The sequence below is a fragment of the Lepeophtheirus salmonis genome, chromosome 3, assembly GCF_016086655.4.
Source record: "Lepeophtheirus salmonis chromosome 3, UVic_Lsal_1.4, whole genome shotgun sequence".
NCBI lineage: Eukaryota > Metazoa > Arthropoda > Copepoda > Siphonostomatoida > Caligidae > Lepeophtheirus > Lepeophtheirus salmonis.
The window spans coordinates 9,148,917-9,209,864 of record NC_052133.2 but is presented as its reverse complement, the minus strand read 5'-3'; the positions used below and the strand labels follow the sequence as shown (position 1 = coordinate 9,209,864).

The window sequence follows — 60,948 nt, the reverse complement described above, 5'->3', positions numbered from 1 at the left end:
ATTATTATTACCTAATACCTATAATTTATACGTATAAACGTTTGGAAAATAACTTTACAAATACTCAATATAAGCCTTAGATTATAAATAAGTTTTGTTTACATAAATTATAATAATTTTGGTAGTCGGAGTCGGTTCAAATTTTCCAACTCAACCAAAAATGGCACTGACTCAACAGCCCTGGTGGGAAAATACAACTTTTCCTTCTTTAAGTACAATATCTCTTTGTGTAGTGGTAAGGTTGAACTTTGTTAGTGTTGCCTCATGAATAAATTTTGCATTTTTGCTAGACAATAAAAAAAATCAGCTTTATTGTCTGCTTCTTAATTGGAACGATGAACTTGTATTTAATTTTGATTAGTTTGTTATGTATTTTACAAAAAATTATAAGACGTACCTCAATTTAACCAATAAGGGGCAATTTCCTCTAAGAACCGTGAAAAGGCTCGGGATAGTCATTCAGTTTAATATCTCAGTATCATAAGAATATGAATAAAAACATCAAAAGGATTCATTTCAAAATTTGGTAGCCCCTTTGCTAGTTTTCCAAAATAACAACTTGAAATTTATTTCCAAACAAAATAACCCTTTCTTCAAATAAAAGATGTGAAGGAGAAAGTTTTATTTTTAATTATCTGTCCATTAATGTTAATTATCTTATAAGTTGTATGTAGAAAAGTTATTTCAAACAGTTCTTAAATAAGTACGGATAATTTTAGAATGAATTTCAATGTGAACTAAGGATTGCTAGCGAGGAAAATTGCCAGTGGTACTGATCAGAAGCATATTGGAAATGTTAAAAAAAGAAACCATAAATCAGCATGGTCACCTAGACAATTTGAAGAATATTTTGGAGGAGAGCAACTTAGCTGTCATGATATTTCATTAGATCAGGTACAAGTAGCCGTGGCGAGGAGACGAAGGAAATAAACAAGGACAAAGACAAGAAGTACTCCGATGTCGATCCTCAAATCTAACAAGGACTTATAATTATAACTCCGGGTAACAAATCCTCAGGTTTACTAGCCATCTTTTATGAGCGCACGCAAATGTTTAATATTGTCTTGTATTCATTCATGAATTATGATATGGGCTTTATTGTATGTAATAGAAAAGAAAATTTACTCTTCAGTTTGACAACTCCAAAAAAACGGGCGAGCTAAAAAATGCACCCACGTCTAGATCGGTCCAAACGAAATTTTCGAACTAAACCGATCCAAAGGAAAAATTCGGTCCAGTTTGGTCCTAAAGAAATCAGTTTAGACCAATTTTACAGATAATTTTTTTATAACATGACATCATATGTATTTTTAAGTACAGTGACGTCATACAAAGTTTAAACAAAGATAGTTCGGATCCTTTTTTAATCCGGTCGTGTCTTATATGTAATCTGTATTTGTTCTAGAACATATCGTGTAGTTTTGATATTTTTTAGAAAAAATCAATAACGGTTGATCTAGAAAAAAATGGTCTCTCATAATATATGAAACTGAAAAAATCGGTCCATTAAGTGAGACAGGAAAAAAACGGTCTAGAAAAAATCACTTAAGACCCAACCGAATAAAAATTGGTGCTGGACCGAGTCTTAACACTAGGTTATAAGCTCGTCATTAGGATGAAATATCGGTACTATAATATTTAATTATATTTTTCTAAATGCATCTTCACCAGAAAATTTAAGTTAAAAGAAAAAACCGGATATATTTTTTTTTAAATATAAATTGTCTCTCAAGCATTATGCTTCCAAGGAGAGATATGAAGGAACTCCAGATTGCTATTAAAATAATTTCAAAAAGTTAAATAAAAATTGTTAAAATTATCAAATACTAAAAAAGCAGGACTGAAAATTTATCTTTCTTATAATGAAGGATTTAGGCTCACAGATGTTCAAATGCTATCTGAGGGGATAAATATAGCACAAGAGTTATTTTCTATTAATAATTATTATTATCATTCATTATTATCTAATTAGGCAAAAGAAAAGATCAAGTAATGAACAAATTATATTCTTTCTAAACAGAAGTTTATATTCAATATTAAATAAAGAGAAAAAATGAATTTAAATTCATTTTTTAAAACAAATTTAAATTTAAGATATACTCATTGATTGACTTGGTTATTTTTCATTTATGTATTATAATTATAATCAATATAAAACTACATTGAATTTTGTTTTTCTCTATTAATTGATTTTTTAGCTTTATAAGATACCCAAATAAAAGAATTATTGGAATCCGGAGGGAAAAGGGCATTTGCTCCCCTTTGCTAATAAGCCTAACATTCAAGGTGATGAATAAAAACTTTATTATGATATACAGCACCTATTTCAAAGTTTTCGACCTTCCGACTTCCTTGAATAAATATATTTCAGAGGCTATTAGACGTTACGCATGTTCATACAAATAGTAGAGTAAGATAATTATTGAAACTAATGCAAGCAAGATACAATACTAGATTATAATTGTATTGTTTGACGAATTATCGATCATTTTTATCAACAAACTATACTGATTAGTCCTTTGGAACCGCTGCAAATAGCCTTTAAAGTGGCAAAAATTCATCGTCACAATAAATAAAAAAACTAGAATGAACACTGGGTAGAGAACAAAACTTCCGGCTATAGTCCAATTGAGGCATGTATCTCAATTTGTTCCAAAGTTATAGTCGATTATGCATTTTTTACGTTTTCTGTTACCTTGACCCCTTTCAAATGTATCAATTTTTTGTTATTTTAGTACAAATTACTTGAATATAAGTATTCTGTGGCACATTATTAATTTCAAATACCACAGTTCCATCACTCATAACCATGAAATTTTAATAGATTGAAATGAAATAATAGTATTAATGTACAGTTGGTAATTAGAATGGCCAAGGTTGTAATTAAACAATGCATTTTAAGATGAAGAAATTTCCACTTGTACAGTTTACTTATACAAGTTGCAACTTGTTCAGACATCGCAACTTGTACACAACAAATATATGTAAATTAAAAAAAAAGTATAACATTTCTCACTTTCTTAATTTTGTTCAAGATTGTTTTAGTATTAATCCACGGCATATACATATACATGTATACCATCAAATGACTGTAAAAGGAAAAAAATATAATATGTCTAATCATTAACGTTGTGAATAGTTTCCATAACTATCGTGAGGACATCGCTCCACCCAAAACCTATTTGCAATGGGTAACAATGCAATATGTCAAACATTATTTAAAAATCCCTACTACAAGTACTTTACCTTAACATGGAAGTCTATCGACATCACTTTATTCCCCAATCCTTCTTCTTTTATAAGCTTTAAACACTTTCAGTGTTTATTTAGATACACTTTTCATTAATGACTCTTAGGAAATAAACTCATTTAACAAAAATTTTGAAAAAAAATAATTGTTATAAATAAAAATTTGTAATAAAAAAATCTGTGAAAACCCAATCTTCATTGAAATATGTATATTGGCATTTTAGAAATGCAAAACAAACAAAATATTCAAAACTTATTTTTTGCTGTAGACATAAAATAAAAATTGACTCATATGGGAAAACGAATAATGACATATTTATTCTTGATATTATCCAGAGTTCTATGACCTAAGAGTCCAACACAATGTAAGATTATTATTTACGGAGCTATACTCATCCATTCCTTTAATGGAAGACTTATCCCAAAAATATTAGACTCATCTTACGAGACAGAATGTTTCTAACTAACCCATTCTTTTACATGGGTAATATATTTGACCTCAAACCAGTTTTACTTATAATTCAGAGAATAAAGACAATAGTTACTTTCACTTTATAGATACAAGACTACTTAAATGGAGAATGAATAATATGTCTCATCATAAGAAGACCAAGGGGTTCTTACAATAAATAAAGTCCTTTCAAAACATAAAACATTTCGTCAGATAAAATATGTTGAGTGTCACACAGAGGATTTTTTAGAAGGAACCCAGGATTCAATTTTGGGTTTTGTGGTGCTATAAGGAGTGTATGCCTTATTTGTACCAGTCAAATTCATTTCGTGATCCTTCATCCAATCGTATTTAACGGGAGGTGCAATAGTTGGAGGAAGATCCGTTTTGTAATGCATCCAGCCGAACCATTCTGCAGGGATCATGCTCCCTTCATACTCCAAGTGACATTTGGTATTATACTCGACCCATCGATTAGAGCCATAGAAATATTTATTATTTTGGAAATATTTATTTCCGTATTTATCTTCTCCAACGAGTTCGCCAGACTGAAAAGTAAATGCAATTTATGAAATTCGTACAATATGATGACGTTACTACGTTCCATTAGAACGAACACTACCTTAAGACTGTCATATAAATACAACTTCTTTAAAGAAGATTTAAAACCTCCGTTAGATTTGACGAGATCCACCACCGACATCACTTTATCAATACCGAAAAAACGAGTTATGATCGACATTTTTATTTGACTTTAACTCTTCGATACAAAAAAATGTCGAACTTGAAATACGTGGCGCCACTTTGCATTAAATTCTACATTTATAATCTGACGTCATTGAATATCAATACGTCACATTTTTGATATGTATTTTGATATGTATGATATTCATGGACACCAGATGGATTCTCCAGTATCGATATTTTAGTAGAGCTTAGTTATAATTTTTCTATCTCTAACTTGAAATGATAGAATGATTAGGAATTCTTCCTTCGGACTGTCAATACTAAAACTGATAAAAAAAAGAAATAAAGTTGAGGAATGTTATCCAGGATCTATGTAACTTTATAAGTCTTATTATAACTAGAAGTGAAGGACTCGATCCCCTTGAGTCCTTTAGATAGAACGTATAATTAATACTTGAATTTTATACGCTCTAGCCCCACTCCTCCTATTATAAGCTTCAGGTATCTCGTCCCTCCGAAAGATATCATGAATCATGATTGAATGTTCTTCAACAGCTCAAATGATTTTGTTTCGTAACTTCATTATTCTAGCTTTTATAATTTCAATAAAAGACCGATAAGGCCGGTCCTAGGACTGACAAAATTAATAAGGACCGGTCTGATAGAATTGCAGTTCTTTTAGACCGATCCAACATAATACCCATCTAGATTTACGCCTCTTTTTATATGCACATTCTAAAACTAACACTCAACAGAATCCCATAAAATTAAGAATACACTATTTCAAAATATGTTACTATATCAGAATTGAAATCTTTAAAAAAAACAAAAAAACAATATTCACATGTATTTCAGAATGTATCAAATTTATCTAATATATTTATTTTATTCCATAGTAAGAATCATAAATAAATATATATTTTAATGAAGTTGGATATAATATTAATTATTATATATTTACACAGATGTTGTTAGTCTGGTCTGTTCATAATACTTATCTTTTTATGTAAATTGTTTTAGTACTTTGATCACATGGAGTAATGCAAGTACTTCAAAGAAATGACGTTCATACGGGATATTTTTATATGATATAGGTATATTACTATGATACAAAAAATGGATTTAAATAAAGAAGGAACTAATTAATTAAGTAGATAGAGTTTGATGACTAGGCTAGTCCTTTAAAATCTACCACTTGTATCAATCTATTATATTAATTGTTCCGGCTGCTTTATGGACTCCGAGTTGGCAAAATGGAGAGTTAATTACCAATGATTAATTAAAATGACAAGGTGCAGAGGCTAACTTATTAGTTATTAGTGAAATAGTACCTAATTAAATAATATTTATTTTACTATTTATAGTAGTAGACTCTTACGAGTCATGGATTCCAACCGGAAAAGCAAAACACGTAGTGTTTTTCTTCTTTTATATTTTCTCTTTTTTTTTATTTTCCTGGGAGTCAGTCGGCGTGGAAGGTTTTTTATCTCACGTCACTTACAACTCAAGCAGTAGCGGGGTGCAGTCTAATAATTTTGCTTTATCCTCCTTTCAGTATTTATTTTCAAAATGTCAGGAGAGGCCGTACGAAAAAGGAATCAACGCAAGGGAGCCTCTGCTGCTGCCCCTCCAAAAATCATCTCATCAAAGGAAACTGATATTCCGTATACCAAAGGTGGCTCCAGTTGCTGTATTAAAGTGTTGTTTTTTGTTCTTTTATCGACTGCTGCTGTCATTGCATCCGCAGTTTTTACGGATTATCAAAACGGTCAGCTCCGGGAGGCGTACATACAATCCATTCCAGCTGATGTAAGTTATGCATAAAATTTGATGTATGTCATTTTTTTATGAACAAATGTTTTTATTTTTTATTTTAGTATCGAGCAGCTGTGGAGGAGGCGATTCTTGGCTTTCGTAAACAAGCACAATGGATCCTAGAGGAGACTACTAAAATATCCCATGAAGTTGAAAAACAAATTCGAGCTTTAGCTAGGGATATTAAGTATGGGGACTCTAATATAGAAGAGATCATCTTTGGGAAAGATGATGGAAAGGCCAAGAAAGAGCCCAAAATTAAAATGGAAGAAGCAACCAAACTAAAGGCCCAACAAGATAAAAAACTAAAAGCAGAAAAAGACGCTAAGCTCAAAGCAGAAAAGGAAGCTAAGGTTAAAGCAGAAAAGGAAGCTAAGCTTAAAGCAGAAAAGGAAGCTAAGCTTAAAGCAGAAAAAGAGGCAAAACTTAAGGCTGAGCAAGAAGCGAAGCTCAAAGCTGAAAAGGAAGCCAAACTCAAAGCTGAAAAGGAAGCCAAACTCAAAGCAGAAAAAGAAGCCAAACTTAAAGCAGAGCAAGAAGCTAAGTTGAAGGCCGAAAAAGAGGCAAAACTTAAAGCTGAACAAGAAGCTAAATTAAAGGTGGAAAAAGAGGCAAAACTTAAAGCTGAACAAGAGGCTAAATTGAAAGCTGACAAAGAAGCAAAATTAAAAGCAGAAAAAGAAGGCAAACTTAAAGCTGAACAAGAATCTAAATTGAAAGCTGAACAAGAAGCAAAATTAAAAGCAGAAAAAGAAGCCAAACTTAAAGCTGAACAAGAATCGAAATTGAAAGCTGAACAAGAAGCCAAACTTAAAGCTGAAAAAGAAGCCAAACTTAAAGCTGAACAAGAATCGAAATTGAAAGCTGAACAAGAAGCCAAACTTAAAGCTGAACAAGAAGCCAAAATTAAAGCTGAACAAGAAACTAAATTGAAAGCTGAAAAAGAAGCCAAACTTAAAGCTGAACAAGAAGCCAAAATTAAAGCTGAACAAGAAACTAAATTGAAAGCTGAAAAAGAAGCTAAATTGAAAGCTGAACAAGAAGCTAAATTGAAAGCTGAACAAGAAGCCAAAATTAAAGCTGAAAAAGAGGCCAAACTTAAAGCTGAACAAAAAGCCGACTTAAAAGCTCAAAGAGAGGCAAAAATTAAGTCAGAAATGGAGGCAAAAATTAAGGCAGAGCAAGAAGCGAAATTAAAAGCTGAACGAGTTGCCCAGTTAAAATCTGAGGAAGAATCAAATTCATTAAAAAAGAATATGAGGAAACAAAAAGTATCAGAGGATCCCTCAGAAATTCGCTCTAAAATTCAAGATAAAGAATCTCCTAGCCAAGATGATTTGGAACTTAAAAGAAAATTAGAAAATGAGAGACTCATGAAAGAAAACCTTGGAAACGAAAAAAATACAAAGTCTGAGAAAGATAGGAATGAAGCCCTGGAAGCAGCCAAAAAAGCTGCAAAACTAAATCAAGGCAAAAGTAGTTCCCGTAAGTAGTAACACAGAACATCATTGTTACTGCCAACTAAAAACTAACGAAAATTGTAGAAAAATAACATTAGTTGAAGAAATGAAAATCGTCTTATCTATTCTAGCAGTTAGTGTATATATATAAATTAATGTTTCGAAAGAAATGGTCTTAAAATAGTGATCCCTGTCTTACATAATCTATCGAACTTTTCTAACTCTCTTCTCTTTTCCCCCTACGTATTCATGCTAATCATCTTCCTAGAGCTCTGTATTCAATTAATTGTTCTGGAAAAAGTAACAAGTTCAACATGATAATTTATTTCTTTTATTTGGATCTTATGTCTCTCTTTCGTTTCCTTTATGTAGAATTGATACATTTTAATACCAAAGATATAAGATTTTTGTCCGTATTTATTTGAATACTACGTTTTATATTTAATTTATATGAGACGATTCTGTGTTTTTTTACAACTCTCAAAAACGGATTTCCTCATATAAATTGACAATAATTTTAATTAATAATATTGTACCCATATAGAAGTAATATTCAAGTTAATTCAGCCACAAGAATAACTTTGAAATTATCATTCATTTAATTTTTGTTATGTTTGTCAAGAAGTTGATAAGAGACTCATTACCAATTCAGAGGATGCGCTCATAATGGATTTGTTAGACTCTGCTGATGAAATTTTAGAATATGATCCTCAAAGTGCACTCAAAAAATTTGAAGAAATTCTTACTACCTCTCCAAGGGCTTTCTACGGAAAAGCTATGGCTTTGAAGAAGATGGCTGAACTTCAGAGGTCCAACTCTAAGCTTGAGATGGCTATTGATACTTTTCAAACTCTTTTAGCTATGGGAGATCTTGTACCAGACGCACTCTATAGAATGGCCGGAGAAGAAGTTGTTCGCTTGCTTAAATTTAGAGGGTGGAACAACAAAGCAATCAAAACTATGAAATTGTTACGGATTCGCTTCCCTGCGGACATTAGTTTTTCTAAAGAAATTGGAGTTCTACATCTCATTATGGGCCAAAATGAGGATGCAAGGATTGTCTTTGAAGACATTCGGAAAAAACATCCAAAAGATGGCTTTACCCTAGCTCATCTGGGGTTTGTTCGTAAAGTTCTTGCCAAATCTGATCATGATCTTGAAGCAGCAGTGTCCTTCCTTAAACGAGGGATTGCTACTCGTGCTGAAGGTACGCTTGAAGGAAACTTTTTCTTTCAACTTGGTGATGCTCTATCTCGCTTAAATCGAAAGAAAGACGCCGATGCTGTTTATCAGGAAGGAGCGGATCTTGGTATATTCAAGAGCTTTTGGCAAAGGTCGCTGTATAACGTTGATAATCTTAAAAGTCAACCCGTTTGGACTCTATCTGAAACAAAGATTAAAGATGATCTTGAAAAAATTCGAGTAGAATGGGAAAAAGTTCGAGACGAAGTACTTAAAGTTAAAAATGGATCTGGATTTCTTCAAGAGTCTGAGAATCTTTTAGATTCCGGATCGTGGCAACAATTTGAAATATATAAACAAGGTCGCAAAGTGAAAAAGAATTGCCTTCTCACTCCGTTTACTTGTTCTCTATTTGAGCATTTCCCTCCTGCTCGAACTAACACTAGAGGACAAATTAAGTTTAGCATAATGAGTGATAACACTCACGTCCATGCTCATTGTGGGCCAACCAATACAAGACTTAGAATTCATCTACCCCTTGTGGTACCCTCAACTGCTGATTCATCTAATCTGAAATTAAGAGTTACAGACAAGTATTTAACATGGAAAGAAGGAGAATTCCTCATCTTTGATGACTCTTTTGATCATGAAGTATGGAATAATTCAGGAGGTGAAAGATTAGTACTTATTTTTGATATTTGGCATCCAGAGATCACTTCTGAACAAGCTGCCACTCTTCCTCCAATGTAAAATATAATGATAGTGGGGAGAAACCAACTCTCACAATATGCCCTTATTCATTCTGTAGTATTTGGTTGGTTTCAATAGATTGTTTAAAATAGTTTTAGTCTTTTTATGTTTATTTCGATTAAAAGCTCAATAAATGTTATTTTTTATACATATGGTCCTAATATCATTTACCTACTCTCATATTATATTGTATAAAATTAGACAACCTAAGTGATGATATAATGATAAATCCCAATATCTTTGAGGGAATAATAATAACCTATATTTACAATGCAAAAAATACTTATATATAAACAAATCGGTATATTAAAGTCTTTAAACAATATTGACGCCGTGCTGCGCCGCAGTACAGTATTAGGAAATAAATTTATGTGTGTATAGGTTGGCAAGATTGATGCGATTCAATAATATCACGGATATTTCAAATGAGTAAAATCTTTCAGTTTCCAAAGGCTTAAAAACGAATTGAGGGGGTACTTAAAGTATAAATATATATTTATCAAAGAAAAAAAAAAATAGAAATGTGGACTAATAAATGTTGACAATTGACGTTCCATACATCAATGCCTGTGAAATTTAACCTTTTTTTTTTGTAATAAAGCTATATTCAATACTTGCCAAAAGATAAATTTGATATTTATATACAACAAAAGCGGCTACAAGTCGCATTGCAGGTGATAATATCTACATAAACGCAATGATATAAAACATAATTATTTATAGAATATTAATATTATAATGATTTGGTGTTGAGAATTCTACCCTCAAAACGATTATGAATGACGATTCATCATGACTTTACCATTCGCTATAATCATTGACCCAGAGGAAACGAATAATAGTGCTAAAGACAATTAAATTGGCAAACTCGACAAGTGCAGCTGCACCCCCCCGAAATAATGCTAACTGATTTATCCATTTGGTCTGCATATGCCCGAGCGAGAACAATGGGGAGTGCAAAGGCGGAGATAGCAATGATTGTCATGAGGAAAAAACTAAATTCTTTGCACGAAGACGGCTCATTTGAGTGACGGCGTGCAATCATTATAGGCAACGGGAACAGAACATAGAATAATATCACAAACATTGGAGTCCAGTTGCTAAAAAAGAGAAGGGGATATCCCTGATATAAATATATATTAAAAATAGTAACATGATATATTAATATTTTTGTTAACGCAAAAACAGGCTAGAATTATTTTTTCTCAAAATGAAGTGTGGATTTGTATTCTTCAACGACAAATTATCTTTATTAATCCCTTGGGAGTCAGCAAATTGCACTTACAGTAGAAAAAATTGATTGCCACAATAAACGAATGAGAAATTGCTAATATTTTTGGTTGAAAGGGGCCCTTTTGGAGGCAATATAAGTTTCTTAAAGCTTCTAAACTGTAGATAAAATTCTTAGATATCTACTTATTACAGTAGTTTGAATACAAACTCTTATAATTGATTTAAATACGTCTGATCATGACTTACTAATTTTTTAAATAATGAAAAAAGAAAAAAAAGAGTTCAATTGATAATTTTACTTCTTTTGATAGCTCAAATTTTAAAATTTTCTAAATAAATTATTGTTTGTATAAATAATGATTTCCCTTAGCTATGAAAAAAGGGCCATAATTATGATTAGAAGCAATAGTCGCTTTGGGAATGGACATGAGAGTGATGACAAGTCCTTCAATGATGTAAAATAAGGGTAATACTATCTGTTAATTACTTTTGAAATTGTGGTAGGGCACATGATAGGAGTAAAAATAGAAATCCGAAGGATCCTGCAAAAGCCAAAGCGATCAAACCTAGAAATAAACAACAAAGAGAATTAGGACTTTTTGTATATCCTTTCTTTAAAAAATATATACTTTTGATTCCAGCCATGATGTTCTATAAAAGTAATAAATCCCTTCTTCCTTGAATTTGTGTCTCTCGATATGAATTTCTTCTTCCCTTTCTTTAAGCTGTAGTAAGACTTTATCAACTCTTGACTATCTCAGTTCCTTGTCTATCAATGATGACACATTCAGTCCCTCCCAACAAGGTAAATATAAAATACTATGTAGTAGTAAGCTGACATTGAGGAATAGAATTCTATGCTTGAAGCTTCTGCGACAGCTCCAGCTGTCGATGATCGCGCAAACTCTAATAACATTATTGTCAAATATCTCCACTAGGGGAGACATCTGTTTTTAATCCCTTTATCCCGTTGTTGTGTATAAGTTGGAACTTGTACGATTTAGTTATACAAGTTGGAATTTATTTGTCTTAAAATGCATTATTCAATTACAACATTGATCGTTCTAATTACCAACTATAAATTGATACTATCATTTGATTTTGATCTATTAAAATAAAATAGTTATTATGTATTTATAAGTAGTGTTGCATGGGTCCTTATTAGGACTGAAAACTGGAGTCCCACCCAGTTGAGTCTCGGTCCAGTCCAATTCAGTCCTTGATGAAGTCGCTTAACTTTATTTCTTCTTTTTCAATTCTAGAGTACTGACAATCCGAAGGACCGGTCCTTAGGACTGATATGACCAGTCTGGACTAAACTGGACTCAATAAATAAGGGCTGCCCCAACACTAGTTATGACTCTATGACTCTATGAGTAATATAACTGTTGCCTTTGAACGTAAAATATGTGCTACAGAATATGGATATTTGAGTCATTTATATGTATTAAAATAGTGAAAAATTATGCAATTAATATATAGTTCCTCTATGATGGATGATGGAATATTCAATTATTGCATGATCCTCATTCCAAGTAGTGTGTGATGAGGAGCATGCAATAATTGAACCTTCATTTTTTGGTTTCAACTTGTACAATATGATTATACAAGTTACAACTTGTAGAACATCGCAACTTGTACATAACTTATCTTTAAATAATGACATCTATCATTCTTTTTTAAAATATTCATGATTGGTTGTATATTCTGAGTTGACAAAACTTAATCTAAATTATCTCTGAAATATTAGGACGTTCCACCTCTAAATAAGTCTATTTCTTATTAAAATATGTATTATATAATCAATTGTATTTCAATAAATCCGTTAATTAATTAGGGTTTTAGCTCGTATCCCTGGATGGAATGTAAACATATATAGATGTAGAAAAAAATGTATTTATTGTCATTTAAAAAATTCAAAGGTTTTACATATTATCTAGCAATTTTATTTATGATAGATTATACAGATTGACTTTCATTAAGTATACCTCTTCAGAAATTCATCTCCCAAATTGCTTTGAATATATTATTGCCTAAAAGACCCAATTGTTTAAGGGAAACTTTTAGATAAAACTCTTTAAGCTAAATATTAAGTACCTAATATATATTATCTAGTATGTCCTTAATATAAAATAATATGCGTTCAATCAAGGATTAAAAATGGGACACATATCACAGTCACAGTGGTATCCGTTGTATGAAAATGTATACATCTGAAATCATCATAGTTATTAGTTAGTAGGACACCTCTTCCAATCCCCATAAACTCAGTCATGTTTATGCCCTCTTTTTCTATAAAAATAATAAATAATAAGTGAATGAAAGTCCGTCGAGCCTGCTCTGCTCTCCCATATACCGTACTGTCAAGTGAAGTAACCTAGAAACATGAAGATGAACCACGTAAGCACTTCATAAATTGAAGAAGTATATGACACAGCATGTATGACATCATAGAACTCCCTCCTCCCATTTAAAAAGAATGAACGTGGAAACAAAGATTTTAGACTGACCAATGAGAGGAAGTTTATTTACTCTTTCACTCCCTTTCTTAGGGAAGAAGTGAAGTCATCAGCAGGATGGACTGCAGCTAGAGCAGTGCCTATACCTTGACGTTCATGTCATCTTCTTGCTTGGCGTGAGCAAATAATTTTCTAAAATAAGGCATCTGATGAGAAGAGTTTAATAGCCGGTTCTTGGTATAGGTAACTACTTGTTTAGTATTGCATATCTACCTATATATATATTTATTTTTTTGTCCATCATCTGGGTTTTTTGTGTATAATTGTATATTGAGTATTCGATCCTCAGTTTTAACTTTTCTCTTCTCCCTTCTTCCTAAGTATAAAACATTTTCCTTTCAGTCCTTTTAACAAACTTTTAAACATATTTTTTCCCCTTTTTTTAATGAAATTTGAGTACTTTCATACATAAATTAATTACTTCCCCTCTCATTAATTCACTCCAGTATAGTCAATGTTTGATTATTACAAAATACAATTGAATTATTATGAATAATCAATCCAGGGGCTTGGCTTTTCATGGTCTTTCTTATTACAATTATGGTTCACGGCCACTTATTTTTTCAAACTTTATCTCATCTTTTTTTTTTTTAATCCTCCGTTATGTAATTCCATTCCAAAATGTTCCACGTATTTTCATATTTAGATACTGTATAATTTAATATCTGGAACCACATAATACACTTCATATTTTCTTTGTATTAGATTCCATAAAGTTACACATCAGTAAAATCCATTCATGACTCACTTAATTCTATTTTTGTAATTGTATTAATTGTTTTCTACTTACTCCGCGTAGGATCTCACACGGTATATTTATTTCAGCCTTAAGTATGGGGCAGAAGATCCAAACTCCATACTTAGAGAAAAAAGAACAACCTTTCTCATTAGATTGACACGTGAATGACTTGTTGACCTTTTTACTAATGGACGTGTTAAATTAAATACCTATCCACAAAGACTTGATAAAAGGATAATATACTTGTGATATTTTAAAAAAGATATGATTTAAATATTTTATATAGAGAAGGAGTTTAAATAAATAGATATATATAGATGTACCCAATTTTAAAAATGACGTAGCTATGCAAAAGTAGTAATGTTTATTTATTTTTTATAGTTTGAATAACTCAGGTCATTCAAAATGGTGTTTGACGTGAAGAGATTCGATGTATATCGTAAAATACCAAAAGACTTGACTCAACCTACAGTGGCTGGAGCCATCATCTCCATTTGTTGTACCATTTTTATCTTTCTTATGCTTGTAACGGAGTTTTGGTTTTTCATCACGCCGGATGTACAGTCCGAATTAATTGTTGAGAATGCGAATCCTACGGATCGGATACCTGTGAGAATCAACATCTCCTTACCTAAGATGAAATGTGAATATTTGGGAATTGATATTCAGGTACTGTATAGTGTGTCCAAGTCTGGTGTTATTAAATGTTTATTAGATTTTTTGCTGACTTTGTATTTTTCTAGAGTCCTTAATTTATTTTTTTCTCCATTTTTTTGATTTATATTTGACATATATATGTATGTACTTAAGTTCGTAGGACTTAATGTTTCATATCACATTTTTACTCTCCATTTTTTCCCTAGGATGATATGGGAAGACATGAAGTGGGCTTTGTTGAAAACACGGCTAAAACTCCTATACATGACGGAGTTGGTTGCCTCTTTGAAGCACATTTCCATATCAATAAAGTTCCAGGGAATTTCCACGTGTCCACTCACTCTGTAGATGTACAGCCGGACGAGTATAACTTCTCACACGAGATCCATGAAGTTTCTTTTGGATCAAAGATTAAGAAAATCTCTTCCAAAAACATTGGGACCTTCAACTCTCTCTCTGGAAGGGATTCATCCGAGTCTGGAGCCTTGGATTCACATGAATATGTTATGAAAATTGTTCCCACTACCTACGAGAGCCTCGGAGGTGCTAAGTTATTTGCGTATCAGTATACTTATGCATATAGAAGTTACGTCTCATTTGGTCATGGGGGCCGGGTTGTACCGGCTCTTTGGTTTCGATATGATTTAAATCCCATTACTGTCAAATATCATGAAACCAGACCTCCCATCTATCATTTCCTTACAACGGTTTGTGCGATTGTTGGAGGAACCTTTACAGTTGCGGGGATCATAGATTCCACTCTTTTCACTGCCACTCAACTCTTTAAAAAGTTTGAATTGGGAAAATTGAGTTAAGCCTCTTTGTCTTTCAAAAGAAAGCAATTAAGTATTCACATGAAAATTTATTTTCCAAGAGACCTTATTATTATCCATCATCAGCTTTCATCCCCGTTCATTAACGATACTAATCATATACGAACAAATTTAGTATTAAATCTTTTACTATCCTTATTATCCACCTTGATACAAAGCCAACTATAACATCCTTTTTTTGACACTAATCTTAAGTGAAATTCTTCATTTATAACGTACCATCCTCAATGCATTTCTATCGTTAGCTATTATATCTTAACAATCAATAATTAGTTTATCTTTGTTCTTTTTTGTTTAACGCATATTAAACTCTCATTTAGATTTTATATATACGTATAATGTATTTACGTCAAAAACGAGGAAATATCTCGTTTCTCTGTGATTTTGTGATCATTATATTTTTCTTATTCATTATATTGTTTATAATGTCCTTTTTATCAATGATTTATTTCAAGTTGTTCGGAAATAAACTGTTAAAGATTCTTTTAAATAAGTTACTCTTTATGGTGATGAAAATTTTGTGAATTATGGGCATGTTAAAAACAGAAAATAGAAAATCCACGATAGCCAGTGACAATTTGAATAATGTTTTGGAGGAGAGCAACTTATCTGTCATGGCGTTTAATGTTCCTTTAAATGTTCAGATGGGATTGCACTATTTAAGTATAATAAACATTTATTCTATCTTACGCAGTAATGTATTTTGAGGTACGTATACATTATGTTATGTATATTACCTTCGCTAGGAACGGTCGAAGGGTGAACCTACGAACATTGAGGTGAAGAGAATCATTTCTCCCGAGCGCTTTGTCCATTCAGCTACGTCATAAATTGCATAAGTCCAAACAAGACTTACATTTATAAATTTGCAACAAATCCTCAGGGTTACAATCCCTCTTTTATGAGCAGACACGAACGTTCAATAAGATCTTGAATATAATTGTATGTAGTAGGGAAGGAGGTACACAACTAAGGAATTAAATAATAATGAGTACAGCTTAAAAATAGAAAATTCATTTTTTAGATGACCAATTCTAAAAAAAACTAAAAAAGCTAAAAAAACAAACACGATTTACATCACTACTTATGTATGAACAGTCCTACGTTATGTAGTTGGAGAAAGAATATTTATGTCTTTCTGAGGATACTTATTGATTGATCACTCTAGTTGACGGAAATATTTTTTTATCCCTTTTTACTTAAATCATATGTACACACGATTTACATAACGAACTATCTTTATGACTAGATTTGTAGGAAATATGACCTCCCTCTATGCTAAAAAATACAACCGACGATCAACAAGGTAATCCCGACAATCAGAAGAATGTTGTGAAGGATAGCATTTTAGGCAAGAAGATCTCTAGAGAATGAGAATGCACTCTTTTTAATATTTTACAAGTTGTCATACAAATAATATTATTTAACGTATTTTAACTCCGCCGAATTTAATTAAAATTGACAATATTCGTATAAAGTTTTTATGATATTTGGAAGTAGCAAATTTGTTTGTTAGTATTTTATTTTGATTAAAAACGATTGAAATTTTAAATAGTTATTGTAAAAATAATAAAGGAGAATTAGTTATAATACCAACAAATGTAATGTACTATTTTACTATAATTCCTATTTATAAAGTATTGTGCTTCAAGCCAATGTTAAATCAAACAAACTATGCATATTTAAGTATCCAAAAATAGCCACAAACTGAACAACTTTTTGGATTCAATTTCTTAATATGTTCAATTTGTTTGTTAACAGTTTCTCTTCTGATATCAATAGCCAAATTCATTTTGTCAAGATATCAAATATATTTTTAAGTAAAAGCAGGTTAGAAAAACGAATCAATAAACTCCAAACATCAATGTAATAAATAAAATAAGCCTTATACTTTATTTAATAAAAGTTAGCGACAGATAAAGGGTTTTTAAAACCCTGATACTAGATCAAATATAAGTATTGAAGTCAAAAGTCTTAACTACGTGAACATTTTAGTGTCTGATTTCTGTGGCGAGAGACTAAAGGTTTTCATTATCGATGGTGCCGCTTATTGTATAAAAACAGTCGAAAATCCCAGGAGGATCTCACCAAGATGTCCAAGGATTTAAACATAGGTTCAATAATAAAGAGAGAAACCTTATCTGAGATGACCATGGGATGTATCCCCACAAGTTGAAGAGGCAACAGCACCTGTCAAGCAAGGTCAAGGCTAAAAGACTTGAGAAAAGCAATGTCATTCTTCAGAAGCTGAGGACTGGTACAACTCTCAACATTGTGTTCTGTGATGAGAAGATTTTTAATCAGGCTTCCCCAAAAAAAAAAAAATGATCCTCTAACTCCACCGATATAATTATCATGGATTACTTCTGGGTGGGGGGAATGTTTCTGCCAATTTACATAACAAAATCAACTCCTTGAAGCCTTCCATCATAAAGCACTGGGATAAAGTCTCCCCTGCAGACGTGGTTAAGGCCTGAAAATCTTTTAGGCCTCGTATTGAGCGAAGTATTGACGAATTTGGTGGAAACATTGAAGGATTTTTGATTATTAAAACTTGTAAATAAAATTTCAAACCTCTACTTACTTCTCTTATTGATGCAGTTAAAGGTGGTGCGAATTTACTTGAACGACCCTGTACATACTAACACAGCATATGATTTACAATTCTATTCCTTTTTTTATAATATTTGTCAAGTAAAAATCCATTTATTGGTAATAAATGAATGAATATCTATGGATAGTCAATGAATAAAAAAAATATTATTCTACAATAAAAACATCCATTAATTGACCTAAATATATAACAAGAAAAATATTATATTTCTCTTTAATACATAGTAGAAAAACTAAAAGATTAAGTATAGTATTTATCCTCATATTCTTTTAAATTGTTGTAAATATAAATAAATTATAATCAGGGATGTGAATATTGTCTAAATTTTGGATTCTCAACAAGTGTACCACTTGTAACATATTACTATTTTAAACCAAGTACACTCTTACTAGCATATATCATTTTAAGCTTCGGTGACAGGGTTATCCACAAAATTCTATTTTTGATTTTTTAAATAAATCGAAAAATAAAAGTTTTTGGGAGAAAAATTCAAAAAATCAAATTTTTTAGCTAAAAAAATATTCAAAATACCACACTTATTCACAAAACGTCCACCCCTTCTCCACCTTTAGGATGTACATATATGTGCATACAGGGGAGTCCGCAGGATTAATGAAAAATTAAATTTTTCATTATATTTTTCCGAAAAAAATTTCAAAATTTAAATTTTTTGGATTACAATTTCTTAAATCCACTACGGGTTACTAAAAGTTAAATTTTTGTGAAATAAATTTAAAAAATTAAATTTTTGCAATAAAATTTTTAAAAATCCGTAGCTGTTCACAGAATATTAAATTTTTGGGAAAAAATTTCAAAAATTTAATTTCAAATATTAAATTTTCGAGTAAAAAGCAAAAATTATTATTATAATTTTTTATTGGAGGGGGGGGCACCTCCAGCCCACCTCCAGCGGACGCCCCTGACATATGTGGCTTGTCAACACAAAACTGAGCTAGAAAGATTTTCTCAAAGTTGAGTGTGGATAATATTTGCATTCTTCAAGGATGGATTATCCTCAATTTCTATCAAAAAAATATTCTTATTAACCCATTGGATGCATCACAAATTGCATTCAAAATAGACAAAGTTAATTTTTATAATAAAGGAATGAGAAATGGACAGTTTTTATTTAAAAGACAATATCAGGCCCAATATAAGTCTTTTAAATCAAATAAAGGTTTTAAACTATAGCTAACATTATTAAGAACCTTAACTCATCCCACAAATATGAGTAATAAGCCTACAATTGACTCAAATAAGTTTATGAAATATAGGGCCGTATGTACAGGTACAACCATTATTATTTACTCATCTCCATTATCCAAATTTTTAGAGGTACAGAGTAATTTTTTTAGAACTATTCTATGAGGAATGTTGTAGAATACAAGAAGCTGTTGAAGAAGCTGTCTACTGCAAAGAAAAACATTGTTCTAGTCGCCACTTTGAACACACAGTACGAGAAGAAGCTTAAGATAGCAGCGCTCCTCCGTGAGGGATTGTCCCAGAAGCCATCGGGGAACAGACTGGGGCCTCCAGGAAAATGTGATCCATGCATGGATGCCCCAGTATGCTCCGCGATTACCTTCTAGGACAAGGGTGCCCGGAGAATGAGATTGAGATGACTAAATAATAACGGTGGGCTCTGTATTTTTGAAGTAAAAAATGAATTGGGATTTTCTCTTTTTCTTTATTGTTATTCAATATTGCTTTTATGTTGACGCACTAAATATATAGGGTGTCCACGATAAATTGGAACTTCTTTAAACTTCATCCAGATCCATTATGTGTATATTCGGGGTTAAATCATACTAATATATAAGGTTGTGTGAACAATACACTATAACTTCCACCACAATTGTCTTGAAATTGTAAACAATAGTCATCATGGAACAAGCAAGGAGAGACGCCATCCTCGAATTAGCTCGCACGGGACACAATCCCTCTGCTATCTACAAGCTTCTTAACTACCCCAAGACCACGGTGTACCGGGTCTTCAATGCTGGGAGGTTGAAGGGAATGTCTGCTGCAAGGCCCACAACATGAGAAGTGATCAAATCCGAACTCCCCGCTTCCTTGAAGGCCTCTGGCAGTCCATCAAGGCTTCGCTGGGGACTTCCTTGTCCAGGTTGGCCAAGAACCGTGGAGTGAGCAAGCAGCTGGTCTCCAAGGCTGTGAATGAGGACCTCGGGTACAGGTCGTAGACACATCCTCACCCTGAACATTAATTTTAAGACGGGCATGGGACTAGTGTTGTATCAGTCCTTATTTATTTGGTCCATTCTTGTCTTAGGACCAGTCCTAGTAGTGTTTGGGGTAGATCCTTTGGGCTGGCAGTATTAGAACAGATTCAAAAAGAAGAACTAACGTAGAGTGACGTCATCAAGGACCAAACTATATCATTTTTAGGACTGATATCCAGGACTGAACTAGAACAGACAGAGACGGAACTGGATGGGACTGCAGTCTTTAGTCCTAATTCAGGACTGACACAACACTACATGGCACTAAGATATCCAAATATCATTAATAAATGTGAATTCTTATATCAAAACGAAACCATATATCTGGATGTTTCATGGAAAGTACCAATCCAAATTTTAGCAATACTAATAACTAATTAGTTATATGTGGGTAAAATTTGTTTACGTTTTTTTTTATCAAAAAGGCACAGTCATTTAATAATTTGCTTTTTCACCGATGAATGTGGAATATTGTATTATAAAGTTTGTGAGGGTTTACTCTTGCTAAGATATTATTATATAGTAAATAATTAGCATATTAATCAAAGTTTATATAAAATATGTTAATATTCTTATATATTAATTCATTTATGTACAAAAAAAAAAGAAGAAAAAAAAGGGGGTTAGCACAATTCTTCAAAATATGTAATAGAGGTGAGTGAACTTTCTATACCACCATAAATGTTATATATAGTAGTTTTATTTGTAAGCAATTTATATGCAGACATTTGTAAAAAGCATATCCTCCGAAAGTTAATTATAAATTTATAAAGCAAGCAATCTTTATTAACTGTTGCAACTACTCATCAAGGGGAGGCAGTGATGTATTCATAATGAATTGTGGCACAGAAAAAAGGGACCATCTTCGGCGAAGTCATCTGCGGAAAAACCTTTGTAAGAAAGATTGTGCTACTGATCAAAGAAACATATCAAAATTGAATGTTACATTATAAACAATGATGAAAATCCAGTGTGGAATGAGGATATTATAAAAAAAAAAACAACCCGAAAATCAACATGGTAACTCTAACAATTTGAAGATTGTTTTCGAGGAGAGAAAAAATAATGTTCATGACGTTTAATTAGATCAGCTACAATCAGCTGTTACCAGGGAGGAAGGAAATACAAAAGGATATTTTCTGGAATAGCTCCAATGTCAATCCCTAATTCTACTCTGAGTCCAACAAGGCCTTACAATTATAACTCCGCAACAAATCCTCAGGGTTACGTTCCGTCTTTTATGAGTTCACACTAACGTTCAACGAGGGTTTGAATAGAATTAAATATATTTAGGAAATGATGTTCACTACTCAGGAATTAAATAATAATGACAACTGCTCAGGAAAAGAAAATTCCTTCTTTATACTACCAATTACAAATTAATGGGGCAGCTAAAAACCACACGGGATTTCCATCATTGATTATAAATATTATTTAGTATATTAAAGGGGTCCGACATGCTCAGACGAGTTAGCCTTAACTGATAGATATTGCTCTTCTGAGTGTGAATGTGTATGTATATATGTACAGTGTGCGCAAGCAAAATTGTTACACTTGAACCAAGAAACCTTTAGAAGCACAAAATTTGAGGAAAATAAGTCTGACAATACTAATACTTTTTTTTAATTTATTAACCAAACTATAACCTATATTTCCAATTCAAAATGTGACTTTTACAATATAGCCATTGCATGTTGGCCCACTCACTCTCTACAGCACCTTTGAGGTAGTCCCCATTCCTGTGAGAAGTAGCACAGATACCCCATATTCTATTGTGCAATGGTGAACAATCTTTTGAGGATGGAGGCTACATTGATATTCGGCAGAAATCCTGGAAATTCTCCGCTAGCCCCTTTTGGGTCACGTTACTCTTGTGGCTAGGAGCACCATCCTCTTGCCACAAATAGGTAACCCAAGCATAATTGGCGTCAATCACGGGCTACACTATGCTCCTCATGTAATCCTTAGTCCCGATCCTCAAACCTTGGGGAATCAATAGGGAGGCATCCCCTTCTTGTCTGATGCGACTACCACAAGCATCATGGCCCCTGCTGGAAACTTTGTGTTAAATTTGTATGTTTTTATGAATAATTATATTAAAACTTTTAATTTAACACCCATTATATTAGTCTTGCACATGCGTAGTAATATTTACTGGTTTTAATCACCAATGTACGTTCTTCTATCATATCCTTTATTCTCCCTTTTACAATTTCTATATTTTAGTCGTCTTTATCATTTAAAAATATACTGTATGTTCATATTAATTTCCCGTCTACAATCATTCGTCCCTATTCCGTGACTCCCATTTACTCGGTTATCCCTTTGGACTTTCGGCAAAGAGAATCGTATAACTATTTAATTACATTCCGGTAAACACCTCACTTTGTCCTTTGGATGAGAGGTACACCCTCCACTTGTAAAGCCAGGTTCCGATCATTCGAGCTGTTACTGGGCTTGTCTACAGTCCACATCTTCTTTTCGGAGAAAAAATATAGACAGTGAATACATGGTGTTTGAGCAAGGTAATGATCTTGGTAATCTTCTCCAGTGAGTAGTTGCTAGTGTCTTCTGACATAAAATTTCAACTCCAAGTCTTTGACAGCTAACCTGATGGTGGAATCTGACACCCCTCTGTCCTTTGCAAGCTTTCTCATGGACTCTCTTGTGTTCCGTCAATGGACTTGTTCTGGCTGTGCTCACGCACACTGTATGTAGTCCTGAAAAATGAGCCATTGCTTTGAAAATATAATGTTACCAAAATTTATATTTTTTCTTTTTCAATTACTAGCATACACAAAATATTACTAGGTGTCGGTAAACATTAAATAAACCTTTTCATCATTTTTAAAATTTTGTTCAGTCTTTTTGGATTGTTTATTATTTACTCTGATTTTTTTTTATTTTTCGGCTTGAAGGATAGCATTTTTTGTCCGAGCTATCTGTAGTCACCATACCGCACCCTGGTTTTCTTCCTTGATTTGTTTTCTTTCTAGGAGGAGCATTTGGAAATGGTCCGAATTCAATGGATATATTCCCGTTGTTTTAAAACTATTCTTAATATTAGAACAAGAACAGATCGCGGTCCAAGATTTACATGCCAACTTAAGAAGTTCATAAATTGACAGCGTTTTTCCTGGATTTGTAACCATCCAACCTTGCACTAGTTTACCGAAATAAGACTTGAAATGCCAGAAAACAAACATCATAGGGCAGTAATTTATTAGAAGTGTGAAGAGGAAGAGTAAGGATAACAACTCCATTATCGTTGGCATATTCAATTGAATTATAATTTTAATGAGATTCCTGATTAAAGTTTCATCAAGATTATAGATTATGTGACTTTCGAAGCTATGATTTTCAAGAACACTTATGTAATTGTCAAAAATTTGGTACAGTGTTCCTATTAAATTCTGAAATACCAGCCAAGGATGTTGATTTGGATTTCCTGATGCTAAGAGTCTTGTTTCGATACAAGAATTATCTAATCAAATCCTTTCCCACTACTATTTCGGATGAACAATTTGATTTTCAATAGCATATTCATAAGACAGCCTACAGGTTTGAAATGAAATCAATCGATAAAACATTAAAAATGTAGTCTTTAAATATTGGCAAAATTGGCTTTAGGTTTTATCGTTAAAGACGGTTTTTTGAGTTTTAGGAAGAACAAATTTGTTTTTTGCTGTATATAATTTGGGATAGTTTAATTGCTCCTAATAAAGATGTTAGTGGAATATAATACAATTTTGAAGCTTTACTAAAAGTCATTACTCCGGCATGATCCTCAAAAGCCTTTTGAAGGTCCTCTAAAGAATATTTTTGTAGGGTTTTGTTGTATAAACCCTTTGCATTTTAATAAACATGCCGCTTAATGTAAAATAAAAATTATATTTATTAATAGCTAACAAGATTCAATTCATAACATAACTTGGCCTCCAACAACAGCTGACTCATAATCTACTACTCCAGCACCATTAACTAAAACTTCGTCACTCTATATATTGTCGAAATACGGCCCGGCACGGATTGTAACGTAATTGGATTTATGTACATTCTATACTTTATGTATGTCAATTAATGTATACTGCTAAAAGTTTGACGTTTTGCAAGAATTATGGGAGTAAGGGTTTATATAGCAATCTTTAGATGCGTAATTAATTAATATTTATTATAATTTACGATAGTGGCAATAAGGGTTTATTTATACTTTAAACCATACTTAATAATGAGTCAGACTGTTGCTGAGCAGAAGGAGTAATCATTTCACTGGATGATTATTGAGAGTTCTGAGGATCTCCATGGCTCGTTTATCAAAGATTATATAGATAGTTGACCAATTTATGAGTTTTTATCTCCTCAATAACTTTATACTTAATTGTTCGTGGATATTAGTTATTCTAATTTTTGGAAATAAAAAAAAACAATCAAGTTAAATTAAAGTAATTTTATTAATATTATTTCGTTACAAAGTTTTACAAATTAAAGGGCTTTTATTATAATAAAAACAAATTATACATATATTATCGTACAATTTCTTTAATTTTCTACAACTTTCATTACTTTTTTGATAATTTATACTTATATTCAGGGCCTTAATTCTTATAAATGTTCCTTAGCGAGCGTATTTTCTTATAATATCTTGGGGGAAATCTAGAGCTGAACTTTGAAGAATTGATATTAAAGTCTCAATAATATTAGGTTGGATAGATATTTCCTGTCAATGATATACTTCAAAGATTGCATCAATTTTTTTCTCTGAGTAAGGAAGGAATTTGTAGATTTTGTAAGTCCACCATTGGATAACGCTGATATCCACTGTGTCATATCTGAATCACAAAAAGGATCATCTCTAGTCTTGAAACCGATTTAAGGATATGTAAAATTCATAATGGATCCTAGGAAGGAACATCCCAGCGTCGAGTCGGCGATACTGTCGTATTATGCGTAAAGTTGATAATATTGTAGAGAAAAACGCGTGCAAGGAGAAGGGGGGAAAAATACATATGGTATCATTGTTTAAAATACTGATGTGATTATCATCTGCCTGCTTTATTATGATTTTTGAGGGTATAACAAAAGTATTTATTAGCAAAATGTTTAGTGAAGATATACTACGTATAATTGACTTAGACTTTTTTTATCCGTTAAAGTAGATTTGAAAACGTCACACTCCATGAAATTGTAATTCATTATGAACCATATTCTCAGACTAATAACTAATGAAACGACAAAGTAGAGTATTTCGAAATATATTTAAAGTTCCAAGTTTAAAAAAGAAGGCTTTAATTAAATATAATCTACATACTAAAAAATATACCATCATACATTTATTTTAAATATACAAAATTAAACAATTGGAATCATATAACTAATAACAATAAATTATATATACAGAATATTGAAATAGTAGATTGATCCAAATAATATTTTCTTGTTCTGACATCGGAATATGTCATAACTTTAGGTTGCAAGACACAAGCGAGACGTGGAGTTTAATCAAAAAGATAATCACCCCTCTTCTTCATGTGGAAGTTGCTATATACAATTGAGCACAGGATAGATATATCTCTACCGATGAGATCTAACTAATTATTAATAATAAAGTAAATGCCAAAATCATAAAATTAGAAAATAAATATACTAATAAAAAAAATGTTACAAATAAATCCATCTTAAAGATTTAGAGCAAAAGCTAATTATGTAGTAATGTCCGGCGATATTACTCTTTATTAAGAGCATCAAAAGATTTTTTTCCTCGTTATTTATGCTTGTATAACAACATACTATTATCATGAAGGATATACACAATTGCTAGTCATAATGCTACACCCAATGTAACTACCCCTGTTGTTGTGACCATTTAAACAGTTGTTTTGCCTTTTATGAGTTTTCTGAACACCACTTCTTGGGCCCATCAACCATAGCTAAGCCTTAAGTGATAAAAAGTAATATTTATTGACTATGTAATATTGGAAAACCTAATTATCATACCCAAGTCTTAAAGCAAAGTAAGTAGTCTCAGACAAACTAGTTGCAAACCATCCAAAGCTACTACCCCCGTTGTTGTAACCATTTAAGCAGTTGTTTTTGCTATTTAATGAGTTGTGTATCATAATTCTTGATATGTTTAGCTAAAATAAAATCATATTTTAGGGTTAGATTAAAAAAAAAAAAAAGAATACTTACTGTTAGATAGTACAAAATTCAGAGTTCCATTTCGAAATTAATAAATATTTTATACTTTTTACTGATAACTTGATCGTCCTTCGGTGTGGCTGACTCTAAACATTTTTATATGTATTTCTATAAATTACATCAGTACCAACATCCTCCATTAATTTAATGATGGTTCTCTGGGAGGGATAGGTTTACCCGTGTATTTCTCCATAAATTTTTTGAACATAGATGATTAGCATTGGATAAAGTTATATGACATGCAATAAATATCTTTGTGAGATCAGAGTTAAAGTCTGACTTGATGTATTCATCGTTAAATTGATTTTTTTAGATGAATATCCATGCTCTTGATATGAGATGAGAATAATGAGTGGCGTGTAATTCTAGATAGGAGACCAAAGGCACATTTATATCGACAAATCCGACAAGCCATCTGTTTCTCATCCGGTAAGTTTTTTTCCAAATTCCTGGGCCTCCATTTTCATAAATTCAGACAGAAGGTGACGTTATTTTAGGCATTTATTCAGTTCTCTATCGACTATCACCATCTAATATTATATTAATATTGAATAATAAAGGCGGGAATGATAACGTTCTTGATAGAGGAAGATGTATATTATTTAATCAATGATGCCATAAGTATTTCTTCTCTTCTCCTCGCACGCTTTTCTATTCTTACCAAAATTATCACCCTTAATTATGCGATGACCCTATCGTCATTTGACTACATGATTGAACATGTGAAGGGGGTGAATAATTCACAAGCAGATGCGTTTTCACGTCTCCCAATTGATGATCCTATGCAAGTGAATTACCATACCAATGTACTGATGGTGAGAACTTTATCCATGATGAGTTCTCCATAGGCAACAATACTGGCGGGGGTTGAAGGGGATCAGGAACTGTCGAGAGCATTGAGGCTGCAAAAACTGGAAATTGGTCTGTAGTTACAGAGATGGCTTATGTTCGTCAACGGGATTGTTTATCCTTAAGAAACGTTCTGTGGCATAAGACTCGTGGTACTAAAGTATGTAGAATGTACCTAGACAAGCTCCACCGGAATCACCGTACAATGGTGAAGATGAAAATTGTAGCATGCAATGCTATGTGGGGGCCAGGAATGGACCAAGATATTGAGGACTTTGTCCAAGCATGCAAAGTGTGCTTAGAACTCAGCTCAAATCATCTGTCCGAGTTTACTCCATTCACTCCGGCCTTTGAGTGGCAAAGAGTGCATATCGACTACACTCAATTTAAAGGTTGGTTCATTGTGGTAATGATGGATGCAGGATCCAAATGGATTAATGCAAACTATATGAAAGATACATCCACATTAGCCACGCTGATACGACTGTTCAAATGGTTCATACGTTTTGGTTTTCCTAGAGTCATACACTCTTACAACGGTCCACAATTTACGAACACGGCATTCAAGTCAAAATTGTCTGAATAGGGGGTGACTCTCTCATTGTCTCCGCCATATCACCCTCAGTCCAATAGACAAGCTAAAACCCTACGTTATCGTTGGACGAATTATTGTTCGGTTACAGATCGACACCACTGATTAATAGAAAATCTCCGGCCAGCTATTAATGGCTCGCCCCATGCGTACCCGTCTGGACGGGCTGTTGCCCGAAACAAAGAAAAGGGCACCTAAACTGGTAATGTCAAATAAATGGTTACCACATATTGATGTATTGGCTAGTTGTTTTGGACCTCCCTAAATGGATCCCTGTTCGAATGGTTCGGTGGCTAAGAAAAACTGTCTGGTTTGTTAAAGTAGGTGATGGCGAACTAACTAGTAGTGGACCTGCATTTTTGAAGAAAGGTTGTGTGACAAAATAAATGTAACATTGGGTTTCATTTACATAAAATTATGTAGATGGAATAATAAAAGACTATCAATATACCAAAAATACAAGAAATTAAAATAAGCACAAGATTTGCAATATATTGTGGTCTTGATTCTACTTTGTCGGTTCCGGTTGGATCGGTTCAAGAAGCAAAACCACTTGACCGACAAGGGCACAACCTTGCTATTATGAGAGGAAGATGAAAAATACCAAACTCATAACTCATTAATTAGAAGGGGCCTTTTCCAAGATTAACAACGATTTTTTAAATTTATTAACATAATACGAGGGATTAGCTGAAGAATCTACTAGTCACTACAACATATCTCTGCGATATCTTAAATATCAAGGAAGCTGAGGTTTTCAATGAAGAGTTATAAATATCTGTATAAGTTTACTAATGTAATTAATATTGGAGTTGAAATTGTTTGCCAAAGAAAAGACAATGATGTCATATTATAAGAACATCGACGATAATTTGTATCGAGAGTGGCGAGCTTCAACTGTTCTGCTATAAACAAATTCTTGTATTTTTTGCTCCAGTCCATGACATATAAGATCAATACCCCTTTGAATACTAAATATTATATCTTAATTTACATTTTTTTTTAATATTTTGACTTCGAAAAGCATGAAAATTTAAGACCGCAGCTAATGAACTCATTACAAGAAGATTTGGTAGGAATCTTCAAATTTGATCGAAATTTTTTCAATTTACTGATATGATCAGTCTAGTTCAATGATTGGAGACCCTATTACGATTTATTAACAGTTTATTATAAGCTAGACCCCATATACATTTTAAAGTATAATTATTTAAAACCAAATAAGTTGTTTCCGTACTTTTATTATAAAAATTTATAATAATGTGTTTATAATGTTTATACATATACTTATAGTCTGACCATCGCCAGACCTCAGTCTCAGGGGGTTATTCTACGTGCTCCTACCCATCATTGTGACGGGCTTGGTTATATTTACAGTAATTTTTAAAATCCAAAATATTCCCATTTAAGACAAGGAGCTCACTCCCTTTTAAAAAAATCCAAAACAACTAGTTATTTATATCATTCATCAATGTTTTTATGAAGGATTTATAAAAAAAATAATCTTTCGTTATTAATAATATAAAAAGGTGAGCTTCTGAGGTTTCTTTGAATTTTACAATTTCCGCTCAGTTATATCATGTAATTCATGGTTTAATTCATTTTTCTTTAGCATTCTCTTCCGTTTTTTTATTGCGCGGGAAATTTAACTGTCGGAACTTTTTCAATCAATGTAATTCCAAACTCACGTAACCTTTTATAGTAATTTTAACAATAATTATTTTATGTGAGTATACAATCTTTCAAAGTTTTTAAATAACTTTCCCTCAAATTAATTATTTCTTTGCCTTTTTGCATCTTCCAAATGACTTAATTTGCTCAATTTTTTTTCTTAATCGCTTAGGAACAAAAAAAATATGTTTGTTAATGAGAGAAAAATTAATTATTTTTTCCATTGTAATAGTTTATTGATTGTTTATAATATGGCAATAATATTCTATAACGATGTAATAACCTAGTTATTATACATTTTAGGGTCTGATATATTATAAAACTAGGCCTTAGATGAATCATTTTGATAGAGTGTAAAGGTTAAAGTCCATTAAATTTGTTGGTCCCATTTTAACATTTAATAGTTTACTATTTTCTTTCTTATAAATGAAAAAAAGAGGATATCATTCATATAAAAACTGATTGTTTAGGACCCTAAAATGACTGACATCAATAACACTGACGTCATGTGAAAATAATTTTTAGTTAGTGATGCTAATCGTTACCATTTTTTAGCTAGCCCAAAGTTAGGATTGGCAAACCAAAGAGTGACTTTTCTTTTCTGAAGCTGTTATCATTATTATTTGATTCCTGAGGATTTAACCTACTTTTCCACTACATAAAACATACAAGCTATAATATGATACATACAGAATAGGATTGAATCTTTGAGTTTCTCATAAAATAAAAGAGGTACCTTGAAGACTTATTGCAGAGTTATAAATTGTAAGTCCTTTTTGGGTCAGGATTCGGATTATGTTTATATATTTACTGATCCCCAATAAATGTATTGTTTCCTGCAACCCGTCCTCGAAAAGAAGCAGAGAAAAAGGCACAAAATCAGTTGGTAGTTGGCTAATTATTCCAACTATGGAATTATAATTCTATAAGAGCTGATAAATTAGGGGCGTCCATAGGGGGTTGCCTGGAGGGACTGTACCCACCAAATTAAGGAATTTTTGCGTTTTACTAGATGATTTTTTTTTTGGTGAGGATGAAAAAAAAAAAAAAATTACGTAAAAAAGAGGGGTAATTTTTTTTTTTTTTTAAAAGATTTATTTCAATAAATTAAGTTCATTTTGGAAAAAAGCAAAGAATTTTAAAGTTGAAATTTTTGTAAATAGCTATGGTTATATGAAATTTTTTTCCCAAGAAAATATTTTTCTGTGAATATTTATATATTTCTGAATTTGTTTTTCTAAGAGCTTCTCCAGTTCTGAATAAAAAGAAAGTGAAATTAATAGATTTATGGCCTATATTGGGACTAACATAAGTCTCTTGAATCAAATAAAGGTTCTAAACTATAGATAATATAATACTCTTGGGTATCTTAACTCATCCCTATAATTTGAATAAAAAACACATTTTTGACTCAAATATGTAGCCCGCCAACAAAAATAAGAAAAAAGAGAAGAATACCATAATCCCCCCTCCCCAAATGAAGGATTTTTTCTTTTTACTAAGAAATTTAATATTTGAATGTCTTTTTTCAAAAAGTTTCAAATTTAAATTTAATTTAGTTATTCAACTTTTTTTGGATGTACTTAGCTATACTGACCATCAATGGGTATCTATACTTACTCAATCCTTAGAATACAGATCCTATGACTCAGTCAAATATGACTATGAAATATTGGACTGTACGTATATATAAAATAATTAAATACATTGCATAGTGGTAGGCGTCAACTTAAAAGTAAGCTAGAATATTTTTTATCAAAATTTTATTCCACATTCGTATCATTCAAAAATGAATTATCCTCGATTTCTATTAATAAGTTATTCTTATCAATGTTAATAGAAATAGAAGGTGATACCATCCAGAATTTTGAATTTGATGTACCGTACTGACTGCAGAACACTAACAGTAAAGGAAGGTCATCCATACATACTCTTGGTAATAGTTAATCTATTTGACGTCACTATTAAAACGCGTGGTGGAAGTCAAAAATTAGTCGGAATAGCGTTATGGTGTAACCTAGTATTTCTTTTATCCTTGATTCTTATTAACTCTTTGGAAGACTCCTAAATTGCACATAAATTATCAAAAGTGATCGTCACAATAAAAATAAGGATACATTTTATGGTTAAAAGTGTACAGATCGGGTCCATATAAGTAGTGATGTAAATCTTTTATATTTTTTATGAGGCCCATTACTTGGAATTGTTTATTTGAGGAAGGAATTTTCTTTTCCTCAACGGTTGTCATTATTATTTAACTCATGAACTTCATTCAATTTTATTCATAACCTGATTGAACAATGAACATTCGTGTGTTCTCTTAAAGAAGGATAATATCATTGAGGATTTGTTGCGAAGTTATAATTGTAAGTCCTTGTTGTACTCAGAGTATAATTGGGGATCGACATCGAAGTAGTTTATAACATATGTTCTTGTTTACTTTTTTCTCCGCTCCTCCCTTGTCACAGCTGATTGCAGCTGATCTAATGAAACGTCATGATAGCTAAGCTTCTCTCCTCCAAAACATTCTTCAAATTCTACGGGTTACATTTTAATTTCTTTTTTTTTAATATGCCCAAAATAGATCAGATTTTCATAGAGTATGTCCGAAAATTAAAAATTATATTGTCTAGAGTGCTTAAAAGATGCTCTTGTATCCGATAAGTAGGGCTAAAGTTGAATTTGACTTTTACATTCACCCCCTAATACAAGACTTTTAAAGCAAATATATGTAGGTTTTAAACTAAAAATGAAATTCTTGGGTTTCTTAAGTCATCCCCGTAATTTGAATAATAAGTCATTACTTGAGTCAAACCTGTCCCTGACATTGGACTGTATGTATATATAAAATTAAAAAAAAAATCATAAAATGGGATTTTGTATTTTTCTTGATTTTTGTTCAAGATTGTTTTCTTGTTGATGCACCACATATACACGGTAGCATAACATCATTCAAGGTTTAAAAAAAAATCTAAAATGAGTGGCTCTAATTTGTTTCATAGGTTAGCCCACCTGCTACATGGATTGTTTTCTTCGCAGCAATGTTGATAATGATCTAGGGTCGTAAAATGCAAAAATTGCAATTTTCTACAGAAATTTAAGATCTTAATCAGGAGTTGAACGTTGTTCGTTCACTCAGACTCCCAACGCATTGAAATAAGAGTATGTCCATATTAGGATGTTGACTAAATTACCATTAACTAAAAATGTAATAATAGATGAACTAAAAAGTTCTGAGCATTTTTTCGCTTTATTTGATAATAAAATGAACATCCGTAAGGATTGTCCGATTAAAATGGTTCCAAACGGTTCTTAGATAATCTTCAGTTCCTTGTCAATGGAATAAGTACTCACATACCGGTCCAACTTGACGATTTCCATTATTTTATCGACATTTTCGACGTCCATATTAACATAACGGAATCGTTGGATCCACCGCTTTGCTGTTGCATTCGATACTGTATTGGGTCCATTTTTTGGCCGCCTGCTCTGCTTTTTCACCTTAATCGTAGTGATACTGAAGAATGCATTGAATTTTCTCTGTTTTTACTTCCATTTTGGAACGCTGTAACACACAGGTGGCTCACCAAACACAAAAGATTCTAAATGAAATTTTTTATATCGTACGCTTAACCTTTGAACATAACTCAAGCTTTTTTTTGATGCAATATATTAATCGTTAGATATAGCTCACAAAAGGCATCTAGTGAAAAATACTTAGAACTTTTAACTTAACCTTATACTTCTTGAGATTACTAAATTCATACTTAACATATATGTTGTCGTAATGAGAGTCTGTTCTTGTAGCAATGTGTATGAAGATTGAGGAAAACCCTGTTCCAAAAACCAGAGGGGGGAAATACCTATGTATATAAAATATTAATGATGCCACGTTTTTAAAGTACAGAAAATAATGATGGGAAAAATTCTCTTTTAAGATTCCAAGGGCGTATCAGTCTTTGTGGAACTATGCTGGGTACATACCGGTTGGTATATTAAAATCTGAACACTTACTAATTCAATAGTTAATTATGGTTGAGTGATTGAAATTAATACATATTTCGATAAATTAAAGCTCGAACAATTTGTTACAAAAACAAATCTGAGCTCTCTAACTTATATACGAGTCGAAAAAATGACTCTTGAACGTGATCAACGAATTTCCGTAGATGCATTCCAAGCAGTTGCTTGTCTCCAGGACAATCGTCTACGCCGTCAGCAAGTCTGAAACTTTAGAGAGGAGGAAGGACTATGTCAAAAAGGCCAAACTGGACACAGGTGAGGAAAAAAAGAACCCAGTTAAGTCAATCCCCTCAAGTTCATATGTGCCCATGCAAGAAATCTCAGAGTTTCACATCAGTCTGTCCAGAGAGTTACCAAAAAAGTGGGTGGGTGGAAAGAGCCTTGTGGGGGTGGAGGGACCACTTTTCAGACCAGCATTGAAATAAATCCATCTTCTCCGTTCTCTTTTGAGTTTTTTTAAACACTTTTGGTTCCCTTACAGCCCTGATGCATACCCCCCCCCCCTGGAATACACATTTTGAGTATTTGTCTAGGGGAAGAACTGCAGTGTTCGTCATCCAAACACCAGGGCCCTTAAAACCACTGGGACGCCATGACAAATGACTCCATCAACAGCAGGTCCCGGGCTTTCCACCACTACCTGGAACCATAATTGCCGCTAAGGATGGTCACATTAATGATTAAGATAGCTCATACAAAAATTTCAATTTTGTTGAAATTATATTGTTAATTAAAATTAATATCTAGTTGAAGTTTTACATTCAAAATGTTTAGATTTTAATGGACTGCTCGGTATGTCTCAACAAATAACTCTAGAGATATCTTTTATAATCAATTTGATTTAAAAATATGGAGTACAAATAAAATAATTTGAAATGTTGATTCGTTAATAAATATTTTGAAGTGATGTGTATAGATTTATTAAAATTTTCAAATAAGATTTTGAGTCGTTAAAATATTATTCTACTTCACATCTTTGAAAGTGAGACTATATCTGGTCCATTAATATTGTTATTTCAGCAAAGTTGTTGAAAGTGCTTATGAAATTTTTTATTTGCTGGAGTTTAGCTAGGATCAAGGTGGTCAAAGGTAATAGAAAGCGTAAACTAGAATCACCCTCGATAGAGTGCAAAACCTCAGCATAAAATCAAATTGAATGATGCATCTAAATTTGTTGAAAATTGATGGTCGATTATGCCTTTTTTACGTTTTGTATTACCATAACGGTGGCCTTTGATCTTGACTTCTCAAAATTGAATAGCCTCTTACTGAGATATATTAAAAAATTATAAAAATAATTTAAAAGACAAACTTCTCAATATTTCACTTCTTCTGTTGTTAGAAAACTCTGTAAATTTCAATTTCAATTTCATGCTATTTTTTTTAATTGTACAACCTCTGGACAGGGGTGTTTTTAGCATGTGTGAAGGGTTCCTTGGTGCTTAGAAACACGGCGGCGTTGGAGTTTAAACTGCTTTGGTGCCCAGCAATTCACCTGTTCAACCTGTGGACCGGGGTGTATTTTGCGATATTAGAAGGGTACCTGCCTGTTTGAAAGTTGTTTAAACCTATAAACGAGTAAGGAGTACTGTTCTTTATTTAGTGATCGTTTTCAGTGGATGTGTCGTCTATTAAACTTGCCACCATATACTTTTCTTTTTTAATTTACATCGACATTGTACTGGAGGGTGAAGAAGACCTCTCCTTCAGAACTTTCTGTAATAACATCGAGCTAAATAAGATCTTAGTGAGAGATTACATGAATTCAGACCACGAGGAGTTAGACAATTGTAAAAATCGTCTGTATTTTGGACATATTAAAAAAGCAAAAATGAACTTGGTCATCTGAGAATTTGAAGAGTATGTTTGGGAGGAGAGCTGCTTAGCTGTCATGACGTTTCATTAGATCAGATACGACGTGGAAGGAGGGGGAGAAGGAAATAAACTAAGAAATTGGCAAGAACTACTCTTCAATCTCCAATTCTACTCTGATTCCAACAATGACTTACAATTACAACTCTTCAACAAATCCTCAAAGTTACTATCCGTCTTTTATAAGCACTCACGAATATCTAAACAGGTTTTGAATATCTTAGAAAAAGAAATTCACTTCTATGGAGTCAAATGATAATGAGAACAGCTGAGGGAAAGATAATTAATTCCAAACAAGTGGGCCAGCTAAAAAATATCAACATTTATATTTGTAAGATAACGACGCCGTTACACATATTTTCTTGAGGGTTTAAATATGTCAATTTGTGAATTTTTCCATCAAAGATACAATTCTAATCAAGGACGATCCTTCTTAATGATTTCGAATGATCCAAAACCTTCAACATATATTATATCAACAGGATTTTGTGTTGTCATTTATAAAGATTAATTTACAATCCCTGTCAGTTCATAAATATGTTCTTTGCTATATGTAAATGTATTCTGAGACCCTACTATAAACGTCTTTTCAAATAAGTTGATTTATTGTTTGAGGTTTTCCTTTTTTTTTATATTTCCTTTTGTAAGAAAATCCTTCAAAATGTTTACTTATCAACTCAAGAAGAGCTCATCTTCAACAATCCCTGCTTTAACGATTAGCCAAGTAACTATTATAATAATAATAATAATTACTGTTTGAGTCATTTTTAAGTAGAACACGTGAGTAGAGTATCATAGAGGATTACGTATTTGAGGGGTTGTTTACTCTTGAAATCCGTTTCTTTTTAAATATGTATAATGCATAGACCTACTGGTAGTGTTATGTCAGTCCATATTTATTCGGGTCAGTCTAGTCTTAGTAGTGGTCCTTCGGACTATCAGTACTCAGGGGTGTCCGTAGGATTATATATATTTATATTTTTTTTGTGGTAACTTGGTTTGTTGATTTAATTTTTTTTTCAAAATCCAGAGCTACTCACAAAAAAGTGTCAAAAAATTATTAGTTATTCCTTAATTTTTTTTTGGAGGAAAATTTAACAAATTAAATTTAAAATATTGATTTTTTTGAAAAAGTTTTTCATAGCTACTCCAGATTTTTTTTTTGTTTTTGGAAAATAATTTAACAAATTTAATTTTTAAATATTGATTTATTTGGAAAAAAAATTTCAAAAATAATATTTTAAATAACTCATATTTTGTAAAAAAAAATTCAAATGTTAAATTTTTTCCTCTGTTGTATAATTTACCCGAATGACGAAAAAATGCCTTCAGTCCCTCCATCCCACCCCTTGAAGACACCCTTGCTCCTTCGTAAACATCCTTCAAATTGTTCAAAGGTTGTTAACTATAGTTAAAAAAACCAAAAAAACTATAGTTAAAAGCATCAATCCTCGTTGTACACAGAATATTAGTGAAGATTGATATCGATCCTTGTCAATTTGATAGAGAGTAGGATTTGTGGTCGAGGTTTGTTCAAACAGTAAGGTGACTTTTCAAATTTCGTGGGCAACTTATATTTAGTTTGCTATATTTTTTTATTTTAGTACATTAAAAAAAAAAGAAAAATCCACCAACACACAAAATACTTCAAACTACTATGCCTCTCACAAACAAACTAAACATATTATATAGCTTTGAACAATAAATTTATTAAAATAAAAAAAATCTGGTATACGAAATTTGAAAAGTCACCTTACTTTTTTAACTCACTTTGTATATTTCCTTCATCTCACAGCTTATTTAATGAATCATCATGGCAGGGAAGGTGTCTCCTTCATGAACATTCATCAAATTGTTTAAAGGATTATCATGGTAATTTTTTTTTTTGAACATGCTATGCTACAGTTATGAGCAATGTTGTGTCTGTCCTTATTTATTCGGTTCACTCCAGGACCAGTCCTATATGCCCTTGGTTCTGGTCCTTAAGACCATTTGTTGTTCTTCTTACTTTGAGTACTACAACTGATTCAATAAAAAGAAATAAATTTGAATAACATAAAAAGCATTCTTCATTCATATGAGGTAGACAAGTAGTTGAAGACATCCTGGTGTTAGTTCCAGACCAAAACCATCCATTTATATTTATGGGTTTAAATTAGGAAGATTTGGATCAAACTGTATAAGTTTTAGGACTGATATGGAGGACTGAACAACTGGACCGGACCAAGAGTGAGCTGGACGGGGCCGCAGTCTTTATTTTTAGAATAAGGACGGATCAACACTAATACCTCCTAATGTTGAAACTCTCTCCAAGACACGGAATTGCTTTTTTCCAGTTTGGTATTAATTGATTTTTTTCTAAAACGATTTTTTTCGTTCTCAATCTATGGATCGATTTTACCCATCCCTAGCCTGATGAATGAGTTGCACAAATATGATTTATGCAACAGATTTAACTCCATATGACGTTATTATAAGGTAACTTTAAAACACAGATGACGTCTTTAATAATTTACAAACAGGGTAGGGATGACTGAATTACAGAAAACGATGATTTTTATGGAATATATTAAGGACAATTCAGAACCATTTTGTGATATGTGCTCCTTCATAAACAATTACGCATACACACGCCAGCGAATAGATTGGTAGCTTTTGATGATGTAGGCTGCGTCCATGGTGTACCACACTGTCATGATGGCAGCTCAGAGCGATCCAAATTTGAATTAGAGGTGTGGCAGACATTCTTCACCAAAATGTCCCATACTGCAAATTGAAGGAGGTTGAGGTCAGAGCTAAAGGAGGGCCACATGGTGTCAGACCAGAAGCCAGCCAAGTTCCTACTCAAAAGTTTTGGTTCTTCTTGACTGTATGGGGATCAATGGACATTTTGGTGTTATTCGGATGGATATGCCAACGGTCTATACAGCCTTCTTGACACACACAACGCAACGGTACGGAGGAGATTTCAAACGCATTGCCTTTTTTCTTTTTGCTTCGACATTAAAAAAAAAAAAAGAAGTTTATTTTTATTTCAGCTGTCGTTCGATTACTTTAAGTACATTTTATTTAAAAACAACGTGGGGGGGGGGAGGGGGAATTAGTAATTAATTAAATGCTATTGCAAGTTTTTGGTCTCACTTTGTATTGAATAAGCCTGTCCGAATTTTAATTGACACAGATTAGCAGATCCAATTAGTTTGGTCCACTTAGAATAATAACTGCCTTAGACCGGTCTAGGATTTTCAAACCCAATCCAACACTAATCTTTAGCTATTACCTACATATTTAAGTAACAATGACGTTGAAATTAAAATTATTTTTCGTCTAAGGATTTTTTCAAGTGAAAAAAATGGAATAGGGTAAATACTTTATATATATAATATATCTATAAACGACTGTCAAAGGATATTATGAAGTAGTGGTTACATGCTTCCAAGCGTTATCTAAGATATTTTTATGACTTATTTGTATGTCTTATAGTCATGTCTTAAGATACATGTATATTTTATTATGAGGTTAGGTGTTGAGTAAAAAAAAAAGCCTGTTGTTGCCTTCACCTGCTCTTATTAAATATATAAGTATATATTTAAATATCTCATAAAAAAGAGGATTTTATGCATGATTCAAAAACAAAAAATTAAAATCTATTTTACTCCAAATTTTGTTCATCTCTTTAGAGTATTATTAAAAAAGAAAAAGCCTTAATAACCCTCTTTGCAATCAAGGGGACTACGATATAAATCTAAGAAAAAAAAAGAAGATAGGATCAAGTCCTTACATTGGTAAGTGATGTATCATATTTCCTAGAACAGAGTGCCGTCTTATTCAATTCCTCAGTTCTAAGGCAATGTCCATTGCATAAAAGAATTAATTTGACAACGAAATTGGCGCGAAAATTAATCCATAATATCTCATAAAAAGCACATAGTAGAAAATCGGTTAATATGCCATTAATATGTGTATATATATAATAATAAAGTTTGTGTGTGTGTCTTTTATGGGTCTTAGTTGATTGTTATTAAAACTATTCCCTACGTGATGTAGTTAAAAGTAATGCAATATATAAAAAAAAGTTAAATCATATTTTATAAAACTCTATCCAAACAAAAGTACTTCTTTTCTTTTTTTAATTTTACGGCACGCTCGATACTACACATACAAAATTCTATATTTTTTAATCAAAAATGTCTTTACAGATTACATAAGTACAGACAGACAAATTTTAAATTATAAATATATATTTTAATATGATAAATCACTTTTTTCGGAATATTTTCGGCTATACTGATATGTGCTTGATACGTGTTGCAAATAAAGATTGTGTAGATTGTACAAGTTGCCATCTTTCTCTTTCTATCTTAAAATGAGTGATCGCATAAGCAGAAAGTTGAAATTCAATTATTGCAACCTCTTAATAATAAGAAAAAGTCGAAGTGTCTTACATTATGATTTCTCCCTACCTTATCCCATAGTCTACTACGGATCAACTCCGAGCCCCCTCCCCTGACATACTCCATAAGAAACAGACTCACAATCGGAGCCACATAATGAGACCGTCCATGTATTTTCCTGATCTCTTAAAGTGCTAATCGTCCGAATATCTTGCAAAAGTCGAAATCCATCTCCTCCTACTCTAATAATTATATATTCTTCAAGTCGCTTCGCTTCAACTGGCGAAATTATTTACATACTATTAAAAGGCTACCATTATAGAGTTTCAACGAGTTATGCAGTCTCCAATTTCAAGATAGAAAGAGAAAGTTTAGCACGTAGTGAATTGTACAAGTTATCAGTCTCATACTTAAGGAACAATGATCTTTTTTTAAGGGGGCGGGAGGGGGCGTGGGATAACTTGGGATATGATGCTAAATATTTACTCTTGACAGTCTCAATGCACATTATATTATTATATTGCATTAAACATGCTATAAACCGATTCTCTCATAAAGAAATATGGTATCAAGCGTGCGGAGGTTTTGCCCACCGGAAAATTGCCCGCAATTATAGTACATTTATAGTGTTTCATCTACCCATATTTTGCATCTACAGATGAGTCTGATTCATCTAAGGATCTGTTGTTTGTTTTTACATCTGCATATGCGTGATATTAAAATAACTCTCAATTTGTATAGTGTCACTAGACCTCGGGATAAGTTAAAAACAACTGCCTCCACTTCAAATAACCTCATATATAACCTCATTGTATCGTGCAATATAAATTTGGGCATCGAAACAGACTAAACACTACTATCGCCGTTGTAAATGACCCCTTCTAATTTTACAATACTTTTTTTAAAATGGCAACATTGACAGGCACTATCCAAATTGTAGGGTTTTTTGATTTTTTTTTGTTGTAAAACACTGATCATAAACAAGCATTTATAGAGCGCCGACCTTATGATATCCAATTTTTCGAACTGGAAGTTAGATATTTGTCAAACTTTGTTCATTTAAATGCTTAGCCTTTCCTATTCTACAATTTTGCAGGAGTTGGAAACAGATTGGTAGATGGATCACACCATATACATATGTATGTACAGTATTGTAATCTTAAATCCGGAAAAAGTGTATACCTCATATTCTAGGTAACCATGAGATCTATGTTTATGAAAATGTACTCATCAGATTCACGCCAAAATATTGTTTAAGGAAAAATACAAAATTCTTAAGATGACCTCCAAATACGAATGCCCTGTGCTCATTAATGTAAGCTTATGTGCCAAGCACACGCTCCAAGAGATGATGGAGTTTCCAAAGATGCCCAAATCCACTGTTTATAATGCTGCCAGGGGTTTCAAGGAGTCTGATGGGCCGGAACACCTGCAAGAAACTCGGGACTAGGATCTTTTGCAAAATCTAATATTGTTTTTGTTTTTTTACTAACAGTTATTATTTTTTTATTCAGTCACATTTCTTTTTGAATATTCTTTCACAAGAAGTTTTTATTTAGGAAGTTTTTTTTAAAATTTCTTCCTTGAATAAATTAATTTCATCTCCATCTCATTAAAATATTAAAAAAGTGGATTACTTGAATAAATTAAGATATATGCCAAATTATTATCTTCTATGGAAGATACTTTAAAATATAGTAAATTAATTTAAGCTTTGTTTACAAAGAGATTGATAGTGGTGCCATCTTGCGGTAAAATAATACAACTATATGAATGATAATGTTATTGAATACTGGCAGTAATACCGAGCAATTCCCGGAGTTATTAGGGTTCGAATAAGGATTACAAATATTTGTTTGAATAATATAGAAGATAATATCCAAAAAAATCATTAGTATTACTCTCCATTTTTTTTATGTACACTAGACCTATTCAAATTTTAACTTTTTGTTATATTTGTGGTGCATCATCATAAAAACAATCTTGAACAAACATCCAAAAATAGGAGAAAATTCAATTTTATTTTTTTACATCATATATAAATTTATGACAATATTTTGTAGATGTAGTTGAGTCAATTAGGGGTTGATATTTCCAATTAATGGGTTCAATATAGATTCCAAATAAGTTTAACCATAGTATATAAGCTTTATTTAATTTAAAACACTTATATTGGCCCCAATATGGCCCCTTCCAGGAATAAAACCTATCAATTTCTCATTTTTATATTGTGACATGGATTTTGTATACTTTAAGTACAATTTGCAGCACATCCAAAGGGTGCATAAGGGTAATTTGTTCATAATTATTCCTCTATGAAGAATACAAGTATAATTTTTTTAATATTTTGAGAAAAAATAATTCTAGCTTGCTTTTGTGTTCTTGCCTACAAATGTATAATTCTATTTTTTATTTCATACATACATAGAGCCTAATATTTAACTAATCTATAATTGAGTCAATCATAGGTTAGTTATTCAAATTAGTGGAATAAGTATAAATAAAAATTGTTAATAGTTAAAATCAAATCGGCATATTTAAAAAAAAATAAATTTAAAAAAATTAAACTGATGCCCCATTTTTGGGGGATTTACTTGAAAATGAGCTTAAATTGTACATGTGAAGGTTGAAAAAGAGCTCAGTGGAATTATTGGCCTTCAGCATCAATCACACCCTGGATCTGGTGGAGGAAGGAAGGAGGAGCAGGCGTTAACGAAGTGGTTTCTTATGTAGACCCAGACAAAATAATCAATCGGATTAAGATCTGAAATGCCGGAGGCCATATTTATTTCCCAATGAAGTCATTGCAGTACTTATTCAGCCATTTCAGCTAACTGTTTGAAACATGACATTATAGGGGGGGGGAGAATTAAAATCAAATTCAATTGAAGCTTAATTTTTCGGATGCAAAAGGATCTTTTAAGCAATCTGTAAGAAAGAAAGAAATTGCCCCGCCCCGGAATTACTTTTTCACCCATTTTTTTTTAATGTATTCTCAAAGTAAAAAGAAAAGACTCACGAATCTCGTGATCATTAAAGGCTTTTTATGCTTAAAGCAATAGTTATATGACAATTTAATTATATAAAGTACAGTTTTAAGGTCAAATAAAAGATCAAAGGTCACAAAAAGGTCAACTTCTTCTAAATTTACATTTTAGTGTGTGTACTTAGGTGTCCAATTTTTAGGGCGACATGTTAATTTGATCTTCTGTTATATTTCAATAAAAAAGTTTTGTTTATAAAGCTTTTGAGTCTCCAAATGGCATTTTTTGAATTCTATTGCCATTGAAAATGAACTTTTTTAATGACATTTAAAAGTTATGTTGCTGAACTTTAGAAGTTTGATGTTTTTCAATTTTAAATGTTTAATAAAAGTTCATTTCCTGTAGTGATACATAAGAATATAATCTTTCTTTTTCATTTTGAAGAATAACGAATTGATTGGGGTTTGGGGGGGATTTTTTTTTCCGGAGTGCTCAATAGATATTTTTGTATCGAGAAAAGGGCTAAAAATTAATCTGCTCATTTTCATGAATTAATACCCCCCTAATAACAAATCTTTATGTTATTGTGGGATGACAACAAAATAGAGTTCTTACTCTGTTAATTCTTTCTTCCTTATATCTGGAGCAGAAGTTGCCATGATGTCCAAAACTTTACCCAAAGTTTGTTGATAGAACACACTTTCTGTCGTAAAAAGAGAGACATCTTCAGAGAACAACATCATAACCCAATTGCCGGAACACGCAAGTGCCGATTTAATCTTAGGATCCTGTAGTTTAGACCCATTATTTGATTTAAGAGACATATATACAGATGCCCCGATATGACCAATTTATAAAACATTCAAAGGGTAAATAAGAATAGTTATTCGATAGAAACTGACAATAAATCAATACAAATGTAATTTAAACTATATTTTGAGCATAATCCTTGTAGCCTGCTTCTGTGATGACATCTACAGCTCAAAATTATAAACATATTTGAGTAAATCATAGACTTATGATTCAAATTCTGTGGTAATTATAAATACACAAGAATTTAAAATATCGTTTAGAACCTTTATTGATTATAAGATACTTATATTTGGGCCGATATAGTAAATTTATGGCACATCCAAAGGGTTAATAAGAATTATTTATTGATAGAAATTGAGGATAATTATTACTCGTTGAAGAATACAAATGTAATCCACGCTCTTTTTTGATAAAAAAACATTCTAGCTTGCTTTTGAATTTGACGGGTCACATATATATTATAAATACAGCAAAAAATTTCATATCCAAATTTGAGTGAATCATAAGCTTAACATTCAAATTAATGGATAAATTAACATACCCAAGATTTATTTGATTAAGAAACGTATATTGCCCCTCCTGATATGGCAACTTTGAACCATAAAACCTTTCAATTTATCATTATTTTATTGGGACGATCAATTTTGGTGTTTTTAAGAGTGCAATCATTTGTGGATGAAAACTGACAATAATTATTAGTCTTTGAAGAATACACGTGTAATCCATAAACTACATATATTTTGAACATAATCCCTCTAGCTTGCTTTTGTCTTGACGGACCACATTTACTAAAAAAACGAAACGACTAGCAGGTGCGTCTATAATAGTTATATTTTTAATTTTTGAACAAAAAATCCACAAAAACACAACTATTTCCAAAAAAAAAAATTAATTAGAAAAATCCGCTGATGGTCATAAAAAATTAATTTTTTTTCAAATATTAAATTTTTTTGAGAAAAATTTCAAAAATCCATAGTTTTTCTCAGGAAAATTAATTATTTGTACAAAAAATTGAAAAATTAAATTTTTTAGAAAAAAATAAGAAAAATTATATAAATTTTTTAGGGAAAAAAATAAGAAAAATTATATACATTTTTTGAAAAAGGATTTAAATATTAAATTTACTAGAAAGAAGCAAAAATTCCTTAATTTAGGGCTGGAGGAGTTATAGCACCCCCTGCGGCCGCCCCAGATGACTTCTTAAAAGACAGTCAACACAAACACTTGAAGCAGATCAGTATAAGTGTTGACATATATGTATGTATATTCATGAACCTTGACACTCGTAATACGTGCATGGGTATATCTAAAGATTCATTAACCTCTATTTTAGTATTAAAAAGTTTATACATTTTTTATTTATAGAAGGGAATTGAATTTCTTGATGATGATAAATTAATATTTATTTGGTCTTTCTTTTCTTGAAGATTGATGATCATTTCATCTATAAACAAATATTTAAATACATAGAAGCGTGTGTCTCTTGCTGTCATTACTTGAGGGCGCAAGAGAGAGAATAAATAAATAGGTAGCTAATCCTTCAATATATTGACTTAAAAAATAAAGTTTGAAAAATAGTTTTTTTTCAAATGACAGAAAAAGTATTATTCAAAGGTGAAGTAAGGAAAAGGGGGGTTGTCCTCATAATTTATAACCAAAAAAAATAAAAAAATGTATAGATAAGAACTGTATAATTTATAAGTATATCTATGTAGTATTTGTGTTATCGACTTTATTTTTTCTTTTTTTGAGTAAGTCTACTTAGGAAGGACGGGGAAAAAGTATTAGAGTTTTGAAAAAGAAAATGAGGAGATTAGCTCACTTCACAAGTACTTATTTACTTAGCATACAAGAGCTTACAAAATAGTAAGACCATGTTATCATTTTTATTTTTACATTTTTTCCCTCTTTTTTTGAAAAGATTCCTTACAATAATACGTTTTTCCTCTTTCTCAAGTACAATGGCTCTAATAGAAAAAATAGTAATTATTATTCAAGCAGAAAAAAACTGTAGATCCTATATTTTTTATTAAATGAATATACATCACGCAACTTACTCTTGCGTTTGTTTGGTAGGGATGGCTCTCGATTATGCGGGGAAGCTACTTTATACCTAAATATTCAAATACATTTCGGATCCAGATCCCTCGTTCCTTTTTTATGATTCGTACAAGTTGTTACGTTCGATATACTCGTAGATAATATCTTGTTTTTTATAACCAAAACTAAGTATTAAGCATCAATATAAGTGTTTGAGATCATGAAAATCCCTCGAATCTTTTTTATGATACGTAAAAGTTCGAGTAACTGAAGTTGGTTCGGATCTCAGATATTTTCAGGTAATAAAAGGTTACTTATACCGTTCTCAAGGGGCAAAGAGCCATCATATCTCTAGTCCAAAGTACAATTATCCGTGTTTACAAATTATTATTCAAGTCGAAAAAAACACTAGATTGGATGTTTAAAAAAATATACAAATGTATCCATATTCACGCAACCTACTCTTGTGTTTCTATATAAAATGTCGATGGTTCATCAAGATACTTAATAAATATTTTTTTTTTTGTGAAGAGCTCAGGATTTTTTCATTTTTTTGAAAAAAAATCATTACTTGTAATTTTTTCCAGGGAATTTTAATCTTTGGAATTTTTTTTCAAAGTATATATAAAAACCAATTCTTTTTTTTGGGGGGGGGCCCCCAAAAAATGATTAAATAAATAATAATTATATATATATATATATTACTGTCGTCACCCCTGTGGAGCTTTAGATTCACGGATTTATCGACATATTTGATAACAAAATTGCACAATGCTTTTTATGTGGTAATATACTTATAAACGTTTTACTTAGTATCCAAAACACTGCCATGAAATCAACAACAGAACCTTTTTAACCTATTACACTTTCAGAGGCAGAACGCAGGTGCGCTGTTGTGATGATTTTGGTGAACAACGATTTGGATATTAGCAATGCTGAGTTTTCAAAGTTTACGTGGATTGATGTGGATCCTCAATTCTCCTCTGTATTAAAGATATGACAAATTCTCTCAGATCCAGGTGGGCCTGAAGATGTAAATAACCTAGTAAATGTTGGGTACCCAAACTTTTAGATCCAGATCCGAAACCAATATTAGTATTTTACCCGAAGGACATACCTAAATAAAAGAGGATCATAATTAAGATTACATTCTTACGGATTACAATAACATTAGACATGTATTCAACTTTATAGTATCTCGCAACCTCTCATTTGAAAAGAGACAGAAAAACGGCCAAATTCAGTTGGTAGTTGGCCAATTCTTTCAACTATGGAACTATTATTCAATAATAGTTGATAACTGATTATAACTTCATAAGAAATAATTCGTATCCAACCAATCAATGGATAGAACACTGATTAGAGGGAAAACGAAGAAACATCGACAGCTGATAACTAAATACAATGTGGGGAACAATCACGCTTTGTTACTTTTTATTCACCTAGATGTGGATCCAAGCTAGTATTGTGCCGGTCCTTAATGAGGATTGAGGACCGTGGTCCAGTCCAGTCCCATCCAGTGATGTCCCACTTGTTGTTCCTTAAAGAAGGAAAAAATTGACAGCTCCTTTTGTCATAGAGGGTGTTTATCCCTTTATTAAATTATTCTGTTATATAATACAATTAATTATATTAGTAAGTAAAAATATTAAATGTTCATTTTATATATTATTATGATGAAAAAATAATAGTTTTTGCAAGATATGTGCTATGCTTTTAATACATAACACATATATCTTATTTGGATTAATAAATCATCGAAGTTTTTAGCAAAAATTCCAAGGAACGGTCCCAAGGATCGCACTGAATATATAAGGAGCGGCACAAGAATCCCTCGGATCTTTTTTAAGTTCCTTAAAAGCTCGAGTAACCAAAGCTAGTTTGGTTCTCGGGTCTGAGAGCCGTCCTATCTCAAGTCAAATACAATTATACATATTTACTTGACTCAACATACTTACCCAAAGCCACCCCTAATGTTTTACAATGAGATATCACCTCTGACATATATTTAATAGACGTCACTTTCTATTGCTTACAATACTAATACTATAGTTATAAATTATAATAGCTTACGGCCTTCGATGATCAAATGATATCATTACAACATCTCTGTTCACTTTCTTTGTTTCTCAATGAACAAATATATATTTGTCAGTGGGAGTTCTTTAAAACAGTAATGACTCCCTATAAAAATAAATAAATACGTTAAGACAAACAACTGTATCGATCATGGAATTGGATCAATTTATTACAAATAACAGTAATGAAATTGATTGTAATTATTACATCTCAATTTATTCTATCAGTGGATATCTAAATAATAATCATTGTTGGATTTCACCTCCTCAGTGTGTGTGTTAAATTATATGGCTTTTAATTTGTATGTATTTATTTTTCATTATAGGTAAATGTCATGGACAATTTTGATAAAAGCCTCAAATTTTATACACTATTTCATTTAAAGAGAGGGCATTATATATAATTTTATTAAGCCTGAGGGGTTAATGTTATTTCTTTATAAAGTTACTTTAGAAATACATCAAGTAAAAACATTGAAAGAAATTATGAATAGAGCTTGAGGAAATTTAAATAAAATATATATATTTTATGCACGTTTAGGGGCGCAAAATTAAAAAAATGGGATTCACGTCGGAACCTTTATTGTATTACGCAACCTTTCCTACAAAAAAATACAGAAATGACACCCAAAACGTCACTACATTTTGTTGCTATAACAATGGAACTCCTTGTCCATGTTGGCCAATGCCTCTAAAATGGAAGCCTGAAACGAGTCAACAGTGTTATGTGCACGTTTATTGGACTCTGCCTCCGAGACGGAAAATACTTCTGACCATTATGCCTCTCACAGATAAACTAAATATATAAATGTTCTTTTTCGAAGTTACTAACATAAAAAAAAAATCTAGCATACCAAATATACGTTGTCTACGAAATTTGAAAAGTAATTTTACTTTTTGAACACACTTCTTATATGAATATAAATATAATCAAGGTTCAGCAGTTCTGTCGGACCAAGTCTCAGTTCTTTGATTTCAACGGTTTCGGTCTCAATCCAGCTTTATCGGTCCCGGTTCCGGTATTCGGTCTCAGATCTTTTTTATACAGTCTCAGTTTGGTAACAGGCACTTAAATCAAGGGGCTTCACTAGAAAATTCAGGCCCAGGAAATTATATGAGATACAAACAGCTACCTTATACGTAGAGTGCGTAGTACCCCAAGATCCAGGAGGGCCCTGAAAACTAAGTTTGCTTAAGATAATGGGTTTCAAAGTGGGGAATTGAGGGGAGGCTAGGGAGGGGGTGCAGAAAAATGGAGAATTGAGGATTGCTTTCTTTCTACACATTCAGAGTACACATTTTTCGGATAAAGGGGGCCTCAGCTAAAAATATATTAGTGTAGGGTGTCCTTGGCTTAAGAAATATTATAGTCATTATATTACAAGCCACCGACAAGCTAACCAGGCTTAGTAGCGGATCTGGATCCATAATCTACCACATCCCTTCCCTCTTTTATTTACACCTTGTGGTAAATAAAACCACTTTTCCAGATTTATAAGAAGCCCTTTGGAATTTAGATCACCCTGGCGGCATAAAAAAACAAACAGCGTAAAATGCTGCAAGTACACAAAAAAAAAAAAGCTCAAAAAATTGACTTGTTGATTAAAGTTAATTTATTTTTTGTAATATATATTGTATTTTCTTTGTATATTCTATATTGGAACAGAAGTACAATAACCGAGACCGATAAGCAATTTATTTTGGCCTCGGTTCAATTTTGTCGGTTCCGGTTCTAGTAGTTCAAGAACTGAAACCGCTAGACCGATAAAGATAGAACCTTGAACATAATTATAATATTTTCCTTGCACTAATTCTATTTTATATGTAGAAGGTTCTCCTCTTTATAGCTGTAATTCATTTTCTCCGTCCCAAATCATATAGTAGACAGCCAATTTTTACACTGTCCTTGATTCAGTAATACCATAAGTCGCGCTCTCGCCTTCTACTTGTACTCATACATGATCCCATCTCTAGTACCCTTTGAAACTTCTGAATAAAAAAAATTAAAAAAAAAAATGAAGCCGATAAGGATAATGCTGAGAGTTGCACTCCTAAAGTTGTTAAGAAAAAAAGCAAACAAATTGAAACTGATAACAAAATAGAATCTATGTATTTCTAAAGTAATAATAGAGTAACAAAAAAGAGAATGACTAGTAATAAAGGGTGCAGTACCCTGTATTATTGAAAATACTCATTTTTAGGAATAATTATGATTTAAAAAAAATACAAAACGTGTCAATCAATGGGCATGGTTTCATTAAGAGTGCATTGTATACAAAATCAGTTCTTTGCTACAGTTTCTTATTTACAAAAAAAACGATTTTATCAATTCATTTTCATAATTTGAAATTTGCAAAATCTATTTCAACGTAAATAAATCCACGGATATTAATGCTAGAGAGATAAAGATGATTTATCAGATCCGATATTTTGCAAGGATTTTAAATCCGTGTCATTTTTTCACATCAAATAATAGAAAAGGGATTTATTTCGGAAAACCAATAGTTTTAAGGCATTTGCAGAATCCCCCAAAATTAATTATTGGATTGACTAATTACCCATATTTATGAAATACGATATGTTGCTAACTTATTTGAGTAACTTTTTGTATATCATAAATATCTATCTAAAGCGTCTTAATAAAAAGTTATTTAAAAACAAAATAAAAAATGAAGAAATCAGGGGGTATCAAAATATCAAGGTTTGGTTACTTCAACATTGGGGGATGTCACCTATCTGATATGATTTTCAAAAATTTGTTAAACAAAGCTTTAAATGGGTACTATCATTATGAATAAAAAATATAGCTTTGTAATGGGGATAACTTGTTTTATCCCCTTTAGGAAACCGATGAATGATTTAATATCATGATAAACTATTTTCTTTTAAAATCACGCAATCTCTCTATTAAAACCATTTCTGTTTTGATTCAATGAATTATAATATTATAATATGTATATATAATTATAATTTAAGTGAAACATGAATTACTCAATTGCTACATGTAAAATAATCAATATATAAAAAAAAGAAGGCTCATCCTGAGAACCTCTTCTCTAATACATGCGAAATATGATGAACTACGCAGAAGGAACTGACAATATAATAACTATGTCATGGATACTCCATAGAAAAAGTCTTCTTTCGATGAGATTTAATAATAGGTTCTTCGCCCATACTTACTAATACATGAGATATGGTATTACAAGTTAGATCTGAAAGGAATAAGTGGAAATCCTAAATAAAAAATTTCCTCCTTCTTTGACCAAATTGAATCATACTTGATAATTGCTCTATGAGCAGTATTTCATGTGTCACCCTCACAAAAAATGAGATTTTCCGACAAAATGTTTTATCTTTCCAAAACTCTATGATTGATTGCTTCTATCCCAAATAAGGTTCATTTCATTGGATGATGGACAAAGTCCATGCCTGTGCTTACATGATTCATCACTATTTAATACAAATGAATTATTCCTCTTTTCCAATTGTTATTTAATGGAATAATTAATTATTTATTTGCAAGGGTCTATTAACAAGATTGAGTGTTTTGTATCTATACAATGTGAAGTAATTTATGATCTAACTCATCTGATGCCATAATGGAGGCTATATTTTTTAAGTCTCATAAGGATGTAATTTTCTTTATTAAATATGAAAAAATATATGTTATTATGCTAAAAATAATAGTATTAAATTTTGCTAAAAATAAATATAAATTAATTAGTAAAAATGCTATTCCTGATGAAACCCTCTTTCACATTTCTTTGTCACACATTGAATTACTATTGTAAAAAGGTAACAACGAATTCAAAGGAAGAATCCTTTTTACGAAATTGAAATTGAAGAAATAATTTAAATAAAAACTAATACATAAAAGTAATACTGAGAAATATTTAAAATATCTTATTTTTAGTAAAGGTAATCTTGAATTTGATGTTTTTTTTGATGAATTGAGTTTTAAGTGAGTGTCCTTTCTTAGGACAGTAACTGGGAGCATACTTTTGGGAGAAAATATTTTTGCAGAAGGTCAATTTGCTGAACGGACATTTTGCCAAACACAAAGTTCAACGTTTGACCGAAAAAGGATGTTTAATATTTTGATTTATGTTTTTGCTTTTTTTGTGAATAGCAATGGATTTTTGAAATTTTTTTATAAAAAATTTAATTTTTTTGTGAATAACTATGGATTTTTGTATTTTTTTTTCAAAATATTAAATTTTTTGTAAGTAATTATGGAATTTTGAAATTATTTTGCTAAAAATGTAATATTTGAAAATAATTTTTCTAATTTAAAAAAAAAAAAAATTATGTGAAAAGCTATGGATTTTTGAAGTTTTTTTTCCAAAAAACAAGCACCCCCTCCTGATCTTGGACCCATGTCTCAACGCTAGTATGTACGTATTTATGTGACAAAAGAAAGGTTAAACATGATATAAAGGATCGGAAGTATCAAAATTAACAAGGAAATAAGGAGTATTAAAAAAAAATAATAAACATAAAAAAACTAATGACTTTATTTATCATCTAAAAATTGATTTGTTGATTTCAGTATTATTTTGTACAGATGTTCATTTTGTCTATTTATAAATAAAACATGATGATACCTTTTGAACTCTCATTCACTTCCTTTAGGAGATTTATCTCCACCTTAATTACTTTTTATATTCCAAGAGGAAGAGGTCATCCTACTCAAACCTGTAAACGAAGGGACAAAATGTGCCGGATAGCTTATGAAGATCTCTTTGGATACGATAATACTCCTTCTCCCCTTCAAGATGTTGCATCATTATTTTATCACATTATAGTTGGACAAATGGTTGAACGGAGATACTTAACTATCAATAATTTGGGGTACAATATGGAGTTGTACATCATTATCATTACAATCATTTATGTAGCCACCCTTAGTGGCAATGATGGCTTACAGGGGGGTGGAAGCCATGGCATCTGCTGCGGATATATTCCTCTGTCATGGCATCCCAGTGCTGGCTGATAGTGGCTTTAAGGGACTTGGTGTTTGGATGGCAGAAACTGCAGGACTTTCCCTTGAGATGCTGAAACAAAAATGAATAAGTTCTAATAAACAATTTGTTTTAGTGCAAAAATATCGAAGCAAACAAAAAAAAAATCAAGTCGTGTGTGATCATTCAGGATGGGAATGGCGTTGAAAGCTCCCTTATAGCCAAGAAGAATCAAAACTTCTGCTGCAACAGTATGACTAACTTCTGACCTGCCTCAATGTAGCCCTCTTCCAGTACTTACCTCAACCCCTTAAGTTCTTTTTTTACGCAGAGTATGCTGTGCCCCAAGTTCCAGCAGGAGATCCCAAAAACTAAGGTTTCTTCAGACAGTGGTGTTCAAAGTGGAAGCCGTGAGGTAGGCTAGGGGAGGGGGGTCAAGAAGATGGACTGTTTCGTTAAAAGGGGCCTCAGCTAAAAATTTATTAGTTTAGGGAGATCTTGTCAAAATAAAGTTTGGGAAACCCTGGCTTAAGAAATACTATAGCTATCATATTAAAGGGACCCAACATGCTTAATAGCGAACCTGGATCCATAATCTAGCCCGTCCTTCCTATTTTATTTACACTGTCTCGAGTCCTAAAACCATTTTTCCAGATACATAAGAATTCCTTAGCTATTTGCAAACAGGAAACAACTGTATCACACTGGCGATTTATAAAATCATTGGAAAACGCTGCAATTACATGTATTGATTAAAGCTAATTTATTTTTTATAATTTATATTATACTAGCAAAGGGTTACCCGGCTTTACTTGGCCAAGGACAGAGCAGGATATCTTATTGGCAATTGGCAAAAAAAATAGTCCGAAAATAATTAATTTATTATACAAATAATTATAATGTAAATGTATGTTTCTTGTCGAGACAGATCCTAAAAATCTCCTCATAGCACGCCCCCCCGCCCCCTTCCAATCCCCAATACTCTTACTTATGATTCTTGTAAGTTGTAACCTCAGGCTATGAATTTATATTAAAAGAAATTGTGTTATAAACTCTAAATAACATACTAACATATATGCTTAAAAAATTGTCCAGATGAGAAGTCCATTTTTTATTTACTTAAAAAATTTCCAAATCGAAATTCGCAAAGAAAATCGCCAAGAAAACTTATTTTGCATTAATTTTGCAAATTTAATTTAATGACATTTATTTTGGTATTATAAAGAGAAACACAAAACTACCAATATTTTTTTTTTTTGTAATTGCAACAAAAAAGAAGATATGGAGAATAATGTTCTCGAGAAAATAACTCGCGATAACTTGTTTATTATTACTAATAGTGCAAAAATTAATTAATTAAATGTTCTGGAAATTAAAAATACTCAAGTCTAACGTTGGAGTATATTTCTTTTAGTCAAAAATACATCGTTTTGTTGCATTTCTTCTTAAAAAATTGTAAATTGACGTTAGATAAAAAAATAAGAAAAATTGAAAAAAATTATTCAGAAGAGGACAGATATTTCAATGAAACATCAATTTTTATATGTCAAATTTATATGCAAACGAATCTCTTGACACACTTTAATTTATTTACGAATCAAGTATTTTGTTTGGAAGTTCATTTTTTTGAACCTGAAACAAACGAAATTGTTATTTTCACAAGTTGTTTTTTTTGCCCAGAACTTTTTTGATTTTGATTAAGTTTAGAAAACGAAGTTTACAGGTTTTTTTGAGATGTCAATCACTTTTTGATTTATAGGTCAACCCCCTATCTACTGTCCTTGAGCTGCAAAAAACGGGTTTTGTGTTATGAGTATAGCATAAACCCCCTTATATTAGTGTATTTTGATGGCCAAAATTCCAATGAATAAGTCTTAAACGTAGTTATTGTTTATTTTTGATTGAAATTGATGATCCCTTTGAATTTTCTAAATCAAAATGTGTAATATTTATTACTATGAAATGCATTCATTGTTTGTTTTCGGTTGGAAAAATAATGGGATTTAAGCTCGTGTCTCACATTATGCCTGTTAGTCAATACATGAGTATTTTACTAGTATGAATAATCCATCATTTCTAATGATAATTTATTGATTACGGAGAGGTGATTAGCACTTCTTCTATTCGATCTTTATAACCTATTTTGGCCTGGTTTCGAATTCATTACATAGTTAGATTTCAATAGTATGTATGCATTAAAATTTTAGGGCATAATTCCATTATTTTTCCTTCAGAAAAACAACAATTTATTGCTTTTTATAATAACAATAATTATACTTTTTGATTAAAAAAATCAAAGGGAACATCAATTTAAAATATACAATAACGACGTATCACCACCCTTCATGATCTAAATATTGAAGCAAAAAGTAATATAACATTCATTTCTAAAAACAAAACAAACTATATCGATTGAGAAAGGCCTTTTATTATTATTGAAGAAAATGAAATCAATAACAGTATCAAATAATTTCGGAGACTGCAGCTTTTTCAAGTGCATACTACAAGAAATTAACTAGAGCTCCTATATGGTTTTGGGCAAGATAGGGATCTCCGGCGAGTTGTCTCAAGAGTCATTAGGGAATTATAATGTTTACTACCTTAAGCAGCGTTTATCAAAATGTGTCTTGCAACACACTAGAGTACCCACTGACCACCGTGTGGCGTCAAAGGAATGAGTATTTTGACATTAATTTAAAAAAAGTAAATAAATCCTACATAAAAAATATATTTTTACATTTGAAAGGATCAAATTTTAAATTCATGGAGAATAAATTAATATACCAAACTAGGCCAATAAATTTTGTACCAGAACTCAAGCCGGTATCTCGCAGTAGAGATTCATCTATGATTTTCTAACTTTATGATTATAAAATAAATCATAATTACACTACGTATTAAAAATTCTCAAAAGTTGCTCCTTCATTGATCTTTTCTTTTCCACAGACTCCAAAAGCAAGTTCAGTCGGTTTCATCCTTTTTGGGATCCGGCGATACATGAAAACATACCAACTTTCGGGGTATAAAAAGGGGTTTATGAGGGTTCATTACTTTTAGTATATGTAGGTGTAAATATCTCGGGTGGGAAATGTCTGGAGTGAAATGTCGTAGAAACTGTTTTTCATATTTTGAAATGACTATTTGTTCCGTCGACGTTTTGTTCATTCGACATTCTGTCGGTCGACATTTTGACCTGCTACCAATATATGTGATTATTTTTTATTTACGAGTGCTTTATGGAAACTTTTCAGTTCGCCCTCGCAAGTAAGCATTATAGTATTAGAATGACTCCATCTGACCTCTATATGATGACCTGATTAAATATACATTAAGTATATTTCCTTATTTTCTAGGAACTACTGATACGCCAACCTATGCACACTTTTTTTTCTTGGTTAACAATCCTTATCTATATTTCAATTAATAGAAACGACAAATGAATTTTTGCAAACAGTATCTTAATATATATTATGTGCAAATTGCAGTTTTGTAACAAATGAGATAAATAATTATAAACTCGAGGGCACTCGGTAAAGACCTAAATTTTTCAACTAAAATTTAGTTAAGTAATGTACATATTTTAATTTTTCCAAAGTTATGGCCGATTATACATGATTAAATTAATGTTTTGTGTTACATTGCCCATTGGTCTCTCAAATATTATGGCCTCTTACTGTGACCATATATAAAATTTGTACCAAGTTTGATTAAAAATTAATCTGTTACTTTTACCGTAATCCTAGCGTCTAACAAACAAACTTGGACATTTTGGGATTATGTGGCACATTATAAAGTTCAAATGCCCACAGTTATATTACTCATCAATACATGTTATACGATTAGATGAAAATAAAATGATAGTATCAATGTATGTTATAGTTGGCAGTTTGAATGATCAGTGCTGCAATTGAATGTATTTTATATTATTTACAAGGGGTGTCATCTTCACGACAAGGTCGACAACTTTTCAGACCCCCTCGTACATGGGTACAAAAATAAATGAATTATGTTTACTCTAACCTTCATTAGTGAAAATTAAATTATAAAAGTATCGGAAATTGTGTTTTATATGCGGGATACAGAAATAAATATTGTATATCCTGACCTCAATTATCCTCTGAATGATTTCCTCCACTTCAAAGCGGATTTTCTCCCCGTATTTTTTGTTTGTTCATGATATCAGTGCACTTTTGTTGGTATCATTTACTTTTGTTAAACAAACTAACTATATGTATGTTTTTTTTTGTAATTTTCATTCTCCTTCCAAAAATAGAAACGTTTCTTCATCTTCCCCCTTCATTTTCTCTCAAAAAGCCCTAATCTCCCCATTCAACTATAAAGTACAATATTTGTCGGGTCCCATTGAGTCCCTCCTCATTTAGACTCTTAAATAGAATGATGACACATTCCGGGAGTTCATAATGTTTATGTTGTAGCACGCCAGATAGTTCCTAACTTCATTGATGCTGCCTTTCTTCCAAAGAATGTGCAAACAATTTCTACTTATTTGACTATTGATAAAAAGAAAAAGAAAAAACCTAACATATTTTTTGACAAATTTTTTGAATAAATATTTCAAATATGTCCCCTTCATTGAGTTGTTCACACTTTCACATCAGCACACTCTTGTCTGTTTCGGCAATCCTTTGACTTCCAAGATTGCAAATTCTTCTACATGTGAGAATGTGTACTAGAATAGAGTTTCTCAAACTTTTTTTACTTAAGGCACCTTTCAAAAGTGCATAAAATCTCAAGGCACCTCAATTTAAATAAAATATAATTAAAAATGACACGATAAACTATATGCAAATGTTGGGTTTATTAAGAAGGGATAGTTAATGAACTGAAAATAATACCTGGTATGTGCAATCAGTAGAGCAAAAAAAAAACTCTCCCTAAAATCAAACCATCTTATATATGTCTATTTGTTCCAAAGTAATGGTGGATTATGTATTTTTTTACGTTTACCAAGTTTAATCAAAATCTATCTGGAACTTTTGCCGTATTCCTGGTCACTAAAAAATACGCCAAAAACCAGAGGCAAAAGCATGACCTCTGTTCAACCTCGTTGGTGGGGTTAATATGTTTAAGATTCCACGGAACCAAAGGGAGAGGGCATGTTTAGTGATGAAATCGTTTATTTTGCAGTCTCACTGAACTTGGTAGGTATTGAAATGACATTTTATTGATATGATGGGCACTTGGGACATATTTTTAAGGTTGATTTCATAGATTTATTTATCCTAAATGAATTTAAAATTGTATCCTTTCATATGTATGAAATGTAGGATTTTTTTTTAATTAGATGTCAAAATCAGGAGCATTCACAGGAGGAGAGCTGGAGGGGATGTAGTAGCCCCCACCCCAATAAAAGAATTTTTCCTTTTTACAAGAAAATTAAATATTTGATTTTTTAAACTAAAATTTAATTTAGTTTTTCTTTTTTTTTATTAAAAGGAAATTAATTTTTCAATTTTTTTTATTAAAAGGAAATTAATTTTTCAATTTTTTTTCAAAAATTTAATTTATATGAATAGCTTTGAATTTTTTATGCAAAAGATGTAACATTTTAAAGTTAATTTTTGAATTTTTTTTCCAAAACAATTAATATTTTAATTTTTTTTTCAATTATTATTTGTAAATAGGACGCGGTCAGGGGAAACCCAGTGTACAGCGGTACCCACTTTGAAAAAAAATGTAATCGAGATAGTTGCTTATATAAATTAAATTTTACTTATATATTCAATACAATTTGCAAAAAATATTAATAATGAATTATTGTGTAATTTAAGCGGAGTAGAAAAATCAATTAACTTTTTCTAAAGAGTACTTCATTAATTATTTTTTTAATTAACTCGAAAGCCTTTGAGCTATGTACATATTAAGGATAATTAAATAGATGGAGTTTTCCTGGGCCTTTGAGTAGAGATAGGTCGGGCCTTGGATCCAGGTACAAAGTATACCCGGGTACACTATGCGTAAGCTTGTATTATCCGAAAAGATCCGATATCCAAACTGGCTTCGGGTATTGGAACTATATCTTTTATCTATTTGAAACTTTGCATATACATAAACAGTTCTACTGTGTGATTATTCAGGACGGCGTTACCTAGCTCACACACCCAAAAATGTACAGTGTATTCTTTTCTTCTAATCTATGTTCTCAACATTGATTGGTGGGATATGAATGAGTTTTTATTCAACTGTGAACAATTATCAGGTATTATTGAATAATAACTCCAGAGTTGGAAACTTTTATTTATAACTAGAGTTCGGTATTAAGTAATACTATGAGCTATTTAAGATCCAAAAAATCCCTCCGATCTTTTTTATCCCCGTACAGGTTTGGACACACGAAGCTAGTTCGTTTATCGTATCTTTTTGGATAATAAAACTTCTGTCTTTACCAAATGATTGTTAATTCTATGATTAGCTTGTTTAACGACTTTAATATCACTTTATCAGAAGGATAAAACCTTAATAGTCCTACCTTGAAACCAAAAGTTTATTAGAGTTCTCTAGGTAGAAACGGTCAGTCCTTTTCCTAAATACCAAATTAATAACTTTTACAAAAAAATACCCATTATAGGACTGTTTTTTATTAGTTATAATATGATAATATAAATGTCAAGTCGATGAATATTCAACTCCAGATTTAGATCATCGTACATACTTAGAAAAAAACCCAATCAAATCCTCATAAAATATTTTTTACCCACCTTTTTAACGCTATAAAATAGTTCAATTTCCCCTATTAATAAAAACAAAAAAGGTATTAAAACGACCTCCTACCACCAGGGAAAACCATAATCCATCTACGTTATTTGTTTCATAAATAACCCACATTTTAGAAGCTAAAAAACTAATTACTATATGTGTGTATACTAGTGTTGAGACTCGTTCCAAGCCCGAACTTTTTTTTCAGTTCTGTCTTAGGTGATTAAGATATTTCGGTACATTTGAGATCTCAGCCTATAGATCGAAATTTTGTCTCATTCAAATCGTGGACTAATTTTTTGGGTCTCAATATATATGGGGTTGGGTAGCAAAACATGGAAATTTAATTAATGTTAATTTTCTCCTTAATATAAGAAGGTTAAGTGATTATTTTTGACATTGTGGATAATCCATCCTTAATGCATAAACAAACTCTATTTTTGTATAAATTCCGAATGAAAAAAGTGTGTATTGAGCTGGGAAGAAGATTATGATGAATAATAAATCTTTTTTTTTGTTCAAAATTTAGTGTATTCTTAAATAGGTCGGGTACTTCTGGGACCAGTCTAGTTTAAAGGGCAAAATCTACCATTTTCACCACAAAAAGTGAAAAATGCGTTAATTTTTTAAATAAAAAATTTGAAAATTGGTTGTTTTTGACCAAAATCCAAAAATATCTGGCTTGGTACTACATTGCCCGTTTCTCCACCAAAAATAAACCTAATAATTACCGTTTGTTTTAATTAAACAAGTTTCTATCTCATTTAAATAAGTACACAAGAGTTCAACTTTGAACATGAACCTTTAACACATATTAAAAAAATACAAACGTATGTAAATAAGAATAATTAGTGGTTAGGTGGCCAGATTAAGAAGCTCATATAGACAGCATATGTCTTTAAACACATTAACGACTTATTAAAAACTCGTAAAATTCTTTTATCTATATCAATTTGCTTCACTTATGTAAAGAGATGATACAAGGTCACGACTCAGGAGCATCCCTCCTTTCAAAAGACGAATCATCAATTAAATTTACTCTTTTATTTGATTCCTTGATGCTCATACACTCATAATAATATTACAGACACACAACACAACCGAATGTACATTAGGGTGGGTTGCGTTAAGAGAATTTGATCGAATTTTACAAATTTAGAAAACGAGATATCTGCAAAACTTGTATATTGGTATGAATATAATACTGAAGTTATTTTTGAGTTAAAGAAAATGAGCAGGACCAAGAGGAAGATTTTATGAGATGACGGTCAGAGCTTGTGCACCACTTTAGATGTCAATTAGATCTCTGGGCACTTTACCAAAG

The 60,948-nt window shown here is 31.6% G+C and overlaps 4 protein-coding genes across 7 annotated transcripts; 2 read left to right on the top strand and 2 right to left on the bottom strand.

Annotated features, from left to right (window-relative positions):
- Positions 1–3,785: 3,785 nt before the first annotated feature.
- Positions 3,786–4,526, bottom strand: ND-B17.2 (NADH dehydrogenase (ubiquinone) B17.2 subunit). The gene is made up of 2 exons (XM_040708098.1): positions 4,323–4,526; positions 3,786–4,248 (listed from the first exon to the last, which is right to left on the bottom strand). Exons 1-2 carry the CDS (start codon positions 4,440–4,442, stop codon positions 3,931–3,933), a joined length of 438 nt encoding a protein of 145 aa, XP_040564032.1. The 5' UTR covers positions 4,443–4,526; the 3' UTR covers positions 3,786–3,930.
- Positions 4,527–5,810: 1,284 nt separating this feature from the next.
- Positions 5,811–9,742, top strand: LOC121114215 (uncharacterized). Of its 2 annotated transcripts, none has more exons than XM_040708100.2 (3): positions 5,811–6,196; positions 6,265–7,687; positions 8,288–9,742. In XM_040708100.2, the coding sequence occupies exons 1-3, from the start codon at positions 5,957–5,959 to the stop codon at positions 9,592–9,594; spliced, it is 2,970 nt and encodes a 989-aa protein (XP_040564034.1). In that variant the 5' UTR covers positions 5,811–5,956; the 3' UTR covers positions 9,595–9,742. The 2 variants fall into 2 exon arrangements, with proteins under 2 accessions (XP_040564034.1, XP_040564033.1); XM_040708099.2 differs by having other exon boundaries at positions 8,285–9,742.
- Positions 9,743–9,833: 91 nt separating this feature from the next.
- On the bottom strand, positions 9,834–11,629 carry LOC121114216 (leptin receptor gene-related protein). Its single transcript, XM_040708101.2, is given in 4 exon segments — positions 9,834–10,485; positions 10,487–10,694; positions 11,315–11,393; positions 11,457–11,629. Coding segments are annotated over 4 exon segments (396 nt in total). The 5' UTR covers positions 11,473–11,629; the 3' UTR covers positions 9,834–10,392.
- Positions 11,630–13,001: 1,372 nt separating this feature from the next.
- LOC121114217 (endoplasmic reticulum-Golgi intermediate compartment protein 1) lies at positions 13,002–16,065 on the top strand. Of its 3 annotated transcripts, none has more exons than XM_040708102.2 (3): positions 13,002–13,529; positions 14,467–14,754; positions 14,949–16,065. In XM_040708102.2, exons 2-3 carry the CDS (start codon positions 14,491–14,493, stop codon positions 15,555–15,557), a joined length of 873 nt encoding a protein of 290 aa, XP_040564036.1. In that variant the 5' UTR covers positions 13,002–13,529; positions 14,467–14,490; the 3' UTR covers positions 15,558–16,065. The 3 variants fall into 3 exon arrangements, with proteins under 3 accessions (XP_040564036.1, XP_071743111.1, XP_040564037.1); XM_071887010.1 differs by having other exon boundaries at positions 13,503–13,529; positions 14,146–14,754; XM_040708103.2 differs by having other exon boundaries at positions 13,528–13,666.
- The last annotated feature ends 44,883 nt before the right edge of the window (positions 16,066–60,948 follow it).

Excerpts from the sequence above, each read along its gene's own strand:
- ND-B17.2 (XM_040708098.1), bottom strand. The coding sequence starts at position 4,442 with ATGTCGATCATAACTCGTTTTTTCGGTATTGATAAAGTGATGTCGGTG. Across the intron at positions 4,249-4,322 it reads ATTTATATGACAGTCTTAAG|TCTGGCGAACTCGTTGGAGA; the intron begins GTAGTGTTCGTT and ends TTTACTTTTCAG.
- LOC121114215 (XM_040708099.2), top strand. The coding sequence starts at position 5,957 with ATGTCAGGAGAGGCCGTACGAAAAAGGAATCAACGCAAGGGAGCCTCT. Across the intron at positions 6,197-6,264 it reads TACAATCCATTCCAGCTGAT|TATCGAGCAGCTGTGGAGGA; the intron begins GTAAGTTATGCA and ends TTTTTATTTTAG. Across the intron at positions 7,688-8,284 it reads TCAAGGCAAAAGTAGTTCCC|AAGTTGATAAGAGACTCATT; the intron begins GTAAGTAGTAAC and ends ATGTTTGTCAAG.
- LOC121114217 (XM_040708102.2), top strand. The coding sequence starts at position 14,491 with ATGGTGTTTGACGTGAAGAGATTCGATGTATATCGTAAAATACCAAAA. Across the intron at positions 14,755-14,948 it reads ATTTGGGAATTGATATTCAG|GATGATATGGGAAGACATGA; the intron begins GTACTGTATAGT and ends TTTTTTCCCTAG.